Consider the following 60,948-nt stretch of genomic DNA (forward strand, 5'->3'; position numbering starts at 1 on the left):
CTGCATCTATCATACAAGTAACCAAACAAACTTTCATATACAAATATATGAACGAATACAAATTTCTCGTATTTACTAACTCGGATGCAGCAAACCAAACTGGCTTATCTCCTGCCAAAATCGTGTTTGTCACATACATGGGCCTCCGGAGTGGACTACCAGGCTGGACAGATAGGCGGCCTTTGGGCCCAGGCATTTGGAGGACATAAATTGCTGCACCTGAGTTGGTCGTGTACTTCATTAGCTAAATGTCATATTCCTCTAGTGCATTCATTAATGCCCATTATGTGAAATATGGAGCAAACCTTATCTATACTTCATTTCCCAAGTCTGGTCAGTAGAAATGGAGTAGCTTACTACATTGAAAAACTTATATCAATTGGCCTGCACAGTTCATGTGAACCTTATATTGATTATTATGAGTAACATAGCAAAAATGATTGTTTTTCATATGATTAAATGGCACCACGGGGTTGACATCCCTATATCTATCTTCTTTGATACCTACTGAGCAACAACGTAGTCTGAATATTTTGATTGTGAACTGCAGATAAAAGAAACGGAAAAGGCTGAAGTTTCAGAGGAGATTTCTCAGCAACCACCAAGAAGAAGGTAAGTTTATGGTATTTGTGATTTATGCTGTCTTTCTTCTTTCTTTCTGATTCCCTTTGTACATTCATTTTCTTCATTTCTGTCCAGAGTTCTTAATTCTTTTGCCTACCAAATTCCTGGTTCATTGATTGATGGTTGATTAATGTGCTGCTTTCTGGTTCCCAGTTTAGTTCAGTGTTTTCATTTTGTGTGTTGCTTTCATTTTTCACAATGTGTGTCATCTAACTTGAGAAATCAAATTGAAATATATCTTAGTTTATTTATGATTAGTGATTGATATTGATATTTATTTGATTTTATGATATTTGGTTTTATATGAGCTTTGATGTGATTTGAATTGATTTAGGATTTCATAGCATATTGAATATAAACTAACTGAAATTAGAGTTGTAGATATGTGTTTGCTTGTCTCATAGTGTACATATGATGAATGCAACTTGATGGTCGACGGCGAGATGATCGAGGCTAAACTGAGTGCTTGGTGTCGGATAATCAAGGAGGTCGGACGGAGTCAAGGATGATCCTAGCTGAACACATGGAGGTCAAGCAAAGTATAGAAGATGGATAGAGATGACGCGTTGACAAAGTAAAGCAAAGATGATACCGGTGCAAGTGACAAAGCGGTCCGAGGGATCGGGAGCAAGAGAGACTTGCCGGTGGTCATGATCACAAGACGGAGTATACGTGTTAATATCGGAGCGTTTGCTTAAGGTGTAAGGAAGTGGAGAGTCACGCTTTGAGAAACGTGCTAAAGTTTCATGGTTTAGCCTAAAATCGTGGGAGGATTGGAGTAGTACGTAACACCATCGCGAAGCTAAGTCATGAAGGTGTCGTGGCCGTCTAATAAATCGAGAAGAAAATAGAACAAAATACCCTCGATGGTAGGTAAGAGTGTAGTACAAGAGATGTGTATTTTGAGAAAAAAGCTAAGAAATTTATGGATCAAATTTTCTAGGCTTATAAATAGAGGGGTAGAGTTATGAGAGAAGGTGAAACAGCCATTTTGAGCCCCTTATGCCATCTATATGAGAACCTTGTGCTAGGGTTTTAGATGAGAGAAATATGAGTGCTTAACCTATGTATTAGGTGAGAGCTTTTTGAGAAAAATCTTTGTAATATGACTAAAATAAGGTTGACCTCTGCTGCAATCAAGCTTATTTTTTTCATGTTATTGTGCTCACATTCTTCTAGTTTTCCTCTATTAGTTCCCTTACAAGTTTGCAAGTTTTTTTTTCATGTTATTATGCTCACATTCGTGTTATTGTGCTATAAATACCCATCTACTTAGTCATTGGAAGGTGTGATATACTGCTGAAGTTCAAGGAACCTCATAAACAATTGAGAAGATATCTAAGCTACTAAAGTGCTTAAAGTGATCATCTAAGGTGATTAAGCACAAGATTATAGTGTGGTTAGTCTTTATGGTTTATTAGTTGTAGGTCCCTTACATAACACTAGTTTTATAATTGGTATCTTTTATGTGTTATGAACCAATCTATAGAGTACTCTTCCTATTATTATTAATAACAAGTGCATATATCTCGTAAGTATTCAAAACTTGTATACACACATTTAGGTGGAGTATATCCTATGAATTTTGATTTTGAGACTAACATGTATTGCTAGATATGTCTTTTATAATCTCATGGAGAAATCAACACGTCTCCGGATGTAAACAATGCTTCAATTGGCATCATTATCAATTTCTACATTTAAGCTACCTCAATGCATGATATGACTTTGCACCTCTACTTATTGTCTAGATGTGTATATATTACTAAATTTCTATAAGTGATATTTATAAGTGGATCTTATTATATGTATGCATACATAAAGAGGTAGTTTAGATTATATCATATGAATTTTATTAATTATGGTCATTTTTTATCTTTTTCAATTGATATAAATGTCTCGTATCTGTTCTATTGTTTTCATTTCATTGAATCATGATTTATGAAGCTCTCTCCCATATGGTCTAATACTTTTCTTCGAGTTCAACATATGTTTCTAGCCCCTTTTGAGATTGTTGGATTGTGGGAATCTGAGAAGCTGATTTCTCTTAGCTCCTCATGAATTATGAAAGTCTATTTTACCAAATACTTCGGGAAAGAACAAATAAATTGGAGAGATGGGAAGTTTATGAGCTAAGGATCGTGTGAGTACCACATGCATATCTTGATTCGGCTCCTAGAGCGCGGATTTGAGGGAGAAAGGGAGAGAGTGCTTGAGATAGGAGAGAGGGGAGCAGGTGGGGCTGCTGCCCAAGTGGAGGGAGAGATGGTGGGGCCAGCTGATGAACCCACGTACAAGAGAGAGAAGTCTGTTTGACTGCGAATTCAATTCCTTTCTCTCTCAAATTTTCTTCTCTCATCCAATTGACTTTTAACGAAGTGCACTAGTGCGCCAAAACAAATTTGCCTCGAGTTTAATCATGATGCTAATAACACATAATTTAGCCTAATCATGCGATCATGGAATTTAGGACGTGACAGTATTCATACCATCGACACCACAAGATTAAAATTCCTTATGCCGAGTTTATCTCTCTATCTTATTTATATTTTCGTATTTACATACTTGCAATTTACCTTGCTAGAGTAGACTGTAATCCTCTTGAGCGGTAGAGTAGACACAATAAATAAATTTAGAGCACATTTAGATAGAAATTGAGATATATTTATCTTATGAAGTTTTTAGAGCTAATTTAGTTTAGGTTTCTAAGTGTCTTAATTCACCCTCCCTCTTAGGATGTTACCGTTCCTCAAATCAAATTTAATGGAGACAAAATTATCTCGAGTGAGAGATTGGACTAAAATGAGATTCTTAATGAGCGAAGGAGAAAGTAAAACATTACACAAATTGAGACAAGAAGAGGTAGTAGGAATGGACATATGGCCAGTATGAGTAATGGTCAAGGTACTACCATTTCTGATAATTATTTGCAAAGAAAAAGGGTGGGGTTAGAGAGATTGAAGATTACTAGGTGTGGAAGTCATGTGCGACGTCGCATTGGTGTGAAGAAACCAATCCGAAGTCCCTTATGATGGTGTTGTGGTGGAGGAGTTAAGCGCGGTGAGAAGGGTGGAGTGATCCCAGAGGCCCTGTGTTGCTTGAGTTCCCGGGGAGAAACAGAATTCGACGCCATGAATCAAGTTTGAAGGGGGCCTTGGGCAATTAAGGCATGATGAGGAGGCATACTCGATTGAGGCCCAATAAGGCTCGCTATAGGGGCATGGAAGGGTATGGGCCAAGCCTGGGCCATACCAGTCTATGGATTATAGTCAATGTGGCATGGTCATGTACTTGCCAGCATGGCTTGTGGTGCACCGCCAGCAGATGCAACTCCGCCACCATTGTAGGAGGAGGAAGAAGATGTGTTCTTGCTTGCTTTTTCTCGCTGCCGCAGCCTGTGGTGGAGGATGATAAAGCTATGGCGAGGCTGTAGGTGGTGCCTTGCAATTGGTGTTCTTCCTGCTGCTTGCGGATCTCCTCGAGTAGGAGGGAGTGGGCTTTAAGGAAGGATGGCTGGGGTTCCTTCGAGGTGATGGAGGGAATTGTGTGACTGAACTTGGGATTCAATCCATGCAACATGATTAATACCTAAGTCTCCTTGTGGATTGGTTGCCTGACGTCGTGCAATGCGTCAACGAGCGTCTTCAGATGAGTGCAGTTTGTGAAATTTGGCATTTAGGTACATTGTGCGGGTGAGGCAGTTGTTCCTGAAGATGCCTTCGATAGCGCGCCAGACCACACGTGTGTTGTCATCCGGATTCATGACCATGCCAAGGATCTCCTTCGAGATGGTGGTGTAGAGCTAGTTGACGATGCTTGCATAGGTCATGTCCCACTCTGGATCGACACGATAAGTGGCGTCGTGGGGCTCAATGTGAATGTGGATGTCAATTTTCGCAAAGATGATGTCAAATAATTGTCTCATTGGGAGTAGTTTGACTGTGTGAGGTCCAACATCATGGGCACATGAGCTTGGATTCTAACCATCTAGATCGAGGAGGCATGAAGAGTTGACGGCCGTAGAGGGTGACAATTGGGGAAGTATGAGGAAGATGAGGAAGGGAAAACAAGAGGGGTGAAACAAGGTTGGCCGCATAAGAGTTGAAGGATCAACGTGCGAACGAATTGAGAATAGAGCTCCTATCGGTGTAACATGAACGAGAGTGGGAGCCTAACACAGTTAGATTTGCATTGATCTCAGGGTTTTATACATGTACATAAGCACAGTCGTGCGGTTAACCAACTCGTTACCGGATTAAGGCAGAAGAATATGTACAGGGAACGTTGTGATCGTGGACTGAGTGATGCCATGAATATCGCAAACACAATGTATGGTGCGTCTGCATGCACTTGCCAGCGATTAGCAGATTGTTTGCATTGCACGAATAACTATGAAGCGGATTATATAGCTCAAATCTCGCAACTACGTCCTAGTAACAGGCCAGAGATATAGCACGCGCGCAAGAAGCCAGAGGAGCCGGGTCACTCGCTAGTCACTAGTCACGCCACGCACGCGGAGCAGCATGGGCTGACAGGGTTCGATCGATCGGCTTGTGGCCTGGAAGCGACCCGCCAGACCCTGGGCGCCGCTGATCCACCTGCACACCGCTACGCGCCGCGTGTGCCGTATTCTTCGGCATTAAAATTCCGACGGCCGACGGGGCTGTAGGCCCACCGGTGCTTTCTGTCTGCACGAGCAAGACCGCGAGAGGCCGAGAGGTACCAGACGCTGTGCATGCATGACAGCTACGAAAAGACGCGACGTGGCCGGCGCGGTGGGGCCAGGTGGCACGTGAAGGCGCGAGGTGCATGTCCACCTGGCGGCTTCCGCCCCCGGCCCCACCCGCACAGGCTGCGGACCGGTGGAAAAGATATTTGACACGTACACGTCCCTTTCCAATCTCCGATCCTCCAATCGCCTCCGCGCGCCCACGTGAACGCCCACCCGCTTTTCCGCCCCCTGCCCCCCGTGCACCTGGTGCAGGAACCCCCCGTCGCCGTCGCCGCGAGCGGCGGGCGGAGGCGCCCGTGGGCTCGGCCCAGCGAGGCGGCGCCCGGGAGGCGGTGTCCTCATCCGTGGCGCATGTATATATAGGATCCTCCCCTGTCGACTCTGCACACCTTATCATCACACACGCGAATCAGATTGCGTGGAGGCATAGACTCCCCGACGAAACATCAAACAGCTAGCTCCCGGAGGAGGAAGACGAAGAAAGGCCACCCGGCCTTTTGCCTGAAAGGAATGGCCTTGGGAGACGAAACTAATCCTGCCTCTTACATCCACATGGTACTTATACTAACCGCTTCTTCCGTCTCTTAATTCCCGCATCACTACTCCCGAGATTGCACTCGATCATCTGCTGGCTGACTAATTTTATAGCTCTGATGCATGCTCAAAACTAATTACGGTGGCGTCGATGTGCTTTGGCGTTATTGCAGGTGCAGCACCTGATAGAGAGATGCATGACGTTTGGGATGAGCATGGAGGAGTGCATGGAGGCGCTGTCCAAGCGCGCCGACGTCCAGCCCATCGTCACCTCCACTGGTCCGTTGGCCAGCTCGATTCGCTTTTTCATCTTCGCTATCTGCCTGAAATTCTGACGAGTATACATATCGCCTGTGAGAGCAGTGTGGAAGGAGCTGGAGAAGGAGAACAAGGAGTTCTTCCACAACTACAAGCAGTGGGTATCGGAAAAGAGAAGCGCAGGCAGCTCCTGAATAATTAACGCTTGCTTGCTTAGTTGTGATGTTCATTTAGTTCTTTTTAGGTTCACTGTACTTAGAGGAAATAAGAGATGGGGAGGCCATCAGCTGCTAATGTGGTCTGCTGTGTGTACAGGGTTGGAAGGGAAGCCATGTCATCAAGAGCAGTAATCTCTTCGATTCTGTATGCACCAATACATCTCCTATACCACAGGGTTCAGACTCGCTAAAGATAGTAGATACTAGATATATAGCAGTTGTGCCACTTTCGTGTTGGACGTATCTTGCACGGTAGTAAATTGAAAAGGCGGTTGCTATTTGTGATGACTGAAATTTAGCTTTTGTTCATCTAACGGTATTCGAAGTATGCAACTGTTCTTCTTCTTTTCTGTTGCCTCTCGCCTCTTCTTCTTCTTTGACGCGTCAGCGACACCCTCCCTTGCTTCCCGTTCTCCTTCATCCGTCTTGGAAGATGTCTCCACTGTTAGATCCGTCGTGGCGCTAACCCAGCTTCAACAGGCTATCTCTGCTTGGCACTGCCCACTGCTTTCCTCCGCGCACCCGCAGCTGACGGTGTCCTTGACGCTTCGCCCCATGTCTGCCTCCTCTGCCAAGCTAACCTTTATCCCTTAGACCTCCTCTATATCCGATAGCTATAGAGAAATCCTCGAATCCCTAAATCCTAAAACCCCTATAAACTGCCAGCAGCCACCGTCCTTGTCGTTTGATCTCATCTTCTAAATTTCATAAGTCTGAATTTTAGGAGACCTAAATTGAAAATAGCTTATTGTTCTGACAAAATCATCCGGCACTTGAAATTAAGGAGACCGAAATTGAGATGAAGGGAGATCGTCGATTGCTAATCTAAAGCAGTGTTTGGATCCTTGAACCAAACCGTATATGTACCATTCCGTACCGAATATGAGCTCATCCTCCGTTAGGATAGTTGAACCGAGTGAACCCGTGCAAGACCGATCAATACAGATTCCAGGCATATTCAGCTGAGACCCTAAACGAGCTGGTTCGTCAAAATAGGCCCAACGACGCTCCGTATAGGACGAACTCGTTCGGGTAAACAGTACGCGTTTTTTAAGTGTCCGTCTGATGTTCAAAAATCAAAATAGTGGCCTTTTGTTGCTAAAAAATCCTAGAAATTTTTATGCGTATTTCATAATTCACGCGCAACCTATTTTAATTGGATTAAAAAACTGTATAAAATTGAAACTAAAATTCTCTAAAAAAATACTTTTATAACTTATAACAATTATTAGAGTCTCAAATAAATTCTAAAAATCTAAAAAAAGTCACTAATATTCTTCTTATGTGATGAACTAATTTCTAAAATTATTTATAACCCTAGGCTATATGTAAAAAAGTGAGTTTTTTTAATGCTCTATTTATATATTTTTATCATCATATACAACCTATGCAGGATCAATCTATTTAAGCTAACCAAACAGAACATTGTACTAAAACATCCTATTATATACAAACAATCAAACATATTTTTATATATCATCTCATACATCTAATCAAATAATCTACTTATATCAATCATCTAAAATCATATCCTGTCTACTCGTATCCCATACAGAATAATCTTATTCTATACAACTTCGTTCAACCAAATAAATATTACCTAAATCTCGGAAGTGCACATGCCATGGCGTGCGTTGGGTGACGAGACACGACGTATGGTGCATGGTAGGAAACAAGGAATATTTGGGTGCAAGCTAGGCCGGCACGCATGGTTGCAACGGGCCAAAACCAAGAGAAGGCGATAGGGTCCAGATCGGCCGACCTCCGCGTCACAGGACAAATAACTTCTCCCGCGGGAAGCGACTCGTGATCGGCATGAATCGCATTGTTGTTTGTCTGGCCTGCTTCTCTTTCAGCCTCTCACCGTCCCGTGCCCTGTATATAGCTCCTCCCTTCAATTCAGTTTTGTTTTCTTGTCACATTAAACTTGTACGGGGATTCACTATCCAGGGGGCGGATAAGTGGAATAATATGTCTTAGTCAAAGAATGTTTTTTTAAAACTAATATTATCTATTCAAAATAAAAGGAGATCATTCCATCTCAGAGAGAAAAAAAAAAAGAAAAGAAAAGAGAAGAACCAATGAGGCAGTGACGTTTTGCGTGATAAGGGGTTCTGTACGTAGGCCTGTATATGTCGGTATTTTTCGAGCGGGATAACAAATTAGACTTCTGGCAGTCTAGAGAAAAAAAAAAGGAAGGAAGGGGTATCGTTCTGGATTGGGAATAGAAATTGCGTACTGTGTGCCTGCCGAGTGCCATGCGCGCCACTGCGCCAAGAGCGGGCTCTCGGGCGTCGCCCGGCGTGGAAGGAAGTGACCCGATGTCAGCGGTCGCGGATGAGCCGCCGCCGCCGCCCATCGCTGCGTGCACGGCTGCCCGGTGTCCGTAGCCCTCCTCTGCTCAACGCCCCTGGGTAAGATTCTCTCCCTCCATCACCCGGGGTTTTGTTTGGGTGGAAGCCAATGGACGTGTTTGCTTCCTACTCAGTATCTGTTTGGCAGGACTCACAGAGTAGTTTTTCGATTAGAATTAGGAGAGCTCTGTTAAATGATAGTTTTTATTTTTTTACTCTCTGAATGAAATTCGTAGGAGTGATTCTCTTAAATGAACTAAAAGTTAAAGAGCTAAAAAAAGCAGCTTCCCCTGCTTCACTTCTCACAGAGAATCACTTCCTCTATATATTTTATTTTAGAGAATCAATTTCAGCTACAAAATCACTTATTCCAGAGAATCACTTTCCATAGAGAATTTGAATCAGGTAGAGCTCTACCAAACGGGACCTCACGTGTGGCAAGTCAAATTTTGGCCATGACTAATTTCAGTGTAGTGCAAAATTAGGTATAGAAAAGGATGTTTGGTTTATGATCAAATAAAATGAGGATAATACTAAAACTGTAATTATGAAATGTGGGTCATGTATATTATTATTGTTTGTTTAAAATATATGCAACATGGGTCTTATTTTGTAAATTAAATCACAAGAAAGATAATAGTTTAAACAGATCATTTACATGGTTTAGAAAATATAATTGTTTGATGCTTGTTAACCCAAACTACAAATCATTTAATACGACCAATTGAAACATGACACATCAGCACATGGGGGGGCAGTACAGCCAAGCCAAAATCGCAGCGACCATTTTGCTGGCCGAGCTCCTGCCCAGCAACATAATTTACTGTAGCTGGGTGGATGAACCCCTAGTTAGCTCCCGTAGACGATTAGTGTGATGATGCTATGGTGAGTAATGATTTTGTTGAGTCGCGCTTCTACGGCGGTGGAATGTTGTCGAACTCAATTTGTGGATAAAGTGTACAACTCTGCAGAGGTAAAACTATTCGAATAGCCGTGTTCACGGTCATGTACGAACTACGGTTCGGTTGCAGCAACTGGCATGGGTTGCATGTGTTCTCCTTGTGAGTGAGTGAGCAAAGTGTGCCTTGTTTTGGAATATAGATCCGGCTGTGTGCCGTCGGTTGCCGTAGACGGAGTGTCCAACAACAATAAAACCTGAAAACACCCTTTTTATTACTGATATCGTTCTCATAAACCGCTTTATATAAAATGAATCATGCATGTGTAGAACTTAGCTTTCTGCAAAATTCAACCTTACAGCTTATCTTTGTCATCCATCTATGCATGTATTCGTGCCTCTCTCGTAGGGCATGGGTTGAGACTTGTTGAGTAATCTTGTACTCACCCTTGCTTGTACTTTCATAGGACGACCCGGACTTCATCGAGGCAAACGGTGAGGCAGACGAGTAGGCTTGGTCGCGTCCGCACCTGAGTTGCCTGTGGGGAGGCGTGTTCTCCATGCTACCTCTACTGTATACTCTGTTGTCGTGGACCCTTATAATAATGCACTTGGACTTGGTGCCATATGTTCTATTAGGATGGTAGATTATACTCACCGCCACTCGAATTGTATAGCATTGATATTACCTGTTGTAAGACTCTTATTTACCAGCGTCTGATCGAGAGACTAGTATAATAATAGTTCTAAGTGAAAGTGCATCTAGACCCCCTAAGTGGGTTTTAGCTTATTGATGACAAAACGATTAAGGAACTAATATGTCTATCTAAGTTATGAACAGGTTTAAGTCTTAGTTGAGAAGACATATGACGTTTGACACCCATTGAAACGAAAGGAGAAGTAACTAAGAGTACTCAATAGGATTTAAATTCTTTTATTTTTGAAATTAAGTCTAGGATAGTCGCTCTATTAAGAGGGTTGCATTTGTTTGCTTGATTAGTGTCTCAATGCTCAAGATATCCTTTAGAACCAACAAGTTGAGAGACACACTCACCCACGGACACCGGGTTAGTTCTACAAAAGTTCACTGAGTCCGGATACTCCAGTGTTCACCGGATACTCTGGTACTCAGTGTTTAGTCCGGAGTCTCCGAGGTAGACTCCGGCAGAGGGTGCTCGGTTCCGATTTATTTTTGGTTGAAAAAAATCGGAGTCTCCGGTGTTCACCGGATACTCCGGTAGTTTGTGGGTTTTGAGGCCGGAATCTCCGAGGAAGACTCCGTCAGAGAGTCTCAGTTAATTATTTATTTTTATTGAAAAAGATCGAAGTCTCTAGTGTTCACCGGATACTTCGGTAGGAGAAAAAGTTTTAACCGGAGTTTCCGAGGGAGACACCGGCAGGGGTGTCTCAGTTAGCATTTAATCTTTTTGATAAAAAGACCGGAGTCTCCAGTGTTCACCGGATACTCTGGTACCTGGAGAGGCCGGAGGGTCCAGCAAGTCTCCGGACTTAGTCTTTTTGAAAGCCTTGTCAGGACCGGAGACTCCGGTGTTCACCGGAGACTCCGGTAACTTAACAGAATTGTAACGGCTAGTTCTGACACGTTCTGTGACCGTTCTGACGCCGTTTTTAGATTGGGGCCGGATACTCCGGTGTTCACCGGATACTCCGGTCAGGTCTAACAGAACAGTAACAGCTAGTTTTTTAGAGAGGGCTATAAATACTCCCACACTCCATGGCATTTAAAGCTTGCTATTGCTGGTGAACTCTAGACTCTTTGAGCACTTTAAGAGCATTCAAAGTCACTCCAACCACCTCTAGTGCAAAGCTTGCAAAATTTAGTGAGTTTGGGTTTGGAGAGGGTTTAAGCCACTTGAGCATTGAATTCTTCCTCGAGCATTCGCTGTGATCATTACTCTTGAAGTTTCGTACTTCTAGACGGCAAGACGTTGCCCGTAGAGCACCCAAACTTTATGGAGTACCACAGGAAGTTTGTAATCAACTTCGAATTGAGTAAGGAAATTCTAGCTTGATCTTTGTGGTCGCTAGAAGAGGATAGGGTTGGAAAAGACCCGGCTCTTTGTGAGCTCCTCAACGAAGACGTAGGCACTTCTTTGTGAGGTGGCCGGACTCCGGGATAATCTCTCGTGTTCTTATTTGTGCAATTTGTTTAATCGTGTGAATTTATGATTCTTCATTGAAATTACCCTAGTGATCATCTTACTAGTATTAATTGTTATTTTAGCTCTGTGATATCTAGTAGACCTAGCTTCAACTATAGATTCTAGCTACTTGCTTTAATTCGTAGTTGTTCTAGATTTCCTGTATAAACCGGAGATTCCGGACTAGACCGGATACTCCGGACCATACCGGAGTATCCAACCTTCACCGGAGTATCCGGCAGATTTAATCCGCTGTTTTAGTTTTAATTTTTCAGAAAAGCCTATTCACCCCCCCCCTCTAGGCACTTTCACTAAGCACCGGAGATAACCCGGGGCGCTTCAAGGTTATATGATGAAAAATTAAGTTCCTTTTATAAGTATATAAATGGAGCATATAAATGAAGCATTATAAAGAAACTCTTTTTTTAATCATATAACCTAAAGCTAAATATAATTTTAGAAATTAGTCCATCATATAAGAAAAATATTAATAAATTTTCTCATATTTTTGAAATTTTATTTAAGACCTTAATAATTATTAGAGTTATAAAAGTAGTTTTTAGGAATTTAAATTTAAATTCTACATAAGCTTTTTAGATGAAATAGATTGCACATGAATTATAAAACACATATAAAAAATTCTAGAATTTTTGAAGAAAAATAAAACTATTTTTTATATAAATCCAATTAAAATTAAATTTTATATGAAATGAGTACACAATACTTTTGTCAATATTTATAGTTTTATACAATTCACTCTATTATTTATATAGTGGAATTACATCTTAAAAAAACTAAAATTACATTGAAGTCTTAAGATGGTCCACAAGCTCGTGTTTGTCGCCGCCGGTCCAGGGTTCAAAAAACCGTCGGTAACCGCTCAAAAATCGCGGTTACCGACCTTCCCGGTCCGGTCCGATTTCAAAAACCGCTCGGTAACCGAAATTTGAATTCAAAAAATTCGAAAAAATAAAAAAATTTAAAAAAAATTCAAAAAAAATCTTAAAAAAAACTAGACACAATTCTAAGAACTTCTGTGAAAAACATTTTCAAAAATAATGTCGTTTGCATCATATTCTATAGGGAGAAAGTTTGAAAAAAATGAAAAAAATTGAAGCGTGCGGCTCAATTATTAACTCACGTTAAGGAAAAGTGTAACATGCAAACACATATTTTTCTTGTATAAAACGTATTTTAAGAGAACCTTTAAAATTGATTTCACTTTATTTAGAGTTTTATTAAATTCTCTATGATTTTTACAAAGTTCACAAGCCTAAAGTGAATATGTTAAGAAAAATCACTGTAATTAATTTTTTCATGTCTACTATTATTTTTTCTACGTAAATAATAATATAAATAAGCTAATGAAAGTGGTTTCACTAATTTTTAAGGTGTGATGGGTCAGTTATGAATTAATCTAGTCGCAACACATTTACACAATCATGCATGTTACAATAACTAATTCATGAGTTCATATATTTTTAAAAGATATAGGATCATGTAAGAAGACTAACAAAATTAGTTTCATGATTTTTGGATTAGCAAAGAGTAAACTATGTATTTACCTTGGTTTAACAAATAAAATTTCTCACAGAAAATTTTGAACTTTTTTATGAGTATAAATACTTTTATCATGTAGATCATGTTACAAGGAATCCAACAAAATTTGTTTCACTTGATTTGAAGCTCGGATGAATTAGTTATTGATTTTACAAGATTGAACCCTTTTTTAGATTTTTTGTTGAACTGCGCTGAAATTCGATAAAACCGCTCGATAAATCGAGAAAACCGAGCGGTTACCGAGCCAAACCGCTCGGTAACCGACCGAATCAAAAATGCGAGAAAATCGCTCGGTAACCGACCCAAACCGCTCGGTTACCGAGAGGGCAAAAACATGATTTTTTCGTAAAAATTTAAAATTTGCCAAATGAATTTTCTCCGAATTTTTTTGAATTTTTGACCGATAATCGCGGTTACCGCGGTTTTTCGGTTACCGCCGGAGGTCGGTTACCGACGCGAACCTTGCGCCGGTCGGATCCGCCGTTGCTTGACGTCCCGCCACACCAAAGATTGGCGGATGGGAACGTCGATGGTGAAGTCCGAAGTCAAATCCTGTCCCGACGAAGCAGCTTCAAAGATTTGCGCCATCAACTGCATCACGTCGAACAAGTCGAAGCGGTCCTGAACCAATGAACCAGCATCGCTTCACGACCATCGGCCGTATCTTAGTTGCTTAGGATTGGATCTAGCACCTCGAGCTCCAAGGGCAGATCCAAACCAACGAACGCCAAAGAACCTCAGAAGGGGACAAAACCGTCGAAACAGGAACCAAAAATACTCCAACCTGACATACAAGCGGAGCGGAATGAACCTCACCATCGATCCGCCAAGGAAGCCGTCATCACCAGCGTCATCACCGGAGAAGAAAGAGAGGGAGCAGTAGAACCCATGACACTACAGGCCATGAAGAACTCTAAACCACACTGCTACCAGCTAGTATTCACAAACCGACACCGATTATTGGGTCCCCTCAACCTCCTGCGCCAACCAGGCAGCCAGAGGTGAGGGTGCCGACCAAATCAGCGCAGAGACAAAAAGTCTCTTTGCGGTCGCCGCTCTGAACTGTAGATGGGGAACGAGAAACGGCGGTGAGTAAAAAGCTTGCTGTGGCTATGCCCATGATTTGATCGTGACCAAAAATTTGGCAAGGCAAATTGGGCCACAGTCCAAACATGCATGCTTGTTACTCTGTTCTATAAAATTGGGGCCCATGATAACTTCGATTGTTCCTTATTTGCCTCTGTGGCCTGTAGGTTTTGTTTCGTTCCCTGCCTCCTTGTTCTTCGGCTGGATAGTTGTGGACCATTGGGCTTTCTAGCCCAGTAGTTGAAGTTTGGGCCCATCTGAAGTATGGCTGCATAGGCCGATTCACAAGGACTCATGCTTGAACTTTTTTATTTTTATATTTCTTAAATAAAAAAATTACAAAAATAGATGTTTGTTTTGAAAAATGGCACAACTAAACTTCTGGCACCTTTTCAACTTGCGACGTGTTAAACAAATAAAAACACTATTGAAATAGTCATGAAATTTTCTAAAAAAATATATGGTGTAGAGTATACTATAATCTAGTTATAAAAAAATTCAACTCAAATAAATACGTGTACAATGAGAAAAAAAATAAATTTCATTGTACAGAGTCTAACATCTGTCTTTTTTTCTTATCGTGCATATTATATTTTTATCTGAAATTTTTTGGAGAGCTAGATCATAGTATCGTACACACAACAATTTGTTTTCAAAATTTTTCATGATAAGTTTGTTTTGAATTTTAAAAGCAATAAAACATAGCACTTTTTTAACAGATCCTTGTCACCTTTTAATGAGCTATATGAGTCTAGATGTTAGATTTTTTAACATGGACGTGTATATTTATAGTTTTTCGATTTAAGAAATATATATAAAAAATCATACTTTGTTCTATAAATAAAATTATTACGCAGCTGAATCCTGAAATACATAGGGGCTATACGCACTCGTTTGGAACGATTGCGTGCAGCCTTTGCGCTGAAGCGAAAGATCTCGTCAAGACACGGCTCGAAACGCGCAACGTGCCATCACTTTGCCCCAAAGCGTTCCTGGACGCGTAGCGCTCCCGGATCCCTATCGCATAGAATGGACGCAGTCGTACAACCGTACTGCAAATTTCGTGGAGAAAGGGTCGCTGCTTGAGAGCTGGTGGTGCACGTGGCGTTCGATCCACCGAAATCCTGTCACCATGACTCGCCGAGCCCCGACATGGAAACCCCCGGGCAGTAGTGAGACCAGAGAGAGAAGGATAGTTGGCCGCTGCTAGTATTCCGACTTAGTCCCTGTGCACCATCAGCTCAACCAAACAGGAAAAGTCTAATTAAACAGACTGTTGAGAAGATATTTTTTAAAAAACTGAAAAATTGATTTATAAGAAAATAAATTAAAAATTGAGAAGATGATTGAAAGCAGATTTTCTGACTTTTAACATGATGAGAAACTAAAAAATTATTAAAAAAATTAATAATAAAAAACTATCAGCTAGAAAACAGAAACTAACTTTTCAATTAAAAACTAAAAACCTTAATCCAACCAAACACAGCCTTATCCAGGTAACCTCACGCAAATGCTCCGATTCGAGGTCCAATTTCACAAGGCACATTAGTCTTGGACAATGACTTGCTCTATTACGAAAGCAGCAAGTAGAGCGAAAGGAACCAACCGCAGGAGGAAAGGTAAAAACGCGGTTGCAACCTGCAAGAGGTCGGAGCGGAAGCCCAACCTCTCCGCCTACTCGTCAAAATCTCAACGACGACTCGGGTCGCCGGCCTCGTGGCCTTCTTAGTTTTCCGCCCACCGGCACCAACCCGAGGCCGGGTTTAGCTGCAATTATCGCTTGGGCACCACTAATGGCCACGTAATCCACTCTCCATTCGCCAGGAAACCATAAAAACCTCCAAGTGTCAGCTTGCTCCTCGCTGGCTTGGCTGGCGGAGGGTGAGTGGCCAATACGCGCCGCGGACACGCCCCCCGGCCCGGCCCCGTCCCGCGCCGCCCGCTCTCGGTTCCTGCGCCCGCACGTTTCAGTCAGTTCGTTCGACCAAGCCAGCCCCGAGGACGAGCGGTAATCATTTGTAGCTCTCGTTTTCGTGCCCCTCCCCCTTCCCCTTCTCGGCACTCCCCGAATTGCTTCGAGCCGGAGGCAGATCTACGGCGGCGAGCGAGGATGGCGGTGAACTGGGAGCTGCAGGGCTGCTGCGACCGCGACCAGAGGATCTTCATCGCCGCCGTCGGCGTCTCCACCGTCGTTATCCTCCTCGTGAGTTCCTCCCTGCCATCTTCTTCTTTCCTCTCTGGTCGATCGATTCTCGCGAGTCCAAGCGGGGTGTTTCTGACTCACCGGGGTCTTTTTTTTTTTTTTTTTTTTTTGCAGCTGTGGAGGACGTTCCTGCTCACGCCATTCAAGCTCATCACCGTCTTCCTCCACGAGACCAGCCACGCCCTCGCCTGCAAGCTCACCTGCGGCGATGTAAGAAAAAAAACAACATTTTTCTTCTTCTTCTCTCGCACCTGCTTTCGATTTTTTTTTTCGCTGCGTGTGATGGTGTGGCATTGCGATTCGAGCAGCTGCAGCGAAGTTCGATTAAGCTCAGATAGATTTTGCCCATCATTTTGTGCTGGTAGGTGGGAAAAGGTAGCCGCCCAATCAGTAGGGATCATGGACTCCACATCGCATATTGCGGCTGCGCTTTTTATAATGTTTGCTTTGCTTTATATGAGAGCAGTATGTACTACGAATCTTTGCATTCTTCTATATAAAGTAATTTCATTTCATCAAGGGCCTGGACTTAGTACCTAGGTTTTTTTGGAAAATAAACCTAAGCTTGCCCCTGCTACTCGTAAGTATCTTTTGGTACAGTCGTACTGTTCATCAGCTTTCAAGTGGGGGACTCTGGTGACTGGTCAATGAATATCAACTGTCTGCAATTTGTGCAGTCCCTTGGCATTTTGGTATGCTCCAGCGCCGTCCAGCTTCCTGGTAATGCAGACCACTGGCTCTTTGCTAGGGTACCTTAGAAGATCGTGCTGTCCATTGTTCGTTGCAAAATGGGAAGTAATGCGTGCTCCTGAAGTCTGCAACTAGAGGGACGACCGCGTGATTAAGTGTGAACCCATCAGAGCTGAATCATCATCACGTGCCAACAAAGTAGAGAACAATTGTTTTTAGTATGTTTATTACATAATTTTGTACAGTGGCGTGTAGTTGTTTGCCTTGTTTCTTTCCTTTCCTCCCCATATTAAGCGGTTCTTTCAACCTAGTATGATTTATTGTTGGATAGCCCTGATTGTATATGTGGACAACCCTGCAAGTAAGAGATGCATGCGACATTTCAAAAGCATCTTTAAGTCACTTATCTAGGTCTTTGCTTTTATAAATAAGAAAGTGCCTGCCTTTTGGAAGATGTAGTCTTTTGGTGTGTTTGGAGTTGGACATTTGGTGCTTCTCCCCATGTTAAATTGTTCCTTCAACATACTATGATTAATTGTTGGATAGCCCTGATTGTATCTGTGGACAACCCTTCAGTAAAAAAATGTTTGGAACATTTCAAAAGCATCTCCGGAGTTGCTTATATTGGTCTATACTTTTGTTTATTTTAAAAAAATTGTCTGCCTTTGGAAAATGTAGACTTTTGATGGGTTTGGAGTTCGACATTTGGTGCATAGCCAGCCGTGGTATTTTTGCCAGCTTCTGTCAACTTACTATATCCAGACATTCTTTGTGCCAGATAAGATGCTGCCTCAAACGTGCATCAGGTTAATATTATATTTCAACTTGATTGGTTTCTTCAGGTCGAAGGCATGCAGGTCCATGCTAATGAGGGTGGTGTTACTCAAACTCGGGGTGGGATATATTGGATAATCTTGCCCGCTGGATGTAAATCACTTGCCACTCCCATTTCTCTATCCTATGATTGCTCACAAGAATAGATGATTCTCTATCACTCAACTTCCTATTGTTGTGTTCTCTATGATATTTTAATGCATGGGACCTAAGTGGCCAATTCTACAGAGCATTTTGGATAGATAACCAAGAAGCAAGTTTATGATGAATTTATTTCATGGTTCTCGTTTGCATACCTAAATGAAACTGGCCTAGGTTATTTTTTATATTTGAGTAACCTTTCATTCTTTTAACGTTTTCCAGCAAGAAATGAAACCATCTATATGGACTAGACTTGTTGTTCAGATTCCACTGAAAGTTATGCTCTTCTATTTAGGCAATCTACCTTCAGTCTTTTTTTGTGTGATGCTACTGTTTTATTTTGATGGCAGATCTGGGTTCATCATTTTGGGGAATGATCTTCATACTTGCATCCACAAATCTCCTCACTACGAGAATTGCAGCGGGTTGTTTCATACTTGCATTGATTATTGTTCTTTTTGTTGCAAAAAATGTAAGTCACTAAATTATTGTTGATTATTGTAACTTATGACTTCCTTGTCTTTTCTCGCTTGTCCACACAGTAATCATGATCATTTAGTTAATCATTATCATCTCTTGTTTGAATTTTGCAGTGGTTTCTTCGCTGGCTCTGCATTGGTATGCATAAACATAACTTCGTCTTCATTTAAGACCTTACACTGCAGCATGCTACTTACGATGTTATTATCCAGGATTCATTGTGTTCATTGCTGTTGTTTGGGTCATACAAGAATTTACAACTTTCCATGTTCTGAAGTATGTGATTTTGTTCATAGGTGAGAGTGAAGACTCACGAGAAACATGTTCTCTTTATTTTACATTCTGGAACACAAAATAAATGGTTGGAGATTTAATGTTTATGTTTTTTAATGTGCAACAGGTGTAATGAATAGCTTATTTTCCGTTTATGGTAAGGAACAAAATGGCCTTTTCCTTGTTGTTCCATGTTAGAATAAGCCATGAGTTGCTATCTGTTCTTCTAAATGAAACGTTTTCAAATTATCCAGATATTTATGATGACACTATATCCCGAAGAGTTAATTCAAGTGATGCTGAGAAATTTGCTGAAATCTGCCCTTGTCCTTGCAATGGTTGTGCATGGGGTGTTATATGGTCTGCACTTCAATTTCAATCATTCCATTTTCTCCCTTGATATTGTATTAAAATAATCTTGATGCTAAAGACATTTGTACTAACAATTGCTATTCTTTGTTTCAGGGGCTTCATCTCGTTTATCTTTCTCTGTGCGTCAATATATCTTGGACTGGTTATTTTGTCTTGAGGTGATTCCCACATTTTCATATTACAATCCGCTTTATTCCCCTTGTGTGAACACGCTCATTCACTGTTGCACTGCAACACAGGACACAGGTGGTATTAACTCTGTTGTTAGGAAAACAAAGTTACAAAACTAAGTATAGCATTAAAGATTTACAGCACAATAAAAGTTTAGTCTACCTTGTGAATCATATATTGTGAAATAGTACTTTCCTCGGTAATAGAAGGAAAAGGGCGTGCCAAGAACGCATAAAACTTCAGTATCTTTCTATTTTCTATTAATGAACTCTTGCAAACCTTAATTTCAATGGCCTTCAGTCTGAATATTGTTATGTATTATGTATCTTTCTAACAATGAAGTTGATCACTTGACCTTGCTCTTCAGCACTACCATTTTTCAACAGATGATTTAAGCTAATACTGACTCTGAGGCACACTTTCATTTTCTGGTTCAGGATTCGAGCCTCGCGCATACCATTTTGATCCAACAACCAACTCTGGTGGGTTATTTCTGAGTTTTCATTGCTCCAGATATTGGTTCAAGCTTATATTCTGGTGGGTTGTACAGAATTCATAGAGGTCAAACTTGTTTGTCCAAATTCGGTTGGGACTATTCATGCGATTCTTCCATTCTAGTGATTCTAAAGATACCATTTTGCTTACCATTTGTATTTATGGTTGATAGCTTTATTGTAGGTACTAGTATTATATCTTCTTGACATATTGCTCATTTAACCAATTCAAAACCTATTCAGCAATGCAATCTTGTGCATTGTATCTCGCACTCTATGTCAGAATGATGGACGGGCCGATTGCTACCAGCATTTATTGCCCAGCGCAGTTTAGTTTATCCTGTCATTTTGACGGAAGGAACTGTTTTGTATACTGGTACTTTCATTTTGACTGATGGAGTATCTCTAGATCTTGTCGCCTGGTCAGTTCCAAGAAAAAATTTGGTAGTTGGGTCGCTGCTGCAAATTGCTGAAAGCCTCGGTGTACAGTATGGCGAGTGGCTTTGTTGCATCACCTCGCGGGAAGGCATCTTGTGCTCCCGGTCCCGGCTAGCTTCAGTGTATCACCTAACTAGTTCACCTGTCGCTGTACTCCGGGACCCGAAGTTCCGGACCAAATTAGATTGTGCATATGCTGAAAAGGTACTTGTCGGCACCATTTTGCCGGCAGTATTATGATCCTGCCAGATGGCTAAACGTCTGATTGCTTATGTTCAAAAGAAGGTAGAAATGCCGGATCGAGCTGTTGCAGTCCTACTGATAATGAAGAGTGTAGACTGTAGTAAGCTCTATCACACGAATGTCTAGTGTAAGCTTTGAATAGAGCGCGCCTATTCTTAGTTTATCATCATAGCATGTGTGATAAAGGCATGTTTGGAGCACATGAGTTTTGCAGTAATTCAATACAAAATAGTTCGAACTCTTGTGTTGCAACTGGAGCCTCGGATCGTGCCGAGATCCCGTGCTGGTGACTTGGTTGGGCAGCCAGGCCCGTGGAGAGAAGACGAGCGACCTGAAAAAGAGGGGACAAGAATGCGGATGGCTCTGGAGCCAGCGGGCTGATCCTTTTAAACCATGGGCTATGGCTTTCTTCAATGCGTCAACCATTTTCAGAGTGGGTGATGGAGTGTCTACGCTCTTCTGGAACGACGTCTGGCTTGACGATCGCTCCATCCATTCGCTGGTGCTGGACCTCCTTTAATGCATCACCTCATCACGCCTGATGACCAGGATAGTAAAGGAAGCTTTGACTGATCGTCGCTGGATTTCAGACATTACGGGTCATCTCACCATCCCCGTGATCACTCAATATCTACAGCTTTGGTCAAAGCTTCAGATCATAGTTCTGAACGGCACAAAGGATTCCATCATCTGGAGATGGACTCCTTCTGGTGTCTATTCGGCGAGATCAACGTATCATCTCTTGTTCCATGGTTCCATCCAATTCGCATGCGCTAATTTGATCTGGCAAGCGTGGGCGCTATCAAAGGTTAAATTCTTTGATTGGCTGCCACTTTACAGTCGGCTCTGGACTACAGCTCGAAGGAAAAAACACAGTCTTCAACCTAAAGATGAGTGTACACATTGTTCCTAGCTTTTGGAAACCACCGACCACCTGCTCTTACATTGTATGTTGCCGCGAGAGATTTGGTGATGTGTTCTGGGCGTGCTCCTCCGAGGGCGTGTGGCCACAGACTTTCGCGGGGGCTTGACTCCCTGATTCTCCTAACCTCATAGCGTATCTGGTTTTCACGGAATGATATCATCTTCAACGGGTGTTGTGCCTCTTCTGACACCCTCACGACACTAATTAGAGAGGACGCGGAACGATAGTGCGTCGCAGGAGCCAAGAAGATGGCAATCCTGCTGCAGCGGTTGCATAGCATTGGATCAATACTCTAACTAATGATACTGCTTTTGTGCTTCTGTTATGGTTGTTCCTCCTCGTCTGTATTAGTTTTTATATCATGTAAAACTTACTCGACCTAACTTTAGTCGTTGTATTAAACTTTATTTTCCCTTCTTAATACAAAGATACACACCTCTATTGTATATTTGAGAAAAAAAGAATGCGGATGGCTTAGATAATCGGATGCATGTTGTCCTGCCTCACACATTCACTCCCTGCGTTATCTGCCACGGCAACACGATGTCTGATAAGCCGTCCTACTGGCTGTGGACCTTGCTGCTGTGATCCCCGCTCTCCAGCGGCACACGGAGGAACCGAGAGGAAAGACTCACGGAGCCACGCCCCACCCCTGTCTTCCCTCTGCGCTCCCTCCTCCCTCAGCTTCTTTTGGTTGTCGCCGACGCCTAGTTACTCGCCTCGGCTAACTGGTACTCCTTAGTACAATAGATTAGCATCATTCGTCGTCACGCCGGCTCGTTTTTATTGCCACAGGCCCTGCAGGCTGCAGCATACGAGTGCACGAGTGATGGAGCGATCTGACTTGGACGATTGGATTCGTCGCGTCGTCCATCACGTCTTACGTATGCTCAACATTCCACGGTCACACGCTCTCTGTCTGCTTTCTTCTTTGGCGAAGCTCCTTGCCTTTATTTCGGCCACCTGATTTAGAGTCTATTTATTTTAACTTGTAGATTATAGATTATAATTATAATATGCAAACTAAAATAAATAGTTAAATTGTATAATTCAATTCTTAGATTATAACAATTCAGCGATATATCTTTTACTATCTTTTGTATGATTCAGGATCTTACCATTTACATCATACGGGTTTTGCTTTAGTTTCTCTTGTACTGTTAAGCAAATATGATGTGTCCAATCAACATCTGTTGTTCTTTGGGACGTGGAAGTATGGACGGACTCGGCATCTAGCGAACCATAATGCATTGGATACGGGGAAGCCCGCCCCACTGCAGCGAGTACGACGAAATCTACAACACTCGGTAGGTCCGGCAAAATAGTACTACTGCTAGTAGTAAAATTTGGCCTAATCTAACACGAGTACAGTAAGATTAGGCTGATGCCGATGCCAGATCTGTCGATGTGTTCGGTTCGTGCCGTGCCAATTTCAGCTTCTACGTGGATGCAGATTTTCTAACGTACTACATGAGCACTGACATATAGTAAAATCTAAGTTTGTATATCGGCCGGACGTACAGTACGTCAGAGTATTCTCCTCTCCACTTAAGACTGGAGCTGATCGCGTGTATGATTGGTGCCCGGAAATGGCGACCGCGAGTCGCGCACGGCTCACGGCTCACGGCTCACGGCAGTGTCAACTTCGATCTGCAATACACTGTGGTTTTCGGCGGCCGTGCCGTGTTCTCGTTCTTGCTCTCGCCACGGGCGGCAAGACGCAGCCAACTCTGCCCTCCTTGATTTGCGACGAGCGGTGACTGACGCTGCCTTGCCGAACCTGACAGGGCTGCGTACTGTTTTGAATGATGTTTCCGTCGTGGCGTGGACGGGTGTTGAGCAACAAAAAAAAAAAAAAAAGGTGGCATGGCAAACACAAATACCTACGAATACGAAAAGGGAACCAATCATCTCGTCGAAGTTGCCGCGACATGCAGCTGGCAGATTAACCCGGTTTGTAAATTCCGGTTTCCCAAGGACTTCTGTTCTCTATAAAGTTTATAATATTAATATGTTACGGAATTCTGTAATGTCTTTTCTCCCCCCCCCCCTCCCCATAGCATCTCCTCGTGTTTTTATCGTTGAAATCAAAATCGAACGCCGTGAGTTCATGTTAGCCACAAATGTTGCGGATTCTTCTATTTTTCTACTCGTCGAGCATTAGTCGCATGTGCATTAGTCATGTACTGCCACTAACCGCCCGTGCTAACGCGTCACGCGACTTAATTACGAAAGGAATGGGCGATGCCGCGTACGAGAAGGGTAAAAGCCCCGGTGGTCCGGCGACCTGCCGCTGCCTGCCCGTGCCAGAGGCTGCAGCGGCAAAGCGGGCTACGGCGCGACAAGCGGACCGCGAGGTACGTGCACCGCACGCGATGTTTGGTGGAGAATCTCGTTGACTCTAGGTGCGTGCCTGTCGTGTCCCCGTCCCCCGTCCGCCTGCCACCAGACTCGCTGCGCTGCGGCCTTCCAATTTTTCTTTGCTCCACCGGTACAGTACCCACGCACGATTCTTCAATCCAGCGTTACTCGTACAAATCTACAGCACAGTAGTGGAGTAGCGCCAGTGCATCGCTACGCCTAGGGGTGGATTAACGAGCATCTCGGCTCGTTAAGGCTTGATTCGTTAAGGCTTTTTAATAACGGAATCGTAATAAAATGCTATATCGAGGCCAGTAATGTTATTAGCATGAGTCATTTTATTAGTTTAATATAGTTTTTACGAATATTATATTTGGATTTTAAGTTGGATGGCAAGTAGAGTTTGACCAAACATAATAAAATCATTGAATTGTTGAACTTGGGATTCGAAATTATCATATTATCAGGCCTATCGAGCTAACTGTGCATCTCGCGAGTAGCTTACGAGCTAGCTCGTTAAGATAACAAGCCAGAAACGAGATTCGGCTTGGTTTATTTATAAGGGCGAGCAGAGCTGAACCAAACCGAGAGCCGAGCGTAGCTTTTTTCCCCAGTGTGCAAGTAGCGGTTCAGAAGATTTTCCACGCACCTGCATAAATCTGCATGTGCTTCGTGGCGTAGAGCATAGCCTTGCGAGTTGGAGTCACATACCTGCATCTACACGGGCGTATCCGTGCTGCCTGCCCCCCACGCCGCACACGAAGTCACGGACGCCGCCATTATCGCTGCGGATGCAGCCCTGCCCCTGCCTGCCGACGTGTGCCCAGCGCGCGCGGTTGGAGCCCGTGCCCTCTCCCCTTCCTGATCTCTTCCAGTCATCCAAAGCCACGCACCGCTACAGAACAAAAGCAGGCCACCACAGACGATCCGGACGCCCAGCTGACGTGGAGCCTAGGTGGACCCAGGATCCTATGGTACTGGCATTCTCTCTGGCCGACGCGTGGGTACCAGCGGGAAGTCGCAGCCGCATCGCATCCCAGGCGGGGGTGCATGGGATGGGGCTACACGGATGTCCCCGGGAGAGGGCAGGCAGATGGTCAGATGGACATGGACCGGGCGTACCAGGGGTTTGCTTGGGGTGCACACGTGTGGATACCGGGCCCAGTCCTACCAGGAGGTCGACGTCTTGGTGTACTGTAGACTCTGGCCAGGCACATGCCTCGGGGCTGTGCGTGAAGGCAATTATATTTTTTTAAGATTTTTTTTGTTTTGCCTCGGGTGCTTGCCTTCTTGACTTCTTGTGGCGTATGCTTGCTTTTTGCAAATTGGCCCCCTTGGTTTAAAATTTTCACATGCTTTGGGGACCGGTGAGGGACCTGGAGATGTGTGCGCTAGGCTTCTCTTTTGTCCAACTGTTGGGAGTTGGGAGTGGTGCGGCCTCCTTGTGTTTGGATGTGTTCTGGTTTGGGTGTAGCCCGTAAACAAAGGTTCACTTTGCACATTTTTGTATTTCGATGGTACATTGTTATTGAAAATAAGGGATGGTATTAGTAAATAAGTAAAAGTTTAAATATCGAGTGTCTCAATCAATTAAAGCGGATCATATTGGCGTCACGTTACTAGTACCTTTTTGTGTACGGCATCTTACATAAGTATTAGATAGTGTTTGGTTGAATAGTGGGGTAGGATACGGTGATTTTATTATTATATTTGAGTATGAGATGATTTTATTTATATATAAATGCTTGTTTAGCGGATGGGAAAGAATGAATTTATTTTAGTACATCAGCTCACTTTCAGTGTCGCGTTTGAAATGAGATAGTTGTGTTCCACCATTTTTTAATAGCTCTGTTTCAAATCTTTGAAAAATATTCTCTAATTTTGAACTATTCAATCTCACTGCTCTACAAACAAACAACTCAAAAACAGGATGAATCCGCTCCGTCTCATCCCATCTCACGAAACAAACACTAACTTACTCGTCGTTATAATATTTTGGCCGTAAACTGAAAACCATAGGCGATAATGATATTATAACTGCAATTACCCGTAATACCATTAGCTATGATTGTTGGAACAAATATTTGTGCTTTACTACTGGAATACATATGGATAATTTATTGTGCAACAGTGATGATTGCAATTAAGCTCTTCTTATGGAAAAAGAGAAAAGTGTGTACAGTAGTGGTTAAATTTAAAGCTATCGAGGGACCTAAGGCAAAATAAAAACTACTAAACAAAAGCACATTGTATAAGATAAGATATTGAAAAATTAATTCAATAAGAGATAGAGTAGAAAAGGAGAGAGTGACAGAGAGAGGAGATAGAGTGTGTGGAGAGAACAGAACCCACATAGGTAAGCGAGATTTTGGAGAGAGAAACAGGGCACCAGAGGAGGGAGGGGGAGAGAGAGAAAACGAAACAAACAAAGCCTATTTCCCCGTCGTCGTCCTCCGTTTGCCGCTCCATCACTCTCTCTCTCTGCCCCTCTCGCCGTCTGGCGGCGGATGAGCGATTGCCTCGTCGCTGCATCCGGTCGGGCTCAGAAATCGCGGCGACCATGGCGAGCAATGTGCGCGGCAGATCGCGGCGCAGGGGAGAGAGCGGCGGGTCGTCCGAGCGGAATACGGCGCATTCCGCAGTTCCCACCGTGGATCACCATGGTCCGTGCTTGCCTTTTTTTCTTGTTCTAAATAGTTCTAATGATCTTTCTTGTTTTCATTCAAATCATTCAAAAAGTTTCGGCCTTATTTTTCTTGGGAGCGCGGGGGTGGTGGGGGTTAAGGAGTCCATGTGATGAAGATCCCATCTTTGATCTTAGATAGAGATGGTTTTGGTTTTTTTGGAGTTATTGCTGTTCCGTGAGGATATTAAAAGATTTTTCCTTTTCATTTTCCGTCGTTGTTCTGGTGGTTCTAGCGGGTGCTTCTGCTTGGGATTGCTTGCATATGCGTCATCCTCCATTTTTAAGTTTTCGCTTATTATTTGAATTGAAATCCCATGTTTTTACCGTCATCTTCACGGATGTCAGGGATGTTTGGTATTGAAAACAACGCCTTTTTTTTTTGGTCGTCCCTGTTAGCTATCAGGAAATTTCGGATAGCTTTTTGGCAGTAATCGTCTTAACTTTTGAACATATTGAGACAACTGAGTAAAAAAAGCGTGAACCTTTATTGGGGAGCAAAGATTCTTGCTTTCAATTTCAAAAGATTTTGGCGGACAATTCTTTTGCTTTTCATTCTTGTACTTTCATTGTAAGCTGCAGTAGCCTAGATTCTGCAGGAGTCCTAGGCCAACGTTTAAACCAAGCATGAAGGACATGTAATTTCCCCATCCAATCTAGTCGTCTTGGAGTAAAATTTGGAGCATTGGATGCTTGGAATAATTTGGGTACTGTAGAGTGTAGCATTTAGAGTCATTTAAATGAAATGTATAATGTTGTCAACTTGTCTATTCCCACAAGATCACGCAAAGAAACGTCACTTGCCCGTAATTGCTGGACATGTAAGTTAAAGCATTAAATTATTTTATTCGGCATCCTCTTGTCTGTTGGATACTTGGATGTCGTGAAAGTTCGTGGCCAAGTGGCTTTCGTAGGCTAATCGCTAATGAAATATTTGTTTAAAGATAGATCTGTCACTTAGTCTTAGAAGATCACTAAATTTACTTTATGGACTAGGGGTGAAACTTGTTTCTCTAGTCCCTCTGTTTGTTCTATAAGAAAAGGTACTAGGGGTGGTAGAAATTCAGTCTGGCACTGTGTGGAATTGAAGCAATACTGTGCACTCGTTTTCATTGTATTTATTTGGTAATCCTACGACTACAAAGCTTGTACCATGCATGTGTTACTGGCTTGTTTCATCTCCTTGACCAATGAATGTTGATTTGTTGTGAACTGTATATGCGCCCTTCACGGAAGCTCCAAGCGATGAATGGTTATGTAGCTATTTAATGGTACAGCAATCCAACATGTTTACATGGTATGGAACCTCATGGTTTCACCAGTAACATCGCCAAAGAGTTCAAATGGAAACATGTAGGACCGAGAACAAATTTCTTACGAAATTAATTGCCTTCTCTTATTTAGATCACCTAACACATCTTAAAACTTAAACGGAAGCAAAACAGAGAGAAACTTAGTTGCTATAAAAATTTTCAAGAAAGAATATGACGCTTATGAGTGTAGATGAACACTAGATTCTATTTGCATTTATCCCATGCATCATTGCTACAAAAAGACAACAATTTTGATAGAAGAAAAACTTAGAACCAAATAAGAGAGTACTGGAAGAAGAAACTCTCCAAGTTGATGATTTAGAGGCAATGAAATTCAAGATCTACTTGTATACATTCGTATGTGCATTTTATGCCTCTAACAGTAAAAGAACAATTTCTTAAGATGAAAAAATTTCAGCCTTTAAACAAAAACGAAAATCACAATCAAAAAGGAAAAACTCACAATAAAGTAAGAGAGCAAATAGAAAGGGATTAGAAGGAGATGAACACAAGCATCGGAAGAACCAATCTCTTCATTTCTTGTGAAGTACAACCATCTTTTCGACAGATTACAAGATGTTTTTCTCACAAAAAATATTCACCTATCACAAAGGCTAAGCTCTTATTTTCTCTCCTCTAAAACCTATCTCTCAAGGCTTAAATGACTAGCTCGCTCTCACCCTATAGCTCTACCCATCTATTTATAGGCTTAGGGCAGTAGCTTAGCTCTTAAGCTTTTTTTCCCCAAAATACTCCTCTCTTCCAATGTTTTTCTACCTATCACGGGGACATTTTGATCTATTTTTTGCTTCGTCCATCAAACGGTTGTGACTTCTTCATGATTTAGCTTTGCCTTAACGCAAGCTTCACGATGATGTCATGTACACTCCATTTTTCTACGGTTTTGAGTTCAAACCGCGAAACCTCCTCACACGCTTCTCAAAACGTGATTTGCTGCCACTTGCTTTCACCTTAAGCAAGTGTCTTAATGTCGATACGTGTATTCCATCGCGATCTTGACCGTCGGCAAGTTTCTTCCGCTCTCTATTCCTCAGGCCGGCTTGTCATTTGCACCGGCATCTCTTTCGCTTGACTTCGTCAACACGTCGTCTTCATCCTTCCTTTCATACTTTGCTTTACCTTCATGTGCACAACTAGGATCACTATTGACTTCACTCGTCTTTCTCGATTGTCCGACACTAAGCACATCGCTTGACCCCGATCATCCCACCGTCGGCCGCAAGTTGCATCCATTACCTACACAATATTAGACAAACAAAAACATATCCCAACTTCATCTCCAGTTAGCTCAAAATCAGAATTCTCAGTTCAAAACACATCTCAGAGAAAACGTGAATGCCGGATGTTCCGACGTGTACCCCTCCAGAGCGTTGGATCATCCGGCGTGTGCAAACCATTAGACTGTCCAACTTTCGATCCTCTCTGCAAGAAACAGTCCGGCGCTCTCTTCACACGATCGCTGAACTATCCGGCAAGAGCATTCACCCCAGAGCCATTTTACAGTTTCTCTGCAGGAAATGCTCCGGCGTTCATACTCAACATTGCCGGACCATCCAACGCATGTAAGTCCACCAGAGCCAACTTGCACCCTTTTTGCAAGAAATGTTTCGGCGTTCACAGTGTCCATCGTTGGATTATCCGACGTGTACTTCAATCTTTTCTTCTGAGTTGAAATGCTCCGGTGTGTACACTATCTGAATGTCGGATAATCCAGTGAGTTCAAAATCCTAAGCACCGGACCATCCGGCGTGTGTAATTTTCTTGGGCTTAGAGAAAAATATGAGCAGAGAAAAATATGCTAACTTCATTTTCTCTACAACTTTGATTAGTTATGATCACAATTGCAGTACAGATACATGCACAACCTTATCAATTACTCATCACATATAAACTAATGTACATTTCAACTTGGTTTCTCAAAACCCTTTTTTTCCCTAGTAAATGTTTAAGTAAATCAAAATTTGCAGATATGTTTCCTAATCGAGTTTCATTCACCTAACATTGCAAATGTTTCTACACATTCTGCGGATGTTCCAGAAAATGATGGTTTCTGGACTAGCGGTGGTTTCAATTTTTAATTTATTGAAACGAAATTTCATGAATTTATTCAGAAAGAAATGGCAGCAAAGGAACTCGGGGCACAAACACCTTTGGTGTCTGTGCTTCCCTATCTTTTTAACAAGTGCCCTTTTTCAGATGTGATAGTTGCATATTAATTCTCCAGTACATGAAGTATATTTTCTCATGAAAACTGGCTGATCAAGCCCAGTAACAGATAACTTCCTACTCATTTTACTTCTCCGTGGAGTCTAGACACAAATGAATTGCACACGCAAATCTCCCCCCTTATGGTCTTCACCTCACAACAAATGTAGTTTGGCATGAAACGCCTTTTGCTTGACATTATATCATGTTACTACTTTTGCCATTGTGGTTTTAGACCTGCAGAGATCATTTACCATTTCTTTGCTCTTTAATTCAGGGTTTGTGTCCTTGACGAAACAAGCAATTTATCCTGGGATAATATCTGATCCTCTGGTGAGTGATCTGGATTTGTTTGAACATTTAATATCATATGATTGTTGAAACTATAACTCTGCCATGAAACTAGACAGCTCAAAACTGTGATGCACATGTTATCGATCTAATGTCAACATTTCTTAAATGGTATGCTCTATTGTATCGAGTGAAGTTTGCTGATAATCAATTATGGGAATTGGTTTTGTTTCATTATAATCTTCTTCTATCAAAATTTGCCACTTTATTATTTGTTGAACTTGTTGGGCCAACGTAAGAGCTAATTAATGAATTGTTATGCCCTCTCTTTTTTGTATTCAGTTTGCTGCGGGAAACAGGCAAAGTAAATCAAGAGAAGCCAGTGTTGTACCGATGAAAATGCTAATAGACGAAGAATTCTCAAAAGATGTCAATGCTAGGCACATTTCACCAGGTCCTGTAGGGAGATTAATGGGTCTTCATTCACTGCCTTCATCTGGAACTTGTAGCCAGCACAGATATAGCCATAGCCATGCACGAAAGACTTCACCCAGTAGTTCTCATGATCGATATGGTGTATATGAAGACATTCCACATAGGAGAAGCGCAGATGACATCAGGGATGTTTTTGAAGTTATGGAGGGCACAAAAGCAAAGATGCACCGGAGCCCCAGATCCAGAAATGGAAATACTAGTTCCAGATCTGACAAGATTGACAGTGCAGATATAGATTTCATAAGGCAGAAATTTATGGATGCTAAGCGTCTTTCTACTGATGAATCCCTTCATATGTCAGAAGAATTTAATGAGACACTTGATGCATTGGTATCTAATCGGGATCTTCTGCTGGAATTTCTTCAAAAGTTTGATCCTATTGTCAAAAGGGACCTGCATAATCATGGTTCTCCATCCTCCACCGCAAACTGCATTACAATATTGAAACCATCTCGAAGAAATCAATTTACTGGCATGGACAATATTTATCCACAAGATAAAGGTACCGAAAGCTACTTCAACATGCAAAAGGAAGAGAAACAATCTTTGAGGAAGCCAAATTTGAATGTGTCCTCTCAATCCCTAAAAGAAGAGTCTGGTTCATTGAGGCAGAAGCTGTCAAGGTCAAGTCACCAGGAAAACACCGACAAACGAACCTGTCCCACCCGGATTGTTGTCCTGAAGCCAAGTCTTATGAAAGTTCATGATATTGAAGGAGCCTTTGCCCTAAATCATAAAATCTCTCATTCTGATTATAGAAGACACAAAGAATGTCATGATGTTGGTAGATGGAGTCCGAATGCTGAAGAAGAGTACATGTGTCAGGTGTCCCTTGGAGACTCTGAAACATTAGGCCATATGGGGAAGGGCTCTAGAGAAATTGCTAGGGAGATCACGAAACAAATGAGATCTGCTAGGGGTGGAAGTAGGAAACATGTTGTCAAACCAGAGACCAGAACTTTTGTTTTAGACGAAAGGTCACAGTCCCTGTCATCCGTTACTAAGCTCAAGACTTCAGAGGCATTCCATAGATCCCCCGAGCTATGTGATGCTTGGACTTCATCCAGCTACAACTCTTCGCCAACATATTCAACTGAAACATCAGTAAGCAAGGAAGCAAAGAAACACCTCTCTAAGAGATGGAAGAAGACCCATCTGTGCCAGCATCAAGTAACTGATAATGATGGCTTCAGCACGCTTGGGGATATGCTTGTTCTCTCGGATCAGGATACATCAAAAGTTGCTACCCATAAAATGGCTTGTCGGAAATGTCCAAAGGGAGAAGTGCAGAGAAATAGAATGCAGGGTTCGTGCAACGATGGTTCGAGAGATGCAGCTACAAGTAATTTAACTCGGTCCAAGTCTCTTCCATCATCCTTCATCCGCGGAGTTCCAAAGTCTAACAACAGAAAAAGAACTGGTAGTGGTAGGCATAATGAGTTTTCTATGCTTAAAGATGTTCTTAAGGTGGGACCCCACTATTCTGAATATGCATGTCGTGGCAGACCAAGGCAATCTCTAAGTAGAGGTTCTACATTTCATGGTGATGAATCTGATCTGATGTCCCCAGGTAATGAGGAAAGAATGGTAATTGAACGTGAGATACACGTAAATTACGAGGAAACAGCTAATGGGATTGCCATGCCAGATACTTCTGAACAGTCACTACATCCTGCAAATCTTGACGATGAACTAGATGCAGTAGGTTTTCTGGATACCAGTTCTGCAGTCCCTGACATGAATCAAGAACCTATGTCTCCTGCTGGAGCTGGACAGAACCAGCAAAAGCTTAAACAGTCAGCAACAGCATTTGACGACCACCTTCTTGTCCCTAATCTCGATGATTTGGTGACTGAGGTACAAACATGTTATCACATTCTTTCTTTCCTGTTGTTCCCTTTAGCAAGTCTTCAATTCTGTGGGCACTTTCCTTTGAACAAACCACTTGAATTGCCTCTGATTTGTTTATGTACAAGGTTCCAATTGGATATTGTTATATTTTTTACTTGCCGTAAACACTGATTTTTTTTTTAACATGTGCTTACTATCATATTGCTTTGCTTCCTGTGACCTCTGCTGGGCTTGCTTGATTTTCTTCATGTCATATTTAATAACTGCCAATTGTACTTGATTCAGGATGAGCGTATTGAATACCATCAAGCTGATAATTACCCACCTGTACATGATCCCCGGACAGAATCAGAATTTCCTGACGGGATTGGTCACCACCAAGGGCATGACAATCAAACCCTTTGTATTCCACCAACTGGATCAGAATCGCCAATGACCTCTAACAAAGATGAGCAGCGAAGTCCCGTGTCTGTTCTTGAATCTTCCATGGATGTGGAAGATGTTTACTCAGGAGATTTTGAGAAAATTAGTGCGGATCTTCAAGGCAAGTGATTGAGTTCTTTTTGCTGATTCGTCTTTCTTCTTATTCTCAGTTCTTGAGATTGATTTATTGTAAATATTGCAGAACTCAGAATGCAACTTCGACTTCTCAAGAGGGAGACCACGGACAGGGGAGATGATACCGAGCTTTTTATATTGAGTGATGATGAGGCGGCATGTCAGCCACCTCCTGAAATGGAAAATTCCCATACTTTTAGGGATGACGAAGAAAGGGATTTCTCCTACGTGCTTGATGTTCTTACTGATATGGGCATTAATTCTGCTAACCCGGATGTGCTACTTAACAAGTGCTATTTCTTGGAGTGTCCTGCAGGCCCTGATTCATATGATAAACTTGAACAGAGGTACAGTAGCCTCATTTTGTGGCCGCAACCTGAGAGGAAGCTCTTGTTCGATATCACAAATGCTGCTCTTGCGGATATAATCACCTCTCTAATGCAGTGTGGCTCAAAGGGGTTGTTGAGGAGGTGCTCGCCCGAGTGGGATGAGGGGTTTGTGGAGATGGTGTGGCAAAGGGTGGTCCAGGTACGTCAAGAAATGGAGTTTAATCAGGAAGGGCTATTATTAGATGTAGAGTGGGTTGGTTCTGAAGACGGCACCTATCTGGTCGGGAGCGATATCGGGAGTACTTTGCAAGAAGATCTCCTTGAGGAAATCATAGCTGACTTCCTGGGGGTGACTAAATCCGCCAAGCTTTTTGGCTAGGATGGCCAATGTTTTCACCCGTAGCCATTATAAGCATATGCATGGATTGGTAGCTGGTAAAATCCGGTGAAAATGGAGCCCTCAATGAACGGCTAATGAGAAGCTGATTATTGTTAAAGAACTCCAGAAAAACACCTCATGGCTCCCGAAGTACATAAGCTAAGATGGCGTAGGTAGGTACTGAATCATCAGACAAGTGAGATCTCGGTTGGGCCTGGTTGTGTCATGTATATTTTACTATTGGTTCCGAACTCCTCAATAACCTGATCCATCCTGACTCCGAAAGGTGGAATTTTCGCTCGCATAATGCTGGAATAGAAATGTACAATTTTGGTATGAAGTTATTGCGTGATTTAATTGTCGTGGGCATTTAGTGTGTCTATGACATGCAATAATGCTAATGTTAGTTCAGGCTGAGGCATTATGATCTGCCGCGGCTAGTTCTTGTGCTGGTGTGCTGCGCTCTGCACTTCGGTGGTTAGCATGCTCTGCGGAAGAAGCAGGTATGCCGAAGTGCAGTGTCCGACCGTGCACATGACGAGCTAGCGCCACTTTTTTCTTGATGCGTGTCTGTGCTGTGGTTGCCGTTCCGGCCCTTGTGGGAAGTGCTGGCGGATAGTGCTTTCTGGCTGCAGTGAACCAGCAATCCAGGATCACAGCCATCACAGCTCTGGTTCACTGGCTGATGCAAATTGGGGCGTGAATTTTTGGTCCTCGAACCTGTTCCAGGGACTCGCGAGCTGCTGAACATGCTGCTACCATTTTGGTCAGTCATACCCGGAGGCAAGCCGGCAACACGACACAAGTTCCTGTCAAACCGTGCACCGGACGGCCAGTGATCTGCGCCGACGGCCGCACGTCGCAGGGCAAGGCAAACCACTCCTCTGCTCAGCACCTGCCCGTGCATGCGTCGCTCGTCATTTCCAGGGATACATGGCGCGGCGTCTCGGTTCTTGTCCCAACCGCTCCTCGATTCTAAGGAGGAAAGAGGTTTAGGTTCCTGGACGTCCTCGCGCAACTAACGCAACACCGCGAACAGACAACTCCACCCATGGCTTGGCGCTCCCCTTACCTGCACCTGCAAGGCTACAGCGTTGCGCCCCCTGCGACTCCTATATAAATCCTGCCATCTCGCAGCACCATGCACAGCAGCAGCAGCAAGTAGAAGTGATGCACTGAGGGACAGCTGATTGGCTACTCAACACAATTCTTATTGCTCTTGCACAGTCACAGTCAAGCCTGCTTTGCAAAACGGCCGGTCCCATCATGGCCAGGAACGCGGTGCAAACCATGAGTGCAGCGCTCTACCTGTTGCTCGCGCTCGCCGTGCCAAACTGCGCCTTCGCCGGCCGTGTCCTCGGCGAGCAACCTGCGGCCGGCCTAGGCGCGGGCGCTGCGGGAGCAGCGAGTGCTGGTACCGCCGCGACGGGCAACGCAGGAGCTGCCGGTGCCGCAGCGGGGAACGTAGGAGCTGGCGCGGCAGGAACAGCCGGAGCCGCCGGCGCGGGCGATCACCCGCTGACGTTCTTCATGCACGACATCCTCGGTGGCTCGCAGCCGTCCGGGCGCATCGTGACCGGCGTGGTGGCTAGCACGGCGGCCAACGGGCAGCTCCCGTTCGCGCGCCCGAACACAAACATCTTCCCGATCCAGGGCGCGGTGCCGCTGCCGCAGGGCGCCACCAACCTCATCAACAGCAACAACGTCCCCTACGTCGCCGGCCTCGGGGGCACCTCCAGCACCATCGTGCAGAACAACGGCAACACCGTCAACGGCGGCAACAAGAACATCCCCTTCGTCAACGCCGGGAACCTGCCGTCGGGTGTCACGCTCCAGAACCTCCTCTTCGGTACCACCACGGTCATCGACGACGAGCTCACCGAGGGCCACGAGCTCGGCGCCGTGGTCATTGGCAGGGCGCAGGGGTTCTACGTCGCCAGCTCGCAGGACGGCACCAGCAAGACGATCGTGCTCACGGCCATGTTCGAGGGTCCCGAGGCGCCACATGGCGACACACTCAGCTTCTTCGGGGTCCACAGGATGGCCGCGCAGGAGTCCCACATCGCCATCATCGGAGGAACCGGCAAGTATGAGAACGCCAAGGGCTTCGCCGCCATCCAGACGCTGCACCTCGGCGACGAGCACACCACCGACGGCGTAGAGACTCTTCTCCAGTTCAGCATTCACCTCATTTGAGCTGCGCTACCAAGTGTTTATCATTCCAGGTTACGATGCTTTGCGGTTTCGTGCGATGTTTGTAATTTGAAGTATGTCACCTCTTTGCCAATGTATGTAATGTAAACTGGTAATTGCTTGGATCACATCAGCATATCAATATAATTGTATGGAGTAAATTAAATATATTTCTGATATTCTAAAGTTCTACCATGAGTTCAGCTTACAGAAAGAGAGGCAGCAGTGACTCGAAATCCTAAACGGAACTGTATGAGTTGCAAAAACAACATTTATAAGAGAAGACTCTATTTATGTAGATCTCTAGCACTCTTGGCTGAAAGGTTACGGTTTCGACAAGAACTTGAACACATAATTCTATGCAAAATTTATGTATCAAAGAAACCGAAACCAGATAACAGGATGTCCTGTCGCAAAAAGAATTGCCCGGGAGGAAGAAATTTTAGGCAAGTGGTCTGTACTCCTGCAGCTGCGTTTGTCAAGGCACCAAAAATGATCCGTCAGGTATAATACAGTATTCCGAATTCGATAGCTCCTGCTCATTTCTCTTCCATGATGCGTTTCTGTAAGTCCGAGACCATGCGTGGCAGGCCTTGTTTCAGTGAGATTTTTGGCTCCCAATTGAGAAGAGATTTTGCCTTAGCGATGTCAGGTTTTCTCATGTGTGGATCATCTGCAGTGTTGGGTTTAAACTCGACAGATGCACCTGGGTCGATTGTTTCTTTTACTACCTGCAGAAATATAGTGCAATGTCATGATTTCTGATAGAGAGTTGGGAACAAATTGCAAGAATCTGAGGTACCTAAAACTAGGATCGGATGCAAGCTAAGTACAGTATCAAGGCCATACCTGTGCAAGCTCTAACATGGTAAATTCTCCTGGATTTCCCAAGTTGAAAGGTCCAATATGCTCACTTTCCATCAGAGTTACCAACCCATCAACCTATAAATTCATAGACGTGTAAATTTTCAAGATTTGAATGTGTGGATGATAAACTTCATGCAGTAAAATGACTGGTTTAAGAAGAATTGAGTTGAGAAAAAGAACATTGCATGCATGATCTGAAACAGTGAACAAGTACCAAATCTGAAACATATTGGAAGCTTCGAGTTTGTTTTCCATCACCATAGACTGTCATCGGTTGTTTCCGCAAAGCCTGGAAATGAGCCACTATCAACTTTAAGAAATGCTGAGCTTTCATATACTCATCCTGTCCTAAGAATCAGAACCACAAATTGAGACAAACCTGTGCAACAAAGTTGCTAACGACTCGGCCATCATCTAAACACATACGAGGGCCATATGTGTTGAATATGCGTGCAATCCTCACCTGAGGTAAACAATTTTATGTCAAGTTTGCTCTTCAAGAAATGGAATACAATAACAATGCACACATATAACTCATAAGTCATAAGCAACATATAAACAGGGTTGTGCTAAAGGGAGAGATGGCCTGGATTTCTCCAAATAAAAATCAGCCATCAAAGCTCCAAATTACCAACTGTCATCTGTCACATTAGCAAACTAGCATACTGCATTGTGTGCCAGTGGCGGGGAGCTTTGGTAGATGAATTAAACGATTTTAATAGGGCATTTGGAAGCTTAACAAGTGACCTAGCTCAAATACTACTAGCTATTTCAAATGCAGGGGGGGGGGGGGGGGAGGCCCCTGTTGGCCATAAGGAAGCTCCGCCCCTGCTGTGCGCTGTCTCTCCCTTACTTCCATCCATCTGTTTATATTTTGTTTGTGTGAACACTATTTCGAATATCCAGCCTAGATAAAGTTATAAGAAAACATTGCTAGCTGTTCTCATTTCAACTCAACTTAAATCAAGTGAATTCCATCTACCGTAAATATTCATGGTCTACTTGATCATTATTATTACCCAGTGACGTGTAAGTGAAAACATATGAATACAAGATCACATTGAGCAATGAGGCCCAATGTTTGACATTTGGAGCCCAGTACCGAAAACGTCATCTAAAAATACCACCTCAAATTTATAACACAATTTCTGTGCAGTTCAAATGCAGACCTTACCAAATCACGAAAGTAGTTCTGAACCTTACATGATTAATATGTTTAGAGGGTCTTCCATTGCCAACAAAATAGTCTGTAGTTCAACTTAGATCCCTATTCAGGAACTGAGGGGCTGTTTGGATTCGGCCCCAGCGCGCCCCGCCAAACCGTCGGTGTGCCGAATCCTTGGCGAAGGATTCGGCCGCCGCGGGGCGCAAAATTATACTAACGCGGGCGTGTTTTGTGCAGGGAGGCGCGGCCACACCAACGGGCAGGCGCCGAACCAAGCAGTTGCTCGCAGGCATGAGCAATTTTGCCAGGGCGCATGCCGGCAGTGAACCAAACAGCCCCTGAAGCTTTACCTCAACACCAGCACCGCGATGATAATCCATGGTAAGAGTTTCTGCCGTTCTCTTTCCTTCGTCGTAACAGCTCCTAACACCTGCACATTATCACATAACGACATATATCATAATACAGTGGAGTGGACAGACTTAAAAGCCAGACTCCTAAGGTAGTTCTTGCTCCTCGAAACAAAACAAGCTCACCTATGGGATTGACATGGCCCCAGTAGCTCTCCTTCTGTGGATGCTCAAGAGGATCACCATACACCTCGCTGGTACTGGTCAACAAGAACCGGGCCCCGACTCTCTTCGCCAATCCCAGCATGTTCAATGTCCCCATCACATTTGTCTTGTAACCATCGATTAAGGAATCCATTCGAGAAAACAAAATAAAAACGAGACAGACAAATGTAAATTCAGGTCCTTCCGGGCCATGCAGATGTAGGCACGAAATTCCAAATTTCCCATGTGCAACGTGCATGGCCGACCTAACATTCAAGAATCCATCCATAACTGAATAAAGGCAAAAACAAGAACAGAAAGAAGCCATTTTCTAAGAACGTGACGAATAATGCGGTGGAAATGGTGAGCGGAAAGGACATGATAGTCTTGATGGGGTTGAATTTGTAGTGCACGGGGGATGCGGGGCAGGCAAGGTGGTAGATCTGGTCGACCTCGATGAGGATGGGCTCGACGACGTCGTGGCGGATGAGCTCGAATCGCGGGTTGCCGAGGTGGTGCGCGACGTTGTCCTTGCGCCCCGTGAAGAAGTTGTCGACGACGATGACGCTGTCCCCGCGGGCGAGGAGCTTGTCTATGAGGTGGCTGCCGACGAACCCCGCGCCCCCGGTGACGACGACGCGCAGGGAGGGCTTGCGGACGCCGACGGGGAGGCGGCGTGCGCCGGCGGCGGAGACGGTGGAGCCGCCGCCGCTGGGGATTCTGGTGGCGATGGCGGCGAGGGCGTTGGAGGTGGAGGCGGAAGAGGGGTGCGGCGTGAGGGAGGGGCCGAGGAGGAAGAAGGAGGAGGCGAGGAGGAAGCCGAGGAGGACGAAGAGGAGGCGCTGCTCCCGGAGAAGGTAGGAAGCGAGGGTGCGGGAGAGGGAGGCGTGGTGGTGCGGGCGGTGCTGCTTGCTCATGCTCGATTGCCGGTGGAGCTGCTTCATGGTGCGCGGCCCGCGGCGGGTTGCTTCGCTCGCCGGAGGCGGAGGCGAAGAGGAGTAGTAATGGTGACGAGGCTGCGGGGGGAGAGGGAGGCGCGTGGGGGTGGCACGTGTGATGTGGGGGGGGGGGGGGGGCCGCGCTGCCGAGTCGAATGGGATGCTTCCTGCCGCGGTGGCCTATCCCCCGCAGATGCCGCACGTGCGTAGAACCGTTCTTCTTTGCAACATGCAACCCGGCCGTTGTAAAGATTTGTCTTAATTATATATAGGATTTACTGATTGGATCCCCATCCAATGACCGCATAGCGCAGTGGATTAGCGCGTCTGACTTCGGATCAGAAGGTCGTGGGTTCGACTCCCACTGTGGTCGTTTTCGTTGCTTTTTGAAGTTTTTGCTTTCCTTTTGACTTAATTTACTTCTGTTTTGCATACTGTTGTTCGGCAGAAGCTGAGAATTTCGAGTTTTCCACGATTGAGGTTGAGCATGTTTTGTTCCGTTGTTCTTTCGGTAGTACCCGTTTGTTAAAGTCTTCAAACGATGGTGACGACACATGAACAAGACAAGCAACAGTGTTCTCTGTTACTACGCTAGGATGGCTACTTCACCTGTCTCGCACCTTATTTGTTCTTGTATTACTGTTAAAAATGGTGAGACCAGAAAAAAGATTGAAGTCCATAGTTCAACGGCTGGTTCTGGTAGATATGCAAAATTTGTATTGTTTTGGGTCATTAGGTCGACTTAAAACTAAAACACTAAAGATTCAGTTCTACCTAATTAAGTTAAAAAAATAAACTAAGTGATAATTCAGAAATACTTATTAGGTATCCACTTGTATCTTTATATACATGTGTTAAAAGTGAGACACATTGAGTAAGTGGCACATTTTTGTCCTGACAAGCTAGGTCTCGTTTATAACGCATGACAAAAACATAAGAACATGGGAAATACAGGATTGACAGGAATATACATAAAAATAAAGGATTGAAAAATATAGAAAAGCTACATGAATAACTGTTTGGGTTATTGGATCGGATGAACGAAAAATACAGGAAAGTAAGCTGTCTCCATCCTATGCGAATGAGTGAACAAAATGAGATTAGAGTGAAAGGATTTTTTTTTTTCATATGGGATTTCTACGGAATATTGTGCACCAAATGTAGGATAGAATCAAATTCTATAGGAATTGGTTTCCTCCAGAATTTCTATGACATTTCTTCAATCCAAAGAAGGCCTAGGTCGTGTGGAAATAACTTCTAAGAGAGATGGAGGTTTCCCCTTGCAAAACGCTCTTTCGAAATATCTTGATTCATTCAGATCAAGTAATGCACCATGGTGGTATTTAGTTCAGCCTAAGTTGTCATCTTAATTCTTAACCCTCTGTTCCCGAGTACAGGGCCGGTCAGGTTTGGCCCTTGTGGCCGCCGCGCCGGGAGCCTGAGCTTATTATGTAGTTGGCCCAACCATCCGCATCAACCGCTTGACCCACTACTGAGAAATTTGATTATATGTTTCAAAATTAATCAACCTTTGATACTTTTAGACAATGAGAAAAAAGTCTTGGACTTTTGCATCATATGATGCAGAAGCTCTAGTTTATTATTACATCATCTTAGTTTATAGCTGAATGTTAAAGAAAATAAAATATAAAAGATCGTATAAATGTAAATCATCAATCACATAGTTTAGTACTAAATCGTCACCCAATTTTGATGAAGATCTCCGTGGCTACTACTTTTAATGCTTGTCACACCATGCTTATGTTTTGTTGTTGGCTTCCCTGCTGTATCAATCTTTAGAATCTCAACCAATAAGTACCTCTGAAAAGTTCATGCATAAAAGAGATTATTGTTTTCTTATCAAAGACAATATTATTACAGCATAGCTAAATTGCCAAAAAAAGGTCAGCTACTCCAACCAAGATTTCTTTCTTTTTACTTGCTCTTAAGTGTAGGATCGAGATTGATGATTAGAGGAGGGGGTGAATAAACGCTTTGATAAATTTTTTTCGAAATTGATGACCTTCTCCCATTCTTGAGCCTAACACACCTCAAAACCATATGAGGAAGCAAGAGAGATGAGAATAAATCTCAAGACTTCTAAGACCAACCTTCCTTTTCGATGGATGATAACTCGAGATTTCGTTTAAGTCCATATAAGAGTCATAGCGTAAGAAAGCAATCGACTTGAAGAAAAGCTCCTAAACTTAAGAAAACTAGCCACTGAAAAGGAGATTCTTTAAGTTGATAGATCCAAATGGTTGTGATGCTTCAAGACTAATTCATATGAGAAGATTAACCATCTAGCAATAAGAAAAACACCTTTTGCACGACTCCAAAAAGGACAGCTCTCAAGAAAAACAAAATTCAACAAGGAAACTTTAAAAACTCGTAACAAAGCAAATGAGCCAATAGAAAGAAACAGATAAACATGGGCATCAGATGAAACATGCACTTTATTTCTTGAAAAGGTCAGCTCTATTTTAAGCAGATTATAAGATAATTTTCTCACAAAAAACTCTTACATATTACAAAGGCTAAGATCTCATATCTCCTTTCCTCTAAAACCCTAGCACACAAACATAAATGGTTGGCTCAAGCCTTTCCTACATCACTGAGCGCAGTCACGAAAGCTCGAGATGCTGCCTTAGCTACCTTCTTGGTTAACTTGTCACGGTTCTTGAAGAAGGGTTTCTTGGTCTTCTTGTGCTTATCGTGGTTGTGGTTGCGATCTTCTTTCTTCTTAAGCTTTGGGCAATCCGACTTGAAGTGAGTGGTATTACCACACTCATAACAAGCACGGGAGCCCCCTCCCCTCTGGTCTCTTATGCTGTTGTAGAAACAGGTGAACTTCTTCACAATCAAGACTAAATCATCATCATCAAGAGAATCCACCTGCTCCTCCATAATGGAGACCAAAGAAGACAAATCAAAATCATACGATGAAGAAACAAGAGAATCCACCCGCTCTTACGTGATGGAGACCAAAGAAGACAAAGCAAAACCACTCGCTGAAGAAACACCAACTCCAAACTAACTACCCCACTAGGTCCTGAAACCAATGCCATGTTCTGAGACAGGGGGTTTTCTAGGCCTATCCTCGCTGTCTTGGCGATCTCAATGGACTTAAGCTTGCTGAAGAGTTTATCACAAGTTAATGTGTCATAACTGGATGACTCTTCAATGCTCGAAATTTTTATTTCCCTTAAGCTACGACCAAGAGCATAGAGAAGCTTGATCACCCTCTCATGATCAGAGTACGGCAAAACCCTAGTTGATCTGAAATTTCTGACAATCCCATCAAATCGAGCAAACATGGCATCTAAATATTCTTCGAGATCTTGCACAAACATTTGATATTCTTGGTTGTATGTGCTCTGTCATCTAGCCTTAATTTGGTTGGTGCCTTCATGGAAGACACTGAGAGTAGTCTAAATTTCCCTAGCAGTACGAAGGTACCGAACTCTATCAAACTCATTATGACTCAAGCTAGTGAACAATATATTTCTAGGCTTGATGTTAGCTTTATATTGTTCGTTCCGGGATTGAGAAGTACAAGCAACAGGAATCTCATAGTTAGAGTCTATAACCTCTCATATTGCACTTCCTTGGTTTAAGAGATAAGCCTCTATACGTACCTTCCAGTACGAAAAGTCACATCCATCGAAAAGCGGAATCTTCCCATATCTCTTCATGTCGCATACGGACCACAAAACAGGTTAATGCCAACTAGTGATCTAACATGGCACTGATATCAATTGTAGGACCGAGATTGACGACTAGAGAGAGGTGAATAGGCGCCTTAACAAATTTCTTTTGAAATTGATGACATTCTCCTATTCTTGAACCCAACACACCTCAAAACCACATGTGAAAGTAAGAGAGACAAGAATAAATTTCAAGACTTCTGAGACCAACTCTCCTCTTCGATTAATGAGAACTCTAGGTTTCATTTAAGGACATATCAAGGGTCATAGCGCAAGAAAGGAATTAACTTGAAGAAAAACTCCTAAACTCAATAGAACTAGCCACCGAAAATGAGATTGTTCAATTTGATGGATTCAGAGGGTTGGGATGGATCAAGACCAACTCATATGAGAAGATTAACCCCCTAGTAATAAGAAAAAACACCTCTTGCATGACTAAAAAAGGGCAGCTCCAAGAAAAAAAAATCAACAAGGAAACTTCAAAAACTCACAACAAAGCAAAGGAGGAGATAGAAGGAAACTAGAAGTGAGCATCAGAGAAAACATGAACTTCGTTTCTTAAAAAAATTAGCCCTATTTTAGGCAGATTACAATATGATTTTCTTACAAAAAGCTCTCACATATTACAAAGACTAATCTCTCATATCTCATTTCCTCTAAAACCCTAGCACAAAAATACAAGTGGTTGGCTCAAGCTTTCCCTACAGTCCCACCACTCTATTTATAGGCATAAGGAGTTAGCTTAGCCCTTAAACTTCCTTGTTCCCAAAATATCCCACTCTTTCAATGACCTCCTACCTACAACCGAGGTATTTTGATCCATTTTTTACTGTATCCATTGAACGGTTGTGGCTTCTTCATGACTTAGCTTCGCATCGACGCTAGCTTCATGATGATGCCACATGCACTTCATCCTTTCACAGTTTTGAGGCCAAACCGTGAAACCGTCTCACACACTTCTCAAAGTGTGACTCACCGCTGCTTGCTCTGACCCTAAACAAGCATCCCGATGTTGATGTGTATACTCCATCTTGTGATCTTGACTACCGGTAAGTCTCTTTCGCTCCCGATCTCTTGGGTCACCTTGTCATTTGCACCGGTATCTCCTTCGCTTAACTTTGTCAACACATCGTCTTCATCCTCCACATCATGCTTTGCTTGACCTCTATATGTATAGCTAGTATAACCCTTGACTGTGCTCGCCTCCCTCGATCGTTCGGCTCCAAGCTCCCCGCTTAGCCCTGATCTTTCCGCCATCGACTATCAAGTTGTGTTCATCACTTACATACCATAAGACAAGCAAACATGTATCTCCAACACCTTCCAACTCCATCACAAATTAGTCAAAGATAAAAATCACTATAGAAAATCATATCTCACTAAAACCATGAACGTCAGATGATCCAGTGTTCACTCTTCCTGAGTATCGGACCATCCGGCGTGTTCAACTCAGTAGACTAGGCTGCCTGAAATCCTCTCTGTAATAAATAGTCCGTTGTGCATTTATAACCATCGCCGAGCCATCCAGTGTATTCATTCTTGCTGGAACCTGTTTTGCACCTTCTCTAGAAAAATTACTCTGGTGAAGCATCCGATGTATACATTGTCCAGCGTCGGACCATCCAGCGTATACAAGTTCGCGAGAGCTAGTTTGCAACATCTCTGCAAGAAAAGCTCCAGCGTTCACTGATGCCAACGCTGGACCATCCAGCATGTACTTCAATTTTTGCTTCTTCGCTGGAATGCTCTCATCCACCATGTACGTCAATTTTTGGTTCTTCGTTGAAATGCTTCAACATGTACTGCATATGAATGCCGGATCATCCGACAAGTTCATTTTCTTCAGCACTAGATCATCCGGTGTGTACAATTTTCTTGAACTCAGTCACAAAAATGCTAACTTCATTTTCTATGCAACTTTAGTTAGTCATGATTATAATTGCAGTACATATACACATTCATGCTGTCGGTGACATGGGAACCAAGGGTCCCTGAGTCCTGAGGCCAGGACAGCAGAATGCCATGTGGCGCTTTCCCTCGGGGATTATCTCCCTGAGGTCCGAGAAGACCTAGTTCCGGGAGGGGTGCTCGGGGCCATGAACAGTGGTCCCCGAGTACCCGAGTTCCCCGAGGATCCGAGAAGGCAGTTCCAGGAGAGGGCGCTCGGGGCCATGAACAGTAGTCCCTGAGTACCTGATTTCCCCGAGGACCCAAGAAGACACAGTTTTGGGAGAGGGCACTCGGGGCCATGAAAAGTGGTCTCTGAGTACCCGAGTTCCCCAAGGACCGAGAAAAGACATATTCGGGAGAGGGCGCTCGGGGCTATAAACAGTAATCCCTGAGCACCCAGAGTTCCCCGAGCACCTGAGAAGCCCCTTGCCGGTGGACCCCACAAGGGCTCAGCGGTGAGGTGTCAATTAGTGAGAGGCTCGATGCTGCATTTAGGAGGGTGCGTGGCCTGTCACTTCTAACCACTCCCCCACGCCTGTTATCAGTCCCTGCCACCCTCTGGCAGGGAGGTGTGGGGGCATTTAACGCGACGGGTCCCATCGCGCGTCATCCTGCGCGGCTGGGGGAAGTCGTCGCTGGGCTCGAGGCTTATCATCTGCCGCCCTGTTGTGTCAGGTCTGCTCTGACGGGGCGGGCACGCGGGGTTGCTCGGTGGTTGCCCAGTGGACCCCCCTGTTGCACCTGCTAAAAGGTGGCGTGATGGGCGACAGGACCGACCGGGGACGTATTTTCAACCCCCCGTAACATCAAGCTACAGCACATGATAGTTGCTTTCTATTTATGGCTCATAGGGACTCGTGCCCTCCTTTTTGGGCACGCCAAGTCTCCCCGACGGTATAAGAAGTGGGTAGACACCCCGGAGAGAAAGGAGGCAAAAAAAAAGCCAATCTAGGACAAGACTCAGACAAGCTAACGAGAACACACAAGTCTCAGGATCACGACATACGAAGCCGAGCAGAAGCTTAGAGAGATCGGCGCTTGAAGACCGAAGCTCTAGACTTAGATAGAAACCCTTGTAACACAAGAGATCCAGAAAAAGGCATCCCTAGAGCTATAATAGCATACACACAGGAGTAGGGTATTACGCTCTGTGCGGTCCGAACCTGTCTAAATCCCTCGAGCATTTACTCTCGCTAGCATCCGATCATCCGTCCCGCTTGCATCCCTCATACTCGTATTTAATTCACGTACGAGGTAGATTCAGAATCACCCCCTGGCCGAATCTCAAAGGGGGTCCCTCCGGATCCCCGCTTGAGGAGTTCATCCTCCGACACATGCCATCTAAAAATTATCAAACCAAATCAACATACTTGTTAATCACTCATCAAAATAGAGCAAGGTATATTTCCACTTGGTTTCTCACTAAGTCACCTAGCCAACCATCCATAATATGGTGTATATCTCTAAATTTGTTAATGCCTAGAGATATTTTGACTATCAACCTTTGATAATATGTTCAAAGTTAATAATCTTTGAAACATATGGTGCACTTTAAGACATATAATCAACTTCCCCTCTAGGGGTGGTAGTGGGCCGGGTTGGGTTAGGTCCCCGTGGGTTTCAGACCTGGTGAGGGCAGATTCGAGGGCAAAAACTACCCCGTGGGGCCATCAGGTCGAGGGCCCGACTCGAGTCAGGTTCGGGTTCGGGTTTGGGTCCTATTTCGTACCCGCTGGTGCCACTGAAACCCAAAGCCACCCACCCACCCACCCACCCACGTCGGACGGCCCACAGGTCACAGTGCCACACAACCCACACCACTCACGAACTCACCCGAGCCACCAGCAACTCCTCTGGCACTCCGTAGACTGCAATCTCAGCTGTCCGTTCCTTCCCTAACTCCCCATCCCGTACCCCGCGTGCAGCGGCTGCAGCCGGCGCCACCATCCTCCTTGGCTCCTCCATCTCCTCCTCCCCTTCCCATCCCCCTAGAGGGCATGGTGCGGGAGGCGCAACGAAGGAGGGCGACGGTGCAGGAGCGTGGGACGGAGGGCCAGGGCACGGTGCGAGAGGCGTCGCGAGGGAGGCATGACGAGGGAGTTGCGCCATTGCGCGGGGAAGACGAGCCAGTGCCGGGAATGGTCTAGATCGGCTCCTCCGGGTCGGGTCCCCCATTGGGTCCTGGGTCCCCACTGAGGCTGGAGTCGGGGTTGGTTTTGGACCTGGTAAGCATTTCGGGACCAGGTCAGATTTGCTATCTCAGGTTTCGTGTTAGGTGCGTTCTTGCTTCACCTAGCCTCGACTCGATCTATTGGCACCCTTATTACCCTCACTACTCCGCACCACCACCGAACAATTCTCTAGCCTAGCGGCCTCGACGCAAAACCAACCGAACAGAACCTCGTCAAGCTCCGGCCTCGCCGTCTCTCGCCTGCAAAAGGATCAGGCTCCGCCGCCATGAGTCGGAGTTACAACCCAACTTGCGACACCCACACTTGACTACGCTTTTGGGTGCCATGTGCGTGTTGTGCTCGTTTCGCTGATTCAACGAGCTCCGTTGGCCCTGAAATTGTGCTTTCTGCAACCATCATTTTTAAGTACTTCGACAACTCTAGGAAGGAGAGAGCAGCTGAGCTCGGTTTCTTCATTTAGCAAGGCTCAAAATCTGGAGGCCAAGGGATCTCTGATAAGTCTGACATTGAACATCTAACATGTAGATTAATGCCCACATTTTGTTTATCCATCTACAACTGAAACAGCATCACGTGGACTGCAGAACTGTAGTGTTTTTTCACAGTCAACTCGCAACCATCCAGTTCAGTTTTAACTAGTCTGATTGGCGCGTCTACACTGTGTCTATTTTTATTTTGCTATATAGAGCACGATAAAAGAAGACTAAAAAATTAGGTTCATAACTTTTGTACATTTTAATATTTATTTATGAAATTATTAATGTTAAACACATTCAATTAATTATAGAGAAAACAATAGTACTTTTATACATGCATATAGTTTTAACATGTAGGTGAAAGTAATACTAACCTTAAAAAAATTGTTTCATATTTTTTGAGTTTTAGATATTTTTCTTTGCATTTTAGAATTTTTCAGCTAATTTATTAATGTAACTAATATTCATTTCAACATTTTTCTAGAATTTTTCAAAAAAAAATACATATGTATGTATATGTATATACGTATATATATATACTTATACATATATATACGCGTATATATACATATACGTACCATGGTAGCTACAGTAGCCGACCCTGAGAGCTCGCGGATTCCGCCACCGCTAATAGATAGTATTGATAGGAACCAAAACTTGGTTCCTAGTGCTCATTGAGCAGGGCATCAGAGATTACACGGAAGTAGTTTCTGTTGTTTTCTTGTCTCTTACTGTCGGAAAACAAACCACATTCTTGTTCTTGTTTGTAAACACCTTCACATGCCTGATATAATTCTCTCGTTTTTTTGTGTTTTATTAGTTCTTCGTGCGGCGTCTTCTGCTATGAAACCAGGGGTGCCTGTTATTTTGCGAGAGCTAGAGCCATCCTCAGAAATGTTCAAGCAAGGGACATCCCTTCGAGTCACAGGAAAGTATGAGCTCCTTTAAACTTTGTTGTGAACATTCCATGTTTCAACTGTGCTAGTCTTTTTGCTCTTGTTCAGTCTTCAGTCACATGATGTGGACTCTGCAGTTGTTGTCATTCAAGACGGCAGCGTGAGCTTGAAGGTTGACACTCGGCATCTGAGGGACATCAGTTTCCAAACAAATTCGGCGTACCAGTTCATTGGCGAACTGCTGATCCATCCAGATAATGATGCATGTCATTCTCCTTTCTTCTCAAGCTTTGATCAGCCTGTTTGATACTTCCTTTAAAAAAAAAAAAAGATTAGAGCATGTTTGATGCTATGAGAGCAATGCTACGTCCATGCTTTGTTTAAACCTCTGCAGGCGATTCTACAAGCGCGCATAGGAAGGAACTTCGACGGTCTTGACCTCAACCTATACCAGCGGTGTCTACTCATCCGGCAGCAATATGAAGCCAAACTACTGAGTTCCAGGAGAGCGTGATCTATAGCCATGGAACCAGGCACTCTTCTTTCCATCTGGTAGCGAACTGGTAACTGAAGGATGACTGCAGAACTGTTCTATATTCGCAATAACGGTACATATCCTTCTGTTTCTTTATCAGTGTGGATGCAGATGTGCAGATCTATCTCAGGTGGATCCTATCCTGGCTGAATACTTATGCAATCTTTTGCTTGTCATCTGGCTGAATACTTATGCAATCTTTTGCTTGCTCATTATATTTGTGCAATTCTAAATAAATCTTAAATATTTAACCATATGAAAATAGATGTGTATCTTTTAGTCTCATCTTACTAATAAAGGTAGAGTAAGATCAACTTAAAAGAGTTTCTCCTCTCTATCTACTTAGCATGTGTGGATGAGAGGGCTAGCTGAACGTGCGCTCACCTCGTCTCGTCTCACCGGGGCAGAGGGCACGAGCGCGGGTTGCTATGTGGGCAAACAGATAAGTATATGTAAATTGTGTTGGTTAAGAGTCCGATCGTGACGCATAACAAAGTTCAATTGTGGGACGCCTCAACCCAGCAATCCTCCCTCTATATATATTTGTCAGCTGCCGCCACAAATGAATATACGCAATTAGGGTTTCGCAATTTCTCTCTGATGTACCGTCACACCTAGTCTACTCCATCCCGCTGTGTCGGCGTGCACAGATGAACGGAAGAGTAAGTCTCCGGAACCTGTCGCTCTTGTGATCCTGTACCGGAAGAGGACGAATAAGGTTTTTGAGAAACGCTCATCGTGATTGCTCACGATCTGCTTCCTCTACATCATCATGATCTACTTCGATTACTTCATCGTCTTCGTCATCATCTACTAGTTCAATATCACGAGGACATTTACATCACACGTTACCATCGATTACGTATATTATTATCTAGTTGAACCCTACTTAAGTAATAATCGAATCTAGTTGAGACTCGTCGGAGCTAGTCGAATTTTACTCGAGTGATAGTCAAATCTGATCGAGACTTATAGGAACTAGTCAAAACTTACTCTATATTAATTATCTATATCTATTCTAATTCATATTACACTAAAAATTAAATTAAATTAAATCTGAAAGCACTATTTTTTCATCATGCTCGTCTGGTGCAACAAGCACTGATGCCTTATCCTTAGTCTTCTTGTCATTTTCTCTGATTGCGCCGTTGGAAAACAGAAGACATCTGCAGCTGAAACCTGTGAAAAGTTTCAAGTTTCAGCTCTGAACAAACCATTGCTTGAAAACTCTGCCGCAAATTTACTTATCTACGAGCAACCCATCGCTTGCCTTGATCGTACCTTCATAATAATACTGCTAGCATAACGCCACTGACATGCTTGTCTACTCTCCAGTTCGATCTTGATGCCGTGGGGCGTGGGGTTGGGGCGGCGGGGGAGTGAACTGATTGACCTCACCAACCGGCAGGTCAAGATAAGCTGACCACGTGAAGCGACAGGCAACACGCCAGACCGGGTTAATATTAATCTCTGGGAACTGTCTCTGGGAACTGGGACGTCAACACGAGTTCGCAGGGCTGCAGCTCTGCTTCTCTGGACCCAAGCTGCGGCTCTGCGTGTGCGTATGTGAGCTTCGACGTCTCGATCGCCTTCTGCCGGCTGTGCATTTCTTTTCCCTGGAAAGCCGTGGCTGCTGTTAAAAAAGGCGAAGAAAGAACGTGCGCTCGGTTTGCGCGTTGGCCCATGGCGCGGGCGCCTGTCGGCGGGCAGAGCTGCACGTGTGTTTCGCGGTGAGCGCGGCGGCGGAGGCCCCGCGACGATTCGGGATTCTCCATTCCACCGATCACCCTTCGCATTTCCGATTTGGGCCGTCATCAATGGGAAGCACTAGCACCGACCACGAAGAATTATCTACTCTACCAAGTACGGTCACATGTGCCGTGCATTAGGAGGATCGCGTAGCTAATTCGCAGGGTTTTCGTTTCTGGAATTTGCTTGGCGTTTTATTGTTTCTTTCAAGTTTGCAAGGTCTTTCCTTTTATTAGTGTATAACTAAGGACGTACGCGATCTACATACTGTGTTCACACCCCACGCATATACATTTGTACGTGTCTTTGTATGATAATAATTTTATTAGATTATAATGTGATTTTATGATTAATAATAATATAGTTAATTGAACGAATATATCTGTCAAGAATATATATTAATAAATCTCATGGATGCAATACATCAAGAAATCACTACAGTCGGAATAAAGTTAGATAAAATAATAGAAGTCTTAGGAAGATTTATCTTACCGGATGGTCCGATGCCTTGGTTGTTAAACTCATCGAAACATATTTGACAAAGGGGAGAAAGGTCTAAAGACTTCACCGGAAGGTTCGGTGATCAGAGAAGATACATATCAGAGCATTTTATCCAGAGAAGATTACAGCCATTAAAATTAAAGATCAAATCACCGGATGATCTAGTGATCAATGTGTTGCACACACCGAACAATAAATAATGCAAAGAGGCAGAACGAAGTTCAACGCATTGGATGATCCGGTGATGAAGGCTGTGCACACCGAATCATTATTTCCAGAGAGAGTTGCATCGACTCGGTTAACTGAAGTCAGCTCACCGGATAATCTGGTGATGAAGTGATATGCACCGGATGCTTTTATCTGAGTAATTTACACAGAGAAGAATAAAATGTTCGGATGGCTCAGGATAACTCACCGGATAGTCTAGTGATGGAGATGAAGTATACACTAGAATATCTGGTGTTCATAGAAGCATGAATAGAGTTTCAACAGCTAGTTTGTGAGAGATGATCCAGTGTTAGTACTAGTGTTCTCACTGGATCATCCGATGTTAATAACTTTTCTAAATTGTTGGGTTAACAGCTAGTGCGCAGGTTTAAGATTATAAATACTCCTTCACTCAGTCATTTGAAGGCGCGACATGCTGCTGAAGTCTAGAGGAAGCTTATACATACTTAAGAAGATATCCAAACCATCAAAATACTTAATGTGATTATTCAAGACGATTAAGTATAAGATTAGTAAGTGATTAGTACTTATAGGCCTAGAGAGAGTGTTGCTAGATGATTGCTGTCTAAAGAGTGGATCAATGAGTGATTTAACTTTGTACCAAGTGGTACACCGGTATCTTAGAGTCTTGGTGACTCGCTGGTAAACTTGTTGACCCTGCAATTTGGTATGGAATGGTGGTAATACAATTGTGTGGAGACGCGAAGACACTTATCTTGGTGGCTCAAGCTCCGAAGTGATCACGGTGGTAAGAAACTGGAAGAGAAGCTAGTGATGAGATCTTGCCTTAGTGGCTTAGTGACTTATCTGGTGGAGGTCTTATCTTTGTGACTTTGTGGCTCAAGAGCCGTGACCAGGTGTCGATCAGGAGCATATTTTTTATAGAGCTCCAACGTGAACTAGGAGTGATATTCATACCATCGATACCACAAGAAAAAAATCCTTATACCGAATTTGTTCTCTCTATTTTATTTATTTTTCTGTATTTACATTATTATAATTTACCTTCTTAAATAGGTTGCAAGAATTTTAATCGGTAGAGTAGGCACACTAGATAAATCTAAAACACATCTAGATAGAATTTAATATATATTAATATTACATTATTTTTAAAACTAAAATAGTTCTAAATATTATAATTCAGCACCTCTTAAAACATTACCGATCCCTTTAATCCTAAACTCACAATATACCAGCACCCATATCCCACTAAACATATAGGTACATGCGTACCATGTTGCGTCGGAAACCTATCCTGAAAGTAACCGTAGGATGAACCCCTGGTGAGACATGACCGTAGAGCGAGACTTGAACACTGGTGGGCATCAAACGATTAGCCACTCTTACCATCGCAATACACACGCGTTCTCAAAGTTCGCAAGGTCTTGACGGGTAAGAACTTTGCTTTTATCTAATCTTCTGTGAGGTTTTCTGCAAAACTCGTGTAGAATTACTGTATCGTATTGTTACCCGAGATTTATTTATTACACCGAAAAAGACATGTGAGTGAGACTGACAGGCACTTGCGCGAAACAGGAGAGATAAATACTCAGCTGGGAAAGCGATAAATTGCTATCTGCAACGCATACCGGCAGGTGGCCCGGCGCACCCGACCCAGCCACATAAACAAAAGCGGAAGCGGAAACCCCACAACCAAACGGCGTTGCGCTCCCGTTTCTTCATCGCCCCCGAAGGCCCGAACCCAAGGTGAGCGCGGGCCCGAGCCCGACCCCTCATCCATCGGGTTAGTTATTATTTTTTTACTCTAATAGATAGCAATTTCTCAAATGACATCTATCCAAACTGTTGTACCAAAATACCAAAACACTTTTTCATTTGCCGCTTTAAGCCTTTTTCTATGGTAATCTGATATTTTTATTTTTTTTACCTTTGCCCACATGGAATCTCACCGGAATTATCCATTCTACCATCTCTCTCATTTCTCTCTCACATCTCCGGCCGACTCCGGAACAAGTTGCTCCGAGCGGCACCTGATGACGAAAGTCGATGAGCTCCTTGTCGGACTCGTTGCGCCCGTGGGTAGAGGCAGGGGCGGAACAAGCATGAGCCAAGCTCTAGGTTAGCCCATTCAAATTTTGGACTAGACCTAAAAAATCTACTATTTATATAGTAAATATAACTGAAATTTGGGCCTATGACCTAGATGAAGCCCAACCTACCATGGGCCTGGGTCTACCTGCCCCTGGGCAGAGGTGAGATTTGAAGTAGCATGACGATCGGCATGAGGAAGAAGCTCGTGGAGATGAGTGACGACTAGAAGAAGGAGACCACAACGCCAAGCCTGGGCTTGACGATGGACCTGGTCCGACCTCGCTAGCGACATTCACAGCGATGAATCGGCTGACCGAGGGCATCAACAGAATCAACGCGTGATAGGAACGTGTATGGGTGGGTCTCAGTCAGTAGGCCTAGTCGGAGCTCGACTGACGGTGTGCCCCACGGCGCGGCGACACTTAGCCCGTGCGAAGGGCCACACCAGTGATAGGCCGATGCCGAGGTAGCACGCGCAAAAGCATGCATGATACAAGGGGAAGGTCACTGTGGCTTGAAATTGGAATAAGAAGCTGGGACATAGTGGCATGTCGGTGAATTGATGGAGAGGCTTGCTGGTGTAAGAAAGAAGGTGGGTGCGGAGCTCGATTCGATCAAAAGACGATAGGATTCACACAGGAATTGGTCGGAGAAGACCCTAGCGATCTTCCTCCATGCTTTTCTTGGCTCTACCTGAGCGGATCTGTGCTAGGTGGCGTAAGATTTGGCAGCGACAGTGGTGTGGAGCTCGGTGGCACGATGCTCGACCAAGAGAGAAGATATGATGGAGAAATGAGAGAGACGGTAGAGTGGACATTTCCTATAAGATTCCATGTTGGAAAGGGTAAAAATATTAAAAAAAAAACCCAAGCTGTGGTGAAAAATGGCTCAAATTAGCAATTCAGAATGTTTTTTAAGGAACATGTGGTATTTTAGCATAGCAACTCGGGCGAGTGCCATTTGATAGAAAAAAAATTAAGATAGTGTCTATTTATCTACTGATAGATTTATTAAAAAAATCTATCAAATTGTGGACCATTGGATCTAGATCAGGTGACCCGGATTAATCTTAGCTTCATATATATATATTCTCTATTCTACTCCCTGCGCTAAAAATAGCTATTCAACGCACCGGTCGCACCGCCCCCCCCCCCCGACCCAGACCAGCCCCGAACCACCCCGCGCCCCGCCCCCACCCCCCCGACCCAGACCAAACTCGTGAAACCCCGCCAACCAACCCGCAATCGTAATCCAGTAATTATTACGACCATAAAATTTTATGTTATTACGACCGTTTATGTATTATATCCTTACCGTAATTATTTAATCTTTATAACCGTAACCATATAGCAACCAGATCAAAACAACCGCAACCGTGTTCCATTCATATTTCAACCGTATATTTCTTTCTTATTTAACGATTCGACGTGGCAATTAACTGTATCGATTCCCAACCGTAATTTTATATTATATATGGTCGTATACGTCTAACATAACTTTGACAGTCATGTTGACGCCGAACCCGCACATAACCGTACTGAACTAGATAATATAACCATATATATTTTATTCTTTCACGGTCCCCCTTGCGACACATAACCTTACACATTCGTATTTACTCATTTATTTTAACCGTATATACGTTATTTATTCACGACAGGACAATTTAAAAAAAAATGTTGCCCTGTCGGTTTTGTCATTCATGTTTTAACATTAAAACTTTTACTCAATCATGTTTAGAGTGTTAAAACACGATTGTTCCGAAAAATAAAAGCACGAATGATTTAATCATAATTGATTTATGGTTACATGGATACTTTGAATATGTTTATGTGTACGAAAGATCACTCGTTACCATAAAATTAAATTTTACGCTTCATAACAATATGATTTACGGCTTTCTGTATGATTCATATATGGTTCATAAATGTATATTTTACTACTGGCCAATCTAAGTTATACGGTTCCCTGATTGTTTTGTGTACGATTAAAAATCTGGAAATCAACTCGTTCTCAACAAAAATTATTTTATGGTTATACGGTTCCTTGACCAAAGGACATCTTCATACGGTTGCGGAAGCAAATTTACGGCTGCGATCGAAAGTTTTACGGCTAAAAAATATTTTTCCGATCAAAACGGACCAAATATGCTCTTCATACGGTTACGGAAGCAAAATATATGGCTGCGGTCGAAAGTTTTACGGCTTCGAGCGGATTTCCCGAGCGAATCTACGATCGGGACGCGGGGTATCCTGGGGCGCTAAATAGCTATTCAACGCGCAGCGCTAAGAATAGCAGCGCCATATATATATATATATATATATAAAAGATTCCTAACCCTAATTCTCACTCATTCCACCCCACCTCGCCTACCTGACTCTCTTCGTCGCCGCTCCACGCACTGCACTCGCCCCATGCGCTACCGCCCTCCGTCTCGCTGTCGCCGTCCCCGACGCCTATGCAACCTGCCCTCGCTCCTCTACCGCTCCTCTCACTCCTCCGCCCTGACGCCCCTCCTCCCCTGTCGCCACCGCCTCCTTGTCCAGCTCCAACGGCGCCATCGTCGCGCGGATCCGCTGCCCTTGACTGTCGCCACCACTAAACACTTCAACCTCGACGTTTTCGCCACCATCGTCGGCCCATCCGGTGGTCCTCCACCACTCATTTCGGGTGGCACCCTCACTGCCTCGCCGTCCCTCCCACCGCTCGCCACCGCCGCTGGGCTAACAGCCTCCCTCAAAGCTCCTTTTACAGCCAACAACCCTTAAAATCCTAAAAACCCAAAATCCTAACCCTAACACTAAGCTTACCATCGCCCGAGAAGAAAACATCACCAAAGGAGCTCACCGGATAAGATGGCAAGATGGCTGCACGAATCTATAAGCTCTTGTGAGAAATTCGGTAGATATTTTTTTCGACAGATAAAATAGCAGTGTTCAAAAATTAATTAACCCTCCTCCGTCCCGTCCGTGCTGGCCTCCGCCTCCTCTCTTCCAGTTCCACCCCGTCGCTTCCGTGTCATCCGCGGGTCGTCTCCCCACCTCCCATTCCCGCCGTCCCATGCCTCCTGCCCCGTAGCCTCCCGATGACGAGCGTCATGGCCGCCGATTCCGACAAAGGTACCGCCTTTCCGTTGATCCATGGTTGGTTTTCGGTTCGATTCGTGTTTAGTTGATCGTTCGCTGAGGGATTGCTTTTCTCGGGTTGGGCGCAGGGGAGGGCGACCTGGAAATCGTGCTGGCGTCGCCGGGGGCGGAGGGAGCGCCGTCGCCGTTATCGAGCGCCGGCGCCGGCTCCTCCGGGGAGCAGCTCGACCAGTCGCCGCCGCGGGTGGCGAAGCGCCCCGGTCTCGAGATGTCCTTCTCCGGGAAGCGGCTGGATCAGTCGCCGGTGCTGGTGATGTCACACTCGAGCAACCGCCTCGACCAGTCGCCCGCGAGGCCGGTGTTGGTGATGTCCTGCTCCAGCAACCGGCTGGACCAGTCCTCGCCGGCGTCGTCGCCAGCGCCCGCGAGGGCCCCGGTGCTGGTGATGTCCGGCTCCGGCAAGCGGCTGGACAACTCACTGCCGTCCCCCTCGCGTTCGCCAACGGCCGTGGCAGCCGCGGCGCCGGTGCTGGTGCTCTCGAACTCGGGCAAGCGGATGGACCAGGCGGGGCGGAAGAAGTACGTCAAGCAGGTGACTGGTCGCCATAACGACACGGAGCTCCACCTCGCCGCGCAGCGGGGGGACCTCGTGGCCGTGCGCCAGATCATCGCCGGGATCGACGCACAGATGACCGGCACCGGGGAGGAGTTCGACAGCGACGTCGCCGAGATCCGCGCTGCCATAGTGAACGAGGTCAACGAGGTGGAGGAGATTGCGTTGCTCATAGCCGCTGAGAAGGGGTTTCTTGACATTGTCGTCGAGCTGCTCAAGCACTCCAACAAGGAGAGCCTCACCAGGAAGAACAAGTCCGGATTCGACGCTCTGCATGTTGCCGCCAAAGAGGGCCACCGAGGTGAGCACCGCACAAAATTTCCATCGTGTAAACCACTTCTGGTTTCAAGTCAAACTGAAGAGATAGTTTTGTGGTTAGCTTGATGCCTAATTGAATGCTCAATCTTTAATTTAACCCAAACATTCGTATTATCTACTCTTTAATCAGTCCACATGGATCCTCTGTTGTTTGCATACAGTGACACACTACTGTCAGTGTTCATCAGAACAGGTCAATTTGAGCAATGGACACTGCAAAACTAAAAAGGGTCTGTGATGATAGATTAAAGAGTAGATAAAATACATTTTTGGACGAACCTGCATCCATTTATATTTTTACTGCATACTTGTTCCCGGGAGAAAGATGGATTACTGACATTAGCTTATAGATGTTGTGAAGGTACTTTTGAACCATGAGCCATCCCTGGGGAAAACGTTTGGCCAATCAAATGTGACTCCTCTCATAACTGCAGCGATTAGAGGCCACACTGAGGTGGTGAACCTGCTGCTCGAACAAGTTTCTGGGTTGGTTGAGCTATCGAAAGCAAATGGAAAGAATGCTTTGCACTTTGCTGCCCGGCAGGGGCATGTTGAAATTGTGAAGGCTTTGCTAGATGCTGATACTCAGCTTGCTCGGAGGACTGATAAGAAAGGCCAGACTGCTCTGCACATGGCAGTGAAAGGAACGAGTGCTGCGGTTGTTCGAGCGCTTGTGAATGCTGATCCGGCCATAGTCATGCTACCTGATAGAAATGGCAATTTAGCTTTGCATGTTGCCACCAGGAAGAAAAGATCAGAGGTACTCTTCTGCCTTGTCTAATCTAGTGTAGACATATAAGCATCTTTCTTTAGTTTCATCCATACAAAATGCAATAATCTTCTGCTCATAAGCTTGTTTCTCTTGTAGATTGTAAATGAGCTCCTGCTTCTTCCAGATATGAACGTGAATGCATTGACTAGGGATCGGAAGACTGCATTTGACATAGCAGAGGGCCTTCCGTTATCAGAGGAGTCTCAAGAGATAAAGGAGTGTTTGTCCCGTGCTGGTGCAGTCAGAGCAAATGATCTGAATCAGCCCCGGGACGAGCTCAGAAAAACAGTGACCGAGATAAAAAAGGACATACATACTCAGCTTGAGCAGGCCAGAAAAACCAACAAAAATGTCCATGGTATAGCTAAGGAGCTGAGGAAACTGCACAGGGAAGGCATCAACAATGCAACCAACTCGGTCACTGTCGTGGCCGTGCTCTTTGCCACAGTGGCATTTGCTGCAATCTTTACCGTGCCAGGCGGTACTGAAAATAGCGGTGTTGCGGTAGTTGTGCAAGCGGTATCCTTCAAGGTCTTCTTCATCTTCAATGCAATCGCCCTGTTCACATCATTAGCAGTAGTGGTGGTCCAGATAACACTTGTTAGGGGTGAGACGAAAGCAGAGAGGCGGGTGGTCGGGGTCATCAACAAGCTGATGTGGCTGGCTTCTGTATGCACTACGGTTGCGTTCATATCCTCCTCGTACATCGTCGTGGGGCGACACTTCCGGTGGGCGGCACTTCTGGTCACCCTCATTGGCGGGGTGATCATGGCCGGTGTGCTTGGTACGATGACATACTATGTTGTCAAGTCCAAGCGCGCACGCAAGAGCAGGAAGAAGGAGAAATCAACGAGGAGTGGCTCAAACTCATGGCAGCACAACTCCGAGTTTTCAGACTCGGAAATTGATCGGATATACGCCATATGAATCTGGTACCCGTTCATCTCGCCAAATCTTTTGGCAGTGATACAACACGAATGTAATTATAAACATCGATCATAACCCTTGAGATACTAGGGGTTCGCCTACATGTATACATTCGAATCAGCTGGTGTAAACTGCCATTCCCCTTGTTCCTGACTCGGCAGGAGGCGATGTATACTACTGCAGATAGATTGGTCATCAGAATATATATGCAGCTTGTGCTGTGCTCCCTATGCATGGCCTTCCATAAAATTAATCTCAAATGTTGTCAGTACAATGACACCAACATGATATATTTGGGTATCTTGCTTTTTTGATATTCTGTTATTGGAGATGCATCCATGGAGAAGAGACAGAAGAAAGGGAGAGATTTTCCGGTCGTTTTCCATGGCAGGAGAGAGGTGAGCAATTTGCCGTCCTGATATGCTGTTGCTTGTTGTGTTTTTCTCTGTAGGACAGGACAGCCCTGGAGTTGCAGTGCACTGCTAAGTCATGGCGATGGCGACGGGCAATTCCAATCAGGATTGTATGTAGGCAGAGCAAACGACACCAGAGGTGGTGGTAGTGGTTACGCTTACTCACACACCAAAGCGGAAACGCCGTGCGAGCTTAAGGCATTGACAGTGGACCCCGTTGCTGCTATCTCCAGTCATAGTCATGCATACTTGATCGATTGATTAGCTCGATTAACAAGCGGAAAGCACACTCCGGCCGCAATGAATTCACGGTGACAATTCAGGGTTCTTGTAGCCGATGATGGCTGTAAGTGAGGACTAATATAGTAGTTTATGAGTATGATTAGCTGTGAGCTTTTACAGTTCAGAAAGGATCAGAGGAAAGAAACCTAGTGACCGAAGCAGCAAAAGCTAGCTATGCTGAACAAATTAAAAAAATGGTCGCTTTACAATTGTTACTGTTGATTTTCTTTCCTTCGTGACGAAGTTCGCAGGGTGGATCATGGATTTAGTGAGGACCGTCGGTGCGCCACCACCGGCACAAGATTTCACTTTGGAGCTTTATGCATATGTGAATCTTGCAAAGCTCATCTAGACCTAA

General features: G+C 44.2%; 7 protein-coding genes and 1 non-coding gene across 9 annotated transcripts; 7 read left to right on the plus strand and 1 right to left on the minus strand.

The window, feature by feature from the left end:
- Positions 1-5,632: 5,632 nt before the first annotated feature.
- Positions 5,633-6,646, plus strand: LOC133912201 (uncharacterized). The gene is made up of 3 exons (XM_062354811.1): positions 5,633-5,911; positions 6,064-6,169; positions 6,254-6,646. Exons 1-3 carry the CDS (start codon positions 5,867-5,869, stop codon positions 6,340-6,342), a joined length of 240 nt encoding a protein of 79 aa, XP_062210795.1. The 5' UTR covers positions 5,633-5,866; the 3' UTR covers positions 6,343-6,646.
- A 9,415-nt stretch (positions 6,647-16,061) lies between these two features.
- LOC133912202 (uncharacterized) lies at positions 16,062-20,359 on the plus strand. The gene is made up of 10 exons (XM_062354812.1): positions 16,062-16,629; positions 16,744-16,839; positions 18,162-18,246; positions 18,645-18,766; positions 18,888-18,912; positions 18,987-19,070; positions 19,175-19,204; positions 19,302-19,407; positions 19,513-19,577; positions 20,028-20,359. The coding sequence occupies exons 1-9, from the start codon at positions 16,537-16,539 to the stop codon at positions 19,574-19,576; spliced, it is 705 nt and encodes a 234-aa protein (XP_062210796.1). The 5' UTR covers positions 16,062-16,536; the 3' UTR covers position 19,577; positions 20,028-20,359.
- A 5,841-nt stretch (positions 20,360-26,200) lies between these two features.
- LOC133912203 (uncharacterized) lies at positions 26,201-34,483 on the plus strand. The gene is made up of 5 exons (XM_062354813.1): positions 26,201-26,714; positions 30,551-30,606; positions 30,907-32,916; positions 33,196-33,454; positions 33,536-34,483. The coding sequence occupies exons 1-5, from the start codon at positions 26,612-26,614 to the stop codon at positions 34,174-34,176; spliced, it is 3,069 nt and encodes a 1,022-aa protein (XP_062210797.1). The 5' UTR covers positions 26,201-26,611; the 3' UTR covers positions 34,177-34,483.
- Positions 34,484-35,339: 856 nt separating this feature from the next.
- LOC133912205 (dirigent protein 10-like) lies at positions 35,340-36,372 on the plus strand. Its single transcript, XM_062354815.1, has one exon. It carries the CDS (start codon positions 35,443-35,445, stop codon positions 36,370-36,372), a length of 930 nt encoding a protein of 309 aa, XP_062210799.1. The 5' UTR covers positions 35,340-35,442.
- A 268-nt stretch (positions 36,373-36,640) lies between these two features.
- LOC133912204 (UDP-glucuronic acid decarboxylase 1-like) lies at positions 36,641-40,013 on the minus strand. 2 transcript variants are annotated; one of them, XM_062354814.1, is made up of 7 exons: positions 39,335-40,013; positions 38,938-39,084; positions 38,752-38,831; positions 37,616-37,699; positions 37,451-37,525; positions 37,219-37,311; positions 36,641-37,100 (listed from the first exon to the last, which is right to left on the minus strand). In XM_062354814.1, exons 1-7 carry the CDS (start codon positions 39,897-39,899, stop codon positions 36,909-36,911), a joined length of 1,236 nt encoding a protein of 411 aa, XP_062210798.1. In that variant the 5' UTR covers positions 39,900-40,013; the 3' UTR covers positions 36,641-36,908. The 2 variants fall into 2 exon arrangements, 1 of the variants encoding a protein (XP_062210798.1); XR_009908767.1 differs by lacking the exons at positions 36,641-37,100; positions 37,219-37,311 and having other exon boundaries at positions 37,470-37,525; positions 38,440-38,831.
- A 179-nt stretch (positions 40,014-40,192) lies between these two features.
- On the plus strand, positions 40,193-40,266 carry TRNAR-UCG (transfer RNA arginine (anticodon UCG)). Its single transcript has one exon. It is a non-coding gene; the product is annotated as a tRNA-Arg (tRNA).
- An 8,531-nt stretch (positions 40,267-48,797) lies between these two features.
- Positions 48,798-49,628, plus strand: LOC133910500 (CST complex subunit TEN1-like). The gene is made up of 4 exons (XM_062352878.1): positions 48,798-48,855; positions 49,039-49,150; positions 49,223-49,376; positions 49,509-49,628. The coding sequence occupies exons 1-4, from the start codon at positions 48,798-48,800 to the stop codon at positions 49,626-49,628; spliced, it is 444 nt and encodes a 147-aa protein (XP_062208862.1).
- Positions 49,629-57,117: 7,489 nt separating this feature from the next.
- Positions 57,118-60,144, plus strand: LOC133912206 (ankyrin repeat-containing protein ITN1-like). The gene is made up of 4 exons (XM_062354816.1): positions 57,118-57,298; positions 57,394-58,179; positions 58,547-58,956; positions 59,065-60,144. Exons 1-4 carry the CDS (start codon positions 57,265-57,267, stop codon positions 59,893-59,895), a joined length of 2,061 nt encoding a protein of 686 aa, XP_062210800.1. The 5' UTR covers positions 57,118-57,264; the 3' UTR covers positions 59,896-60,144.
- Positions 60,145-60,948: the final 804 nt, after the last annotated feature.

This window comes from Phragmites australis, chromosome 3 (assembly GCF_958298935.1).
Source record: "Phragmites australis chromosome 3, lpPhrAust1.1, whole genome shotgun sequence".
In the NCBI taxonomy this organism is placed as follows: Eukaryota; Viridiplantae; Streptophyta; class Magnoliopsida; order Poales; family Poaceae; genus Phragmites; species Phragmites australis.

Excerpts from the sequence above, each read along its gene's own strand:
- LOC133912201 (XM_062354811.1), top strand. The coding sequence starts at position 5,867 with ATGGCCTTGGGAGACGAAACTAATCCTGCCTCTTACATCCACATG. Across the intron at positions 5,912-6,063 it reads CTGCCTCTTACATCCACATG|GTGCAGCACCTGATAGAGAG; the intron begins GTACTTATACTA and ends GCGTTATTGCAG. Across the intron at positions 6,170-6,253 it reads GCCCATCGTCACCTCCACTG|TGTGGAAGGAGCTGGAGAAG; the intron begins GTCCGTTGGCCA and ends CTGTGAGAGCAG.
- LOC133912202 (XM_062354812.1), top strand. The coding sequence starts at position 16,537 with ATGGCGGTGAACTGGGAGCTGCAGGGCTGCTGCGACCGCGACCAGAGG. Across the intron at positions 16,840-18,161 it reads GCAAGCTCACCTGCGGCGAT|GTCGAAGGCATGCAGGTCCA; the intron begins GTAAGAAAAAAA and ends TGGTTTCTTCAG. Across the intron at positions 18,913-18,986 it reads TCTTCGCTGGCTCTGCATTG|GATTCATTGTGTTCATTGCT; the intron begins GTATGCATAAAC and ends GTTATTATCCAG.
- LOC133912203 (XM_062354813.1), top strand. The coding sequence starts at position 26,612 with ATGGCGAGCAATGTGCGCGGCAGATCGCGGCGCAGGGGAGAGAGCGGC. Across the intron at positions 26,715-30,550 it reads TCCCACCGTGGATCACCATG|GGTTTGTGTCCTTGACGAAA; the intron begins GTCCGTGCTTGC and ends TCTTTAATTCAG. Across the intron at positions 30,607-30,906 it reads GGATAATATCTGATCCTCTG|TTTGCTGCGGGAAACAGGCA; the intron begins GTGAGTGATCTG and ends TTTTGTATTCAG.
- LOC133912205 (XM_062354815.1), top strand. The coding sequence starts at position 35,443 with ATGGCCAGGAACGCGGTGCAAACCATGAGTGCAGCGCTCTACCTGTTG.
- LOC133912204 (XM_062354814.1), bottom strand. The coding sequence starts at position 39,899 with ATGAAGCAGCTCCACCGGCAATCGAGCATGAGCAAGCAGCACCGCCCG. Across the intron at positions 39,085-39,334 it reads CAACCCCATCAAGACTATCA|AGACAAATGTGATGGGGACA; the intron begins TGTCCTTTCCGC and ends TCGATGGTTACA. Across the intron at positions 37,312-37,450 it reads TCCAATATGTTTCAGATTTG|GTTGATGGGTTGGTAACTCT; the intron begins GTACTTGTTCAC and ends ATGAATTTATAG.
- LOC133910500 (XM_062352878.1), top strand. The coding sequence starts at position 48,798 with ATGGTAGCTACAGTAGCCGACCCTGAGAGCTCGCGGATTCCGCCACCG. Across the intron at positions 48,856-49,038 it reads TCCGCCACCGCTAATAGATA|TTCTTCGTGCGGCGTCTTCT; the intron begins GTATTGATAGGA and ends GTGTTTTATTAG. Across the intron at positions 49,377-49,508 it reads TGATCCATCCAGATAATGAT|GCGATTCTACAAGCGCGCAT; the intron begins GCATGTCATTCT and ends AAACCTCTGCAG.
- LOC133912206 (XM_062354816.1), top strand. The coding sequence starts at position 57,265 with ATGACGAGCGTCATGGCCGCCGATTCCGACAAAG. Across the intron at positions 58,180-58,546 it reads CGCCAAAGAGGGCCACCGAG|ATGTTGTGAAGGTACTTTTG; the intron begins GTGAGCACCGCA and ends ATTAGCTTATAG. Across the intron at positions 58,957-59,064 it reads CCAGGAAGAAAAGATCAGAG|ATTGTAAATGAGCTCCTGCT; the intron begins GTACTCTTCTGC and ends TTTCTCTTGTAG.